Source organism: Ipomoea triloba, chromosome 13, assembly GCF_003576645.1.
Source record: "Ipomoea triloba cultivar NCNSP0323 chromosome 13, ASM357664v1".
NCBI lineage: Eukaryota > Viridiplantae > Streptophyta > Magnoliopsida > Solanales > Convolvulaceae > Ipomoea > Ipomoea triloba.
The window spans coordinates 29736708-29805742 of record NC_044928.1 but is presented as its reverse complement, the minus strand read 5'-3'; the positions used below and the strand labels follow the sequence as shown (position 1 = coordinate 29805742).

Sequence of the window (69035 nt, the reverse complement as noted above, 5' to 3'; positions counted from 1 at the left end):
AAAAAAAAAAAAAAAAAAAAAAAAAAAAAAAAAAAAAAAAAAAAAAAAAAAAAAAAAAAACGCAAATGAGACATGCGTTTTTGACTCTCAAACGCATGTCCCAAGTGAGTTTTTCCTATTTTTGTCATCCCATTTTCAATTCATTCCTATTTTTGTCAATTATGGCCAAGGCGTTCCATTTCTGTCTTTAACCCTAGTCTTGTAACCGACCACGATTTTAAGGGAATTTGTTGGTCCATGTCTAGTATAAATATTGCATTGTCTTAGCATTACAAATCATGTACGGTTAAATATCAAATTCACTTGTAATCTCATTACACTCTTCATTAGTACAAGTCCTGTCTTTCTCAAGACCAATATCGATCTTATCTTTATTACTTATTCTGTATTTCTTTATTATCAAATTATTTGATTCGGCCTACTTAGATTAATTTAATCCATCGGGATAGATAAATTGTTTTTGCTCAATTGCTCTATAGCGGGTCGGTCGAGTTGATGAATACTTAATTAAAGTTTAATGAAAGCTTTAAAAAAGTTGAGTAGTAAAAATGTGACAGACTGACACCAAACAAACAAAAAGAAGCTTGAACACAGTCTAAGCATGACATTAAACTCATTTATTAGTATTTAAAATGTAAACTATAGTCAAATTGTGGGATGTGGAGAACCGGCCAAAAAAAAGCATAGCATATTTTTTTGGATTGCGAGGAAATCTCTCTGTCATTATTTGAAAGTGTATACAGCAAAAGTATTTACATCCAATTTTCTCTTTCAGAGTCGTGCACGACAAGATGTCCTTGACTCTATCTTCCACCGGAGCATTTGGATCCCTATAAACGCCGTCGACATATTCGATCTTCTCTACCATTCTCCACCATCTAATCCTAATTGCCAGAGTTACAGTGAGCTTAGACTTTATGCCGTGAAATATTCCGAACAAAGTTTTAATTTCAATTTCTGACAATTTTACCTTCAAAATGACAGTAGACTTTGCAGTGTGTTCATCGATCTAGTGGTAAAGCGGGAAGACAATGATCGATTCGAATGGGTTGCAAGATCGTAAAAGAAATTTAAAAAAAAAAATTACGGACAACAGAAATGATCGTCGGAAACATGATAGTTGAGATAGACTCGTCAGAGAAGAAAGAAAAGAAAAGAAAAAAGACTAAAATACCCTCATTATTTTATTTATTAATTTTTTTTTAGACGGGGTGGGGGAGGGGGGTATGCTGTCTGCTACGCACGAAGGGAATATCACGTTATTCAAATGAAAGCCTCTCCCTATTTCCACTTCACGGCGTCCGAGACGGCACGGGCCCTGCCGTCATCCCATCCCCCCACTCACTCCCTTTCTCCCATGAAATCTTTTTATTTTAAAAGAAAAATGATTGGTGTTCTCTAGATAAATATTCTTTTAATCTAATGTTATTATATGATCCAAAATCGACCCCCGTATTAGTGCATCGCCATATAGAGTTTTTGAGTAAAATTATCAAATACAATTGGTATCAGTGTGAATATATGAAAGATTTTTCTACAATAATATCAATTGTACTGACTACTGAGTAAAATTATGATTCCGTGAGTATATCAAATACTATTAATATCGGTGTGAATAATACACAATACAATATAACATAATATGCATAATTATATTAAACAATTGTTGCCATATAAAATACAAAGGAGTATTGTATATTTAATACTAAAAAATTTACATTATATATATTCTATTAAAGATAGCAATGTCATTAAATACAGGATTTTTGTTTTCATAAACATAGATGAAAGGCCAAACTAAGACGATGTTCCCTTGGAAGGAACATTTGGATATGCAGAGTTCATACTTTCATAAAACCTATTTTTTCTTTAATTTTGGACTCTAAGAATTTATTACAACAGGGACAGTTTAGTCTAGAATTTTGTTTCTTACAACTTACAAGAGACCCTTACAAACAAAAAAAGAAGGGATGGAAAATAAAAATAAAAAAACAGGAGAAAATTTCAATTAGCTCTATAATTGAGTCTCCCATCTCTATATAGGTTTTTATATTATATTTATATTTTTTGTACTCCACAAAAATAGATTCGAAAATGTTAGGAATTTTTGGGAGATATAAAAATTAAAGGAAAAAAAAGGGGAAAAGACCAAAATTTTTTCTTAGGGTTTCTCCTTGAGAAGGGAAGCCAACCCGGTGACGATGACCCGGTTGCCTCTTTCGCAACTTTTCGGCTTTATCGCCGGGGGTTGCCACATCAGCATCGCCGCCGGTTTTGGCGACGGAGATGGCTTCGCTTCCTCGCCGGGAATTATCGCCGGCGGCGATGGAGACGCCGGTGAAGACGGGTTATTTTCATCCGCAAACGGTGTCGTATTGTCTCCGAATATCAAGTCCAACTCCCCGCACTCGCTCACAGCTTCAGCTCCTGCCTCGGCCTCAGCTTCGGCTTCATCCTCAACAGCTTCGGGTTCCGGTTTCGGTTCGGATTCGGGTTCAGGATTCTCCGGCGGCGGTGGCGGAGGGGAATAGGAGCGGCTGTAGGGGCTGAGCCACTTAGCTTTCATGTACTCGGCTTTGCGCCAGGGAGGGATGTGCATACCTTTCTTCTTCAAGCTCTGCCTCGCCGCCTCCGACATGATCGAAACGATTTGCAGAAGCCGATTGCCGTTTCCGACGAAAATCAGCGGCAGCAACTGTAGAACCGCGTTGTAACTTCCCGTTGACCTCGCAATCTCGAATTCCGATCGAAAATCTACATCGATCAACACTCTTTCTCCTTCCACAATCACATCAATGTATTCGTATTCTCCTAAATAAAGCACAGACATTTTTCAGTATTCAAAACCTAACAAATTGGAACAGTCGCTTAGCTATATACAAGTAATTATAGGTCGTTAAGTACCAGCAGGCATGGATGAAGCTTTCTCCCATTTGGATTTGCAGATGGAGGCGTTGTAGCCTAGAGTCGAGAGGCCGTCGGCGACGATTTTCCGAAGATCGTCTTTACGTTTGCAGATTTTGTTCTTCTCGATGATTTTCGAGGTGTCGGCTAAGAGATTTCTCTCCGCAACACTCTCACAGGGAATCAAGCTCTGAATTACACCAAAATCCAACCGGAAAATAATCAGAAAATTGAAATTGAAATTGAGTTAATGTTTTCGAATTTAACGCTGATTTTACTTGAATCTGAAGAAATTAGTGGAAATTAAGAACCTTGATGGTATCAGATGAGTCGCCGAAGGATGAGGAATTGGCCACAAAATCAGAAAATCCAGAGGAGGTGAAATCGAACTCATCATCGGAACTGTCGCTGCCGTTGCCGTTGAAGCAATTGCAGCGGTTGCGCCCGATTTTCGACGGCGGCTGCTTCTCATTGCTTTCCTCGATGAAATTCTGAACCATCTTATCCAAGCAGACCGAGCTGGGCTCGAACTCAGCCGCCGTTGACGAAACCCCTCCATCTTTGCCGTACGGTACTTCGACACCAGCTCCGACCGTGACGGTGGCCTTCTCCGACGCCGATGAACTCCGCAGAACGCTAGTGAAAGGCCGATCGAAGAACCTCTTAAGCCGCGATTTCGACACCGACCTCGCTGAATCCCCACGGATCGACGATGATAGAGAGTCGATTGGTTGAACCTTCATCACCGGCATTTCTACCAAACTCGTACTTTCTCTCTCACTCACAGTCTAAACCTATACGCTCTCTTTCTCTCTCTCTCTCTGTACAAAATAATTACACACCCACACCGTCTCTCTCTCTCTCTCTATCTCTGTTACCTCTGAGCACAATTCAAAATCACTCTGAATTAACTGTTACACACTTATCATACCTCAATTTACACAGAAATCCATGAAAAAGGCACAAAAGATCAGGGAAAAATAATGCTAATCAGCTCCAACACATGATCAACCTCCAAGGTCACAGAACCCGATCAAAATTAAGTTATAGTTTATGTTTATGTTTATGCTAAAACAAATCTGAAAATTTTCTATTCTTTCATACCTTTCTCGATCTCGCTTCTCGTGAAGCTGTTGAAGTGGGAGATAATGAGAAAGGAAGGAAGGAAAAGGCTTTGGCTACGAATTTTCACGGAAAACGTGACGGCGGTGAACGGGAATACGGGCATTGCGTTCGTGAAGGAGGGAACTTTCGGCCGGAAAGTTCATAGTTTCCGGCGAGAGTAAAGTTTGGTTAAAGAATTTTTAGGGATTTCTAGAAAAAAAAAAAAGATTTTTTTTTTCTTTTTCAGAATTTAGGGGCGTTTTTGTGTGAAGCTGAAGTTAAAATGATGGAGTGGTTAGAGAGTTGGATATATAGAGAGAGTGATGAAGTGAGGAGAGGAAGAAGACGAGGCGATGCTGACGTGGATCTACGCCACGTGGAGTATACGTGTCAGGTATGCTGCTACAAATCACGTGACCGTGTGGTTACTTGAACATTATTGTTTCTCGACACGAGATTGAGCCGCGTGTTCAGGAGCGCTACGTGGACGGCAACGATTGCGTGGTTCGAGGGAGTGAAATTACAGAAATGTCCTTGTGACCCGGGGTTGTGCAGATTAAGGGGAACGATTACAGCGGGGGATTGGGTCGTGACCAAAATGGGAAACGGAAAGAGTGAATTAGGTGAGAATTTTTGGCCTTTGTGCGTTACTGGGTTGGGTTTAGTGTGCTGCGCTTCTGATGTGGTCAGACCTAATCTTTTATATATATATATCGGGATTCTAATTCAGTCAAGTTTCTATTGGTCTTATTCGAAGAAATGTATTTGACATGTTTAAGTCACTCGAACCAGCATATTTTTATATAGATAACCAATTAAGAAGTTTTTACATGAAATCAGATGGTAACTTCTTTTTAAAATGTAAATTACACAAATTCAATCAGTTCACTGATTAATTTGATACTTATTTTTATTATTAATAGCTAAAAATAAAGATTAGATTTAAGTCTAACTATCATTACCTACCTAATTAATTCCCATGGTAATCATATGAGATTACATTATGGAAGCCAATAGTTTTCATCTTATGGAAAAAGAAAAAGTTCAATACCTTCTTTACTTTTCCTTTTTCTTTTTTAATTACCAAAATGACGAATAAATTTAAAACTTACTCTAGACATCAACGCCACTCCAGATAAGAATTAACTTTCATACATTAATTATTAAAAGAAAAAGCATTAAAAGGAGTGGTCAAGTGAGTGGAGCATGATTCTCATACTAGAAATGTTAGAAAATCATAAATTCGATTCTTATAAACATTATATCAATCAAACACATCACGCAGAATCACGCCATGCCCATTCAACATTTATCTTTTCTTTCTTTCTTTCTTCCAAAACCTAGTTTCGTGAGGGTCTGCTGTGGATGATTTCATATAATATATGATTTTGGAAGATCTGTTAACATACTTTAATTAATTAGGCATATTATTACACACTCTTTTAGCAATGTTTTAATTATAATTATACAATGTTACAAGCAAAATCCCCGGGCCTATATTCGCCTACAATTATTATAGGTCCACATGATTGCCCCACCTACATATATAATTTGGTGCACTCTATTTCTTAATCTTCATAATAATTATTATGATGATGAAGTGAATAAAGCGTGATTATTATTATACCAAAATGTTACAAGTTTGATTCTTGCCAACAGCCTGTCAGTTGAACCCGTTATACAAGGTCGTTCTAGTGCAGTTTACCTTTCTTATTTGGTTTAGGGGCTATTACACATGAGCAATGTAGTTTGCGGACTACTTTGTATTACATAGGAGCGGGATTTACCCAGTGTGCACCCGCAAATAGCATATGCATTTACCCCTTGCACACCATCAAATAGTGACTGCAGGTTTTTATCGTTAAAAAAAAAAAGTACATAGCAATACTTATTTTAGTTAAACAAATCATTTGGTGTCATGTCAATTAAGAGTAACCGTAACATAATGATACATGATATTACATCAGTTCTGCAAGAGATTGTATACTGGCACTTAAGTTTGAAAGCTTTTCCATTTATTGGATTAATCTTTTGATGAAGTGGATTCTTCACTTAAATTTGTTTACTTATTATTGGTACTCTGATCTCATTGAAAAGTTGATCCATGGCGGTAAAGGGCAACCTAGAAAATACTACCGAGAACTAAGAAAGGGTCTAAAGTGAAAACTATTCAAAGTGATAGTTATCCCATTGTGTGGTGCCGCTATAACAAAAGAAGCCACATAAAAAGGGATATGGTTCAAATCGAAACAAAAAAGAGTTTAGAGTCTAAATCGTGCCTATAACTTTTGGGGCAAATCTTAATAAAAGGGTTGAAATTAGGGTGCTAACCTTTTATTTGTGGATGATGACCCTTGGAGGACCAAAATCACATATTGATTTGGCAATTAACAATGAGATCGATCAGATAAATAAAATTATGACAAAATTACTAAACAACAGGCAGTGGAGGATAATATTTTTGGGAGCAAATGATCATGTTGTCTCCCATCCACAATCACCCCCCAACAGCAAAGATTAATGCAACATTTGACCCACCAGCCGCAGAGTTATGCACTCAAACAACAACCCCCTTTTTGAAGAAAGTAAATAAATACAAAGTTAATGTTGTGTATGGTACATATATGTTCTTGCAATTGTGGCATGGCAATGGGCAATGACATGCATTAAACATGGGATTCAACCTTGACTAGATTAAAGGAAAGTACCCTAAATTAATGGATGCTGGTTGGGCATTTACACATGATGAGAGTCTTGTCTCCATCCCACACTTCATTCCTCAGCTTGCCTTGCAAGACATCAACCTTGACTTAATCAAACAAAAGTACATGTTCTTTCGTCCGGCAGAACTAGTCTATTGATCTTCTTAATTTGAGTCGATTAGTTATGGATAATTTAGACTAATTTATCTTTTATAATCCTTTGTTGTCTAGCTAAAGTCACTAGGCATGATTTATCATGTGCATATCAACGAAGAGTTTCTATAGTCACTCAAAAATATTTTTACATGCTCTTAATAATAAGGTTAGACAATGTTGTGTTTTTAGTGTTGTACAAAAAGTAATTATTTGTAGTACATCTTCTAGCCAATAAGAATTTTTTTTCGCATTTAATGATGTACAGGTACAATATGCATGTAGCTAGACTGGATTGTAGGGTAGATTCATATTTTTAAATGACTCACGAGTTAGTGAAATTTTTTTAATTAAATTTTATGTAAAATGAGACGTGTAATATAAGTTTTATAAAGCATATTTTTTTTTGAATACTACTAACTCAATTACAATGCAGTATCTGCTGCAGCACAAGAGTCAGCCACCATTGAGGTTCGAACCCACCACCTTCCGTATAAATCTTGGCTTATAAAGCATATTATAGTAATATAAATTATCATTTATTACTAAAGACAATCAAAGCAAATTAATACTGGTTCTCAATTTGGTTAGAGGGAGTGGAAATGTGGAATCCTATTCCGCCTTGTATTGGTGACTTAATTCTTTTGTATTAATTAATACTATTATTTGATTTTGATTAAAAAAGAATACAAATTAAATAACTTTAGAAGATGAAATTAAATTCCTTGGTGGGGCTTCAACCCTGATTTCTAGGTATCGAAACTTGTATTATTTTTGGTTAAAATAAAGACTTTTCTTTTTGTTAAGAATAACATTATTTGTATAATTTAATTTTTACCTACTGTTTTTTTAGTGCGGAGACTGGGAAGTCCCTAGGATTAGTAAACTCTTCTCGTAACAATATTCTTAGTGTCGCACTCCATAATGTCTCTCATGCCATCAGGGGTGAACCTGGACCGTTGTTTCCCAATAGATGCATTGCCTCATGTTAGTTAGGTAGTCGGCACATTGATTACCTTCACGAAGCACATGGACGATCTCACACTTACTCGACATTATTTATGCCCTCAAATTATATCGATATGCTACTCAGTACTTTGACATTCGAGGGAGCGTGTACATGGTCACTTGCAACGCGGCCGCCATCATGATATGCCTCAAACTCCTCACCAGATGACATATGTCCTCTTGTAATAAACTGTATTAGTGTGACATGATTACGTCTCTAATAATTTAATTAATTTTCCTTTTCTCTTATGTTGCTTTGGTCCTCCTTTTATTGAAAAAAATCGTGTGCGCCAAAAAGAGTGATCGAATGAGCAGAGCATGATAAATCTTGTACTAGAAGGTCACGAGTTCGACCTATCACACAGTATTCATAGTGTAAATTTACCTTTCCTGTGTGATTTGTGAACACATGAGCCGGGATTATTCAATACACACTCTCAGGTAGTGTCTGTAGATTTCTCTGGTCGCCGTAACAAATTATTGTGTTATTGACTTATTTTAAACTGTCCTATAGAATGTTTAAACATGTGCATCTGCAACCATATGGATTATAAAAGATGTGGGAAAACAATACTTGCCAGTTCTGGGAAACCATTAAGTGTTTTCTTGACTTCTTGTGCAGATCTATATTGAAAGCAAATGGTGGAATGATATTCAATTTTTTCCCTAGATTATTTCTAGGGTAGATTCATAGATTTATGGATGATATCACTTGACAATAGGGGCAAGGTGGAGTTGAATATAAAAACTTCTTGGATGTCAAGATTGGAATATTTTGGATTTTGGTTTTTGGACAGTAGCATATAATAAGGTACAAAATGCAAATCCCCATGAAAATTAATTAATAATTTATCATATAGATTTTTCATCACTAATTTTAAATTGTTGCTTTTCCCTTACACTTTATCAGAAAATAATACTCATAATACACAGGTTTATATAATTGAGTAAAAATCAAGAAATGATTATTCCCTTACCCAATAATTCATATACAAATTGCCAAGCAAGTTGTATCATTTAGTTGGTGTTACGATTTCTTGAGTTGCAATTTCAAATTCAAGACTCAATTGATAACAATTAGTAATGCTAGATTTGAAGAATCATTAACAAGTGATTATTGTACTTATATATTATATATATAAATAAATTGTCTAACTCATTGTTTGGATAAAATAAATACTAATATAATAATTCAACTAAATTAGGACATTCAAACAACCTAAAAAATGTGACAGCGCTTCAAAAGAGACCATCCAATCTGCATACATATTTAGTTTTCTATTCACAAGTTATATCAAACAAAATAAACCAGTCACGCTATTTCTTACAAACTTTGCTAATACTTTTTTTAGACTATCATTTCATACCGTACCGCATAATAATGTACTAATTTCTTTTTTTTTTTTTTTTTAAAGTATCTTACAGTTAATTTTATTTTAAAATAAAATGTCCAAATAAAAAGAAAAACCCATCATCCATTGTAAATGACTAAAAGAGTAAAACAAAAAGTAAAAGAGATCACAATTATATATGCAACAACATAATTAATACACATTATATAGCCAATGGGTTGTGTGTCTTTATCTTTGTTCTCCTTTATCTTCTTTACATAGATAAGAAATAATGGACAACCCCCCTCTGCAGTTTGTTTAAAAATGACAAATGTCATTGTCGGACCATATGAATTTCTCCTAAAGAAAACCTCCGTCTCGTATGTTCAGGTGGTCTTTCTTCAAAGATTGGTTAGTGTGATGTTATCTTTAAAACAACTTGTGTTTTGTACCATTTTCTAGGAGACATGGAATCCATCAAAGTAGGTTACGGCAGCAAATTGCAATGTAGTTGTTGTGGAAGTGTTCAGTGGATTAAGGTTTTTCCGAGCGCGTTGAATTGGGTGCGGAACTGAAATAGTTAAGATGGTGGGTGGTAGTGAGATTGACATAGCTTATTACGATATTTGTAGTGGCATTTGTTTTTTCGGTTGAAATTTGTACTGTTTGAATGTTGGGACTGGTTGAATTAGTTCGTGTATAATTAACCCAAACATATTTTTGAAGAATCGTTTAGGTATATAATAGTGGATTGCTTCAATTGCTATTCGATTGTATGGGCTCGTCAATCCAATAACTCCGTCACTCCGCAATTCAATTTTAGGCCTTAATTAAAAGTGTTACTAAGAAGTTGTAACAAATTGTGAAAATAGTCCATATATTATATTCACCGAGTTTTAGCTAGAACCCATGACATGAACAAAAAAGGGTATGTAGATCCCCATCGAGAGTATTTTAAATAGGGAAAGAGAAAATATTAAAAAAATAGAAAGAAAAACTATACAATATTATACAAACCGTAACCCTAATTCTCTCATTTAAAAGTTTAATTGTGGGTTAGTATTCGAGTTTTACAAGCTAAGTCTGCTCGATTAGTGTGACATAAACACGCCAACTTCAAATACAACTAGCTCAAACACTTTAGTTGAGTCGAGTCAAGTCTAAACTCCAATTATACGCATACACTACTAATTCAACAAGCTCTATGGCTCTTAAACATGAAATCAAGAGTCAATCTCAATAAAATAAAAAAAAAGTTTAAAATTAAAGTATATTTATAAGACATCTCATCCCTATGTATTTAACAATATGATTACTAGCTAGTTAGTACACTAACAATTAGTTAGTTTTACTAGCTAATTCAACAAGCTCTATGACTCCTAAACATGAAATCAAGAGTCAAGACTTGCATTTTCGGGTCGCCGCATTAATGAACAAAATTCAACCAAATACATTGCAGTTAAATAACTGCTAAATATATATATAAGCAGTTATAAAGTCACTTGTTTATGCACAAAAAATTATTTAAAGAAAAAAACTTAATTTTCCTTTACAGTGGTCCAAACTTCTATGGGCCTATGTATTTATGAGATTCTTTATTTTGCCATTTTGCCTAATAATTAAAACAAAATTAACCGGATAATGTAGTGGGTCCCAACTCTTTTGAAAATTTTTAATAAAAATAAATAAATATGTCTAATCAAGTGCTTTCTGAAGAAGATTCTTGAACGTTCAATAAGTAAAATTTCTATTAAAAAAATAAAAAATTAAAGTCATTATTGAAGGTGCATTTTGGATAAAGTTTGTATGGTAAGTCTAGCTAGTAAATAATTGTAATAAAAAATTAATTTCAATTATCTATAATTAATATGTTCAAATCAAGAATAGATAATTCTCACAAAGAATCGAACTTAATCAGTAAAAAAATAAAAAAAAAATAAAATAAAATGTACCGATACATGTAATTTACTGTTATTGTTGCATAATTAATATGTTCAAATCAAGAATAGATAATTCTCACAAAGAATCGAACTTGATAAGTAGAAAATAAAAAAAAATAAAAGAAAATATACCAATACATGTAATTTACTGTTATTGTTGCACGCACACAGGATTATTAGGTTTCCCCTGTGCCCTGGTGACTCGTGAGGACTACATTATATTATACTATCCTATGGAGTATACATTCAAACTCTAGGTGTGGGCCCGTATGTCACAAGAAAACCAATCACAACACGTAACATTCTTTTTTTCTTTTTTTTTTTCTAATTAATAAATTTAGGGTTTTCAAAAAAAATTAATAATTTTAGATAATCATAGTTCCGTCGGACTAATCATAAATTCATAGGACTCACTACTAGAGCCACTGCGGAGGTAAATAACGAAAGTAAATCAATAAATAGCGAAAGTAAATCATAATCATCTCATCACCGATCAGATCCTAATTTTCATGTGTGCACAAGCAATCGAATCCAGACCTTCCATCCTTGGCCCTTTTTCCTATACATATTTTCAGTGGAATTCAAACTATCACACTTCGGCCTCCAGTCATGACCTTTAAATCAGACGATGAACTAACTTTGCTAAATCTTGGGGAGGCAACATGTACCATTCTTGATTATATCATACGTGTCGTATATCGATCTAAAATTTATCAGTATGAACTTCAAATTAAATTTAAAGGTTTCTCATCGCTCTAGTTTGGATACGGGTGGATCGGATGAGATCAATTACGGGATGCGACTCAACTAACCTATGAGTCTTTAAATGCTTGTATATTAGAGACCACAACAAGGCAAAATCCATATATTTCCTTTTCAGCCCTTGATAGAATTCAAACCTAGCCGTATAAGACAACTAGCAAAGAAAAACTTTTGAACTTATTTTGAGTTGGATAGCTATTTGAATTGTGTCTCGGATGCACATTTCGAACGATTATTAACTTTAATTGAAAAAATACATAATTCCTTTAATTATTAAATGTAAGGGTTAAATAAGTCTTCAAATTAAATATGCATTTGGCAATACTATAATTGGAATAATCTACTATTAGAATCGCTAAAGTTTTAAACTAAAATTCTAAAAATATAAGGGTCTAGTGATAAATTGGTAACAATGGACCGCTTCAATCTATTTGTAATTTTAATGTCACTATTTTATCTACTTTTCAATCTTAGGGTGTGTTTGGTTGGGGGGTTTTGGTATAGGGAATGGGTATGAAAGTGATTGCTAGTGTTTGGTTGATAGGTTTTGAGAATGCTACTATGAGTTTAGAATACTCCATTAATGAGAAAACCCATACCCTTATTAAATAAGGGTTTCATTTCACTTCCTCATTTCTTCCCCAACTATTAATATTCATTCCCATTCCACCCAACTACCAAACATGCTAAATGTTTTCACCAAAACCCATTACCCTTACCAAGTATTTGATACCCATTCCGATTCCGATTCCCACGTGCGAACCAAACATAGTGTTTTTCGAAATGTGATATAATTTTGTTGTGTTTTATTGGACTTTTTTGAAAGAGATCCCCTCCCAACTATGATTTTTGCAGAATGAAAAAAGTAAGTGGATTGCGAATAGGTAATGAAACTTTAAATATTCACTTCTTGTTGGCATTAGAAATTTCGAGAAATTGGGGTAAAGTTATCCCTTCAAAAGAAAAAGATGCCTAAAATGTGTTAATTTGTAGCTTCAATAGTATATTTTAGTTATTTTGAATCGAGAGAACTTTTCTGCTATTATCTAAAGATGTATACTGGGTAAATTTCGTTATTATGTAATAGCTCGTAAATGATGAATTCTATTTTCACTCTAATATCTCTTGTTGTAAAAGAGTAAGAACAATGTAAAACATTATATTTGTTTAGGTTTACTTAAAAAATCTAGCATAGTATAAAAATAACAATATCTATTTTTAAAACTAACTCAAATTCGCTCCTAATCGCGTTAACAGAGTTTGATTTTTACATGGAAATCGAAACTCTTTACAAGGTTCGAACCTCATATGAGTACCCAATCCAAAAATTGTTGATAGTAGCAGGAAGACTAGTTTTGAAATAGTAGCATTAAAATAGAAGTGATTGAATCTCTCTAATTACGTCGTTTTAATCGAACACTTATCTTTTCATGCGACTAAAATTTTTGTGATAGGAATTTCTCTTTCAATATTTTAACTTTAATGGGACAAGAGTATTGATGACAATTTTTGTTTTTGGATTATATCTCTTGAAATTATTGAACCTTGGCTCCTTTATTGCTGCTCATTATATCAACTTTTTCTTTATAGACTTTTGAGAACATGGGTTTGTGATTATTGCTCTTTTAACACTGCTATTGCTTTTTTGGTTTACCTTGTAATTAACTTTTTTGTATTTAGGTAAAGTTTGCAAATTTTAAGAAAAAAGTATTCTCAATTTGGGACCCACCTTGCATAGTTATTTATAGGGAATAATGTCCTTAAACATGAATTTGTCTCTAAACTTTTTTTTACAAGTGTCCATCTACCCAAAAACTAAGTTATTTTTTTATATATTAAAATTTTAATTTCAATAATTTCAAATATTTTAAATGTTCTCAATAAAAAAAAATTTAATTTCAAAATTTTCAGCCGTATTGATGGTTACCGGTGTAACGGTGGTAATAGTACGATACATAATTAAATGTTATATAACTTATTAGATCGAGTACTAAGTACTATTGACATTTGTATTAAAACAATACTATTTTCCCACTTAATTTTACTTTATAATATTCACCTATTGACATGACAATAAAATTCATTGGTTATTGTGAATTGGTCGATCATACTCATTGCTAAAAAAATAAAATATTTATAAATCAAATATAGAAAGGAACTACTGGATAGAGGCCTGAAGATAGCAAATATGAGAAATAAAATAAAATTGTATCTGCACTACTAGCTATAACTTATGGTGTAGTAATAAATACTTGATCATAACTGTTACTTCGTTACTAGCTATAGTTTTTGGCATGATCCTGACAGAAACAAATTGAATATTATCATGTAAGGATGTAAAATTATGAATGAAATATAATATATATAATTGTAGTTGATATTATATTGACACCATAAATAATCTCTAAAATTTTATAAATCATCATACATATTTTTTCCATTAAATTTTTACAAGGTGGAATATATAATATCCCCATTAATCATGGGTAATTTTATTTTTTTTCCATCATGAGAGATTTTACCATTTAAAATAGATTTTTTTTTCAAAAATGAAAGAACGACATATTTAAGTTGAAGTATAATAGAAAAGCATATTTTCTGATCAGGACATTTTTTTATAAATTTCGAGGGAAACCTACCACTACTATCTAAAGATGTGCAATGATTAAATCTTTTTTTTTTTTTTGGTGTAATAACTACTCGTAACAAATTACACTAATTCGTCTTCAAGCTAGGCAAGTATTATCTAAAGTGTCATTATTTGATCGATTAATGATCAAAATAAGAACCCTTAGTTGATCATCAACTACTCAATTTGTGCATATCAATGTTGTTTAAGGAACACAAATGATTCCCTGAGAAATTATAGTATCTGAACACAAATATATGCTGTGGACTGGGAAACCTGCCTAACCAAATATGGAGAAATATAAAATGAGACTAAACAAAGTAAGTTTTTATTTATTCTTTTCCCTGAAAGGATGGTTGTCTGGTCGAGTGAGTGAAGAAATAATTATTGTGTTTTCTCAAAAAAAAAAAAAATTATTGTGCTAAGTCATGAGTTCGATTTTTGTCAATATCTTTTCGGCCGAACTAGTCGCGCATGATCTTTCTGGTGTGATTTATCTCTTTTGTGTAATTTATCAATTATTATACAATAACATGTTTTATTTAGTGTACACGTTCGAATAGTGATTACGGATTTCATTTTTCACCCAAAAGTACAACTTTTTTTATTTTAAAAAATAGAAATCAGTGTCACTTTCCAGTTTTCAAGTGTTACGATTAGTACAGTTGAATGACAACGAGAGGTGATAAAATCATAATTAAGGATTTGTGAAGTGGGACAATTGTGTTTCCTATATTTTATTTTATTTTATGATTTTCTTTTTCATGGTAGACGAGGCATCAAAATCTAATAATAGAATTATGATGATATTATCCATTACTGCAAAATGTAATTATTATAAAATTTGAGGTGGTGTGGGCACTGAATTATTGTGAATCACAATTCATTTGATTCCAACTTAACACAGCTTAGGTTTATTGCAACTTGCTTTGATTTTGAGACAATTACATTGGAGACATATGATTGATGTGGTTGCGTGGTGCCATCATGAACGGTGTGTATTCCTGTAGTAGTTTGTGTGCATTTATAAACGATCTTTTCATAGTTTAAGGTGTGTCGTTTCTCTTCTTTAAAGTGCGTATATTTAAAGCTTAATTAGGTGCATCAGTTTAAACTTAAGGTGCGGTGCGTTGTTTTATACCTTAATGTGCATAGTTTTATATCTTAAGATGTATCAGTTTGAGACAGTTGATCATTTGCATGCATGTTAGCAGAAGTGCATTGTTTTAAAATAATTTTTCTTGATTTGAGCCATTGATCTGGATTAGATCAACGGGACAGAACATATATTTTAATTTGATATGAGAGCTAACCCCATACGCAACGTTTTGAGACAGAACATATATTTTAATTTGATATGAGAACCAACCCATACACAATGTTATGAACCCAAATCTCCGTCAGTACGTCCACGTGTTACTTAGAACTCATAAAAAGCAATTTCAAAATAAAAAATATATGTTAACAAAACCATTAGAATGCTCAGACAAATGATGAAACTTCCTTAACAAATACGAGATTGGATGAACCTTACTCCTCGTGGACCCCTTGTCTCTGGTACGATATATATATCTCATGGTAACTCAAAAGTCCTGTAAAAAGTTATAGTTCACAATTATCTAATCAGACTGATTTAGTATACGGAAATTATGCTTTATATATTTGATGACTTTTACGGAATGGAGTTTGATATATTTAGTACAGTATTATAATTTGATTTAATTTAATTTAATTTTGATTGAAGATAAAATATTGGGCAATTTAATTAAGCGACGACAAAAAGCCAAACATTGGATGGAAACCTATGAGAAGCAACCTATTCATAGCTCATATAGCTATATCCTATGCTTACATTCATTTCAAGTGCCTAGCTAGCTAAAAGGTGAAAACCAAATCTTGACATAGAAAATTAATTAATTTGGTTTAATTATAAATTATAATAAACCCAATCATCATAACCAAACAAATTAGAGGCAACGTCATACCTAGTCCACTGCCCTCTATCCTCTAGAATATTCCATTAGTGGCATCATATATATTACTTTGTTGGCCAACCTACCTCTAATTTTATACCCCCATTGCATGCACCTATACTCCATGCTTATCTTATACTACATATTAATATCTAATGTTACATTTTTAATTATTCAATTATAAGTGTAATGTAAATTTAATTATCGTATTATTTATAGTGTTCTTTAAGTAAATCGTAACAAATTGGTAGATTTCGTTTTTATAATTTTTAACGTAACTATGGCGGTTAAAGATGTATTTGGAAATAAGGAAAATGTTTTTCTGAAAAATGAGTCATTTTCTAGAAAACATTTTCATTTCTAGTGTTTCGTTGCATTTCAGAAAAGAGTCTTTGTTTGTTTGGTTAATTTTCTGGAAAAAAAATACAATTGTATAATTCATCATGAGTTTATTTATATTTTAAAAAATGAATGTTATTTATTTTTAAAAAAATGAGTGAAATTCATAAAATGAGTGTTATTATAATTAAAAAAACACACACACACACATATGCAGATCTCTGGTCTCTGGTTTTCGACTTCGGCTATGGCACTGGTCACCAAAAATTAATTTTCGACTGTGGGCAAGAAGGTGAAGAAGTTGCAATTTCTCTTTGATAGGAAGAAAATGAAGACGTCAAACTATGGAAGATAAAGAAGCAGCACAAAAGAGGAAATTGAAATCCTAAAAAATCTTCTGAGAAAATATTGGTAAATATCTAACTTGGCACTTTTCTATACAAAAATCATATTTTACCCGCTCGTCCATTTGGGATAAGGGCTTCATTTTTATTATATATAGGTGTGATTTTCTTAGTATTGTTGTAATGATCAGTGAAGTTGTGAAAGATAATCCTTTATTTTATTATATATTATTTGTATAGTCATTATCTCATATTATTTGTGATGCATTGTGACGCTTCCAACTTGTAATGTTAAATCAATGTAATTAATTGATTAAATAAATTAAAGCTGTCTATGTCTAACGTACGTAGCTTTAGTACTGCTAATCAATTTTCTTGTATGTTGGTGGTCCATGTTCATGATTATATTCATACATTAATTAACATATCTTAATGACTTAATCTAATCTACTACCCACTTTTAACAGAAAACTATTAATGCAGTTTCTTTTTTACGGTTATGATTTCCGCTTACTTTCTATAGTTTAGTAGAATTCGTTTTCACGGTTGTTTCTATTAATAAAATTTGGACTCAAAACTTTGTTTAAAGAAAATAAAAATATGTAGAAGATTGAAGTTGGTATACTTTAATATAAATATAATAAGTGATTTTGTGTTCTATCAACCACAAAAAATGAATAAATAAAAAATTGCAACTTCTCAAGAATTGAAATGCATTTATTTAAGTAAGAAAATGATTGATGAAGACATGAAAGTATTTGATAAGTTAAGGCATAATTAAATGTATTAAAATAAGTATGAGATAACCACTTCAATTTTCTTATCCTCCCCACCAAAACCTCATCCAATTTAGTTAGGAATAGCCGATATTGGTAGCTCAATTGGTCACAAAAAAGATCAAGAATCGAGTCTCACCAGCAACAATGAGAGGAGCTCCTTGTGCCTATCATGATTTACATCCTCCGAGATACTCTGTCGAGTTGGGACGTGAAGGACTCTTGGTGGGGTTGAGAATTCAACCTTTTGGGAAGGAATTTAATTAGGAAATATTAAATTTTGGCTCCTCATTTAATTTTTTTCTTTAAAAAAAAAATTCCTCTCACCAAAAATTATTTAAGTTAATCAAACTTATATCGAATGCAAGAATGCAACAATTGAGGTAAGTTACCTTGCAAATTATAGTTTCAAATTCAATAGTTGAAATAAGTTCCGAGTTCAATTTGCCAATATAATGCCATATAATTGAATCAAATCAATCCTAATTTCATAATTGGTAGTTTGATCAAATAAGTTTCAAGTTTAATTTGTCAATACCCGCATATAATTGAATTGAACCCGTTATCATTTGAACCAGCTTGGCAGCATTTATCACAAAAGGACTAGTTCAATAAGTGGGAGAAAACCTCAACTCTATGATATACGGAAATTCTCAACAATGAACATATACTTTCTTAGAAACGTTTCCTCCCAAAAAACTTATGAAACGTTTCAAAATAGTTTCCCTACTTACATGCTTGTATGTTTTTTTACTGTTGATATTTCCTTCACATTTCATATTCTTCGTTTTCTTATATTTTGTTTTTCTATTTTTCATTTTTGTAGTACATATACGTTCTCAAGCTTAAAAACTACTTTACAATTTCTTGCAAAAGCAACATGAGATCAAATAATATGAATACAACCTAGTTGGACTAATTTTGAACTTAAAGAGCAACACCATTTGTTCAAAAAATGGGGGTTTTGCCAGAGATTTCATGAGAGATGAGAGAAAAAAATCTCTATATTCTGCTAATGTGAGTTTTTTCCTCGGATTCCTAAATATGTTTAACCCTAAAGCAAGTGCAATGCACACACCCACTAAGATAATTGAGGTGGTTACCAGCCAGCGATCATCCCAATTAAAAATATTTTCTCTCGGTTCCTAAAACTACAAAGGCCCATTTTAAAAAATCAAGAACCAATATGGTAGCTCTAGGATTGGTAATAGGATGCTCAAGATCCAAGAATTGAAGGAATCAAATTTGCAAGTGATACCATTCAAATTAATAGCTACTAGCTAGGTTTTTTGTCATGGGAATTGATTGAATCCCTACAAGAACATCCAAGAATGAAAAGAAGCTAGCTAGTGTAGTAGCACCTGATTGCTGTATCACATACAGGGCTTTCATGTCACCTCCAAAACTTTTATCAGATTTGTTTGTTGGCAAACAAATGGTGCCCAACAATGGACCCACCATCAAATTATCAACTTCTTCATTGTCTTAACCCTCCATATACTTCTGGACTATACTATGCCTTAGAGAGAGACAGGGAAAGAGAGAGAAAAAAAAAAAAAGTGTGGCCATTAATCCTTTGCCCTCTCAGCCTAATCCCATCATCTATCTGCATATCTTTCAGGAATATACCTTCAAGTGGCTGTGGTGTGTGGGGTGCCAAAACATGACTGGAGAAAAATTTTGTATGTGTTTTTGTAGTTCTGTTACTTTTTGCTGATGTTGTAAGTATTGTTTGTATCGTGACTATAGTCAGTAAAGGACCACAAAGAGGAAAATGAGCTCATCTTGTGAGTTGTGGTCCTAACTGGCAAATGATCGCAAAGAGATACATCAACCTAGCTGGTCGCTCATAGCTTGGCTAACAATTGACCACAACGAGGTAAACTAGTCTGGCCTGTAACCCTAATTGGCAGAGGGTCATAAAAAGGTAAACCAACTTAGATTGTCCATTGCTGACCGGCAAAGAACCATAAGGAGGTAAACCAACATGCCTTGTAACCCTAATCGACAAAGCACCACAAAGAGATAAATTATTGAGCCTAGGTTACTCATAACTGGCCAGCTCAAATCATGATTCTCATAGGAAGTTGAACTTCAAATCTTATGGTTACCAAATCAACTGTCCGACCAACTCACCCCAATAAAAAATAAAGAAAAAAAAAATAGCAACAGTTTAAATTTGAGAGAAGAATCTATTTTATTTTGAAGTCACATTACACTCCAAAAACCATTCACTCTCATGGACCCTTTACACAGGTTTTGCAGCTGACGATAGCCATTTTGAAAGCTCCATTAAACCTGCTCCTATACTCTATCTCTTTTTACTAAATTGACTAAATATCTATGAATGTCATCTCCCACCTCACTGGTTTATATATATTCAGAAATTTGATTACTCTATTCCCGAAAGTAAAACTTCCATCACATATTCATATTTTATCAAAAATAAAAAAGAAATGCATAAAAATTGCGATCCACTTCTTTTTGTGAATCAACCAAAGCGTGTGTCACTTTAGGAAACAATAAAAAGTGAAAATACATATAGTATAACTCGTATATTTGTGGACATGGACTGAACAAAGTTCTACTAGTTTAGTTCTCGAACGGTGTCTTAATTAAATCATACTTTATTATTTATCAAATAAGTATATTTTCTTAATCTTACCCTACATAGTGAGCAGGCAATATGAGAAAGTTGTGTCCAATCAGCACTAATATCTTTCAAGAGTGAAGAAAAAAATAGAGAGGTGGCAGATGAAAATCTTTTATAATTTCTCTTTTAGGTACAAGATGACAACCTTTTCAAGCTCATAGTTTTTAGGCAACATTTCAAAGCCCATAGTATTAATCAATCTAATCATGAAGATGGTGAAATAGACAAGATATCTCAGAATTATATTATTTCCACCAACACCAATAAGGTATATATTAATTTCACCATCCGTATGGAGTGCATCAAAACCTTCACATATCTTATGAGAACTAATTTTGACTAAAACCACAATAGTTAGAGCATCCAATCTTATTCCCCAAGGATAATTTAGGGAAGAAAAAAAAAAGGTAGTTGCTCCTACCTATCAACTATATTTTCCACTTGAATACCTTGAGACATAGTTTAATTGGTTGCCTAATTCAAAGATGAGTTAATAGCAGGGAAAATTCCAGTTAAGTTGGTCGGACTGTTAGTTTAATAACCACAACATTCCAAGTTCGACCCCAGTCGGAGCAGCCTATTAACCTTCTTAGTTTGAGCCAACCAGTTATGAGCAATTTAAGTTGATTTACTTCCTTGTGTTCCGTTGCCAACTAAGGTCATAAAATGACTTTCTTGGTTTGAGCTGGTCAACTATTGACAACCTAGTCTGATTTACTTCCTTGTGGTCATCACAAGGCGAGATTTACACAATGTACACCCAAGATGTGTTAACAGTTAGTATCGCACACCCAATATAAATTAGTAGCTCTGTTTTATTGACAGTCACAAGATGCAGAGTTTGATTCCTACCGAGCCATAGACCATTTAGACATATCTTTCAGTTTACTTTTTTTCAGCCAAGATTTCAGGGCTGAGTGGGCTCTTGGGATTAGAATGGAATGTCTTTTATCTTTCTGAGTCATACCATTTTGGGTTTGGCTCACAGGCTGATCATGAAGCCTAGCTAGGCTAAGCTTAGTAGTGGAAGTAAACAATACTCCTATTGGGCTAAATTCTGTAAAGGTAATTTCATATCAATGGTTCAATCAATCAGAAAATTATGTGAATCTTGGACTGACAAGACAGGTCCAGCACATAGCCCATATTAATGAACCAACAAAAATGGACAAGATAAAATAGCATAATAATGGTGCTAATGAACTCATACAAGGGAAGTTTACGGTTCAGATAAAGTAATCTAAAGATAGGCATTCTTACGGAACATCCATGACTTGAATAGATTGCAGCATGTCAGATACAGCAATAACTAGATCACCTGATTTTATCATGCCGCGGGCCTTTAGCAGGGAAAAGGTTTTGTTCAGGTTGCTTTCCATGTCGTCAGCAAAATTTACGCGAAAGGGAATTAGACCCCATTGCAGGTTCAGGCGCCTACGCGTGGACGTTGTGTCTGTAAACGCGAATATGGGGCAGTCGGGACGACAGCGTGATAGGAGAGAAGCCATGTGTCCATCCTTGGTGTACACGAAAATAGCATCAACCTCCAAATGGTTAGCTGCAAAATTTCAGCTTAAGTTAGAACTCAATGAATCACATTATATTTGCCAAGGAATCACGCCAAAAAAGAAAGTAGTTATGAAGCCGGTTGCACTCCCATATGGAAGGGGGTGGGTTCGAGCCTCACTGGAGGCGATATTGACTCTTTGTGCTTCAGTAGGTTGAAAAGTAGTTATGAACAGATACTGCATTGTAACAGAGTCAGCACTACTCAAAAAAGAAAGCTCCATTAAAGAAACAGATTTCTTACCCATCTTTGCAGCAGAATTGCAAATCTCTTCTGATATTCTATCTCCAAATGAAGATGCAATAGACCGGAGTTCTATGGCCTCGCGTTGTTTCTTTTCTCTCCACTGCCTCTCGATTCTCAAACTAACAGTCCTTACGACAGCCAATGCTTTGTCGGGATACTGGCCCATTGCCGACTCGCCCGAGAGCATCAAGGCATCTGACCTTTGCCTAACCGCTTCAGAAACATCAGCCACTTCGGCCCTCGTAGGAATAGGGTATTCTATCATAGAATCGAGTAACTGAGAGGCAACGATAACGGGCTTATTTAACTGTCTGCAAATCTGAACAATCTTTTGCTGTTGCAACGGAACCTGTTCCAATGGGATCTGAGCACCGAGATCTCCTCTTGCCACCATAGCTCCATCTGATGCCCGAACTATTTCCTCCAAGTTTTTCAACGAGTCAACGCTCTCTATCTTTGCAATAACAGAGATATCACTGCAAGCGTCAACATGTTACATGCATATAGAACGTTACAAAATAAAAACATGAAGTAAATTATTCCCGCGTTTCTTATAACAAGAAAAGGAAAATGATGCTCACTGACCTATCACGGGCTCGTGCTTTGATGTAACTTTTAAGATGATTAATGACTTCTGCAGACTTGACAAATGATACCGCAATAAAATCAACACCCTCTGCAACCCCAAAGTCAATGTCTAGCCAATCCTGAGAGCGAAAAATTCTTTTAGCTAGATATCGAGTGCCAAACACACACACACACACACATCGTTTTCAGATGATCAATCAACTCTGCAATTAAGCACAAAGGCCACTAGTATTAGACTTGCAAACAGCCAAACATAAATGCAAAACCAACTTCCCGATCAAAAAGTGTTACCTTGAGATCAAATCACTCTTACAATAAAAGTTCAGTGATACTGAAATTGCCCGTCAGGATGGTCCAACCATGAAAGACATCACAATCTTTAACAGTATTTTACAAGATGATATATACAAGTTAGACTTTAGGAGTTCATTAAAACCCACAGGAGAAAGGCCATATTCGTTTTGGCTTACGAGTTTCTATCAATTCATCATAAATAAACAATTCAAATGTGAATTATAACTGGAGGTAGCTCATGGATAAAAGGGGCACTCTATCCTGGAGAATCTAAAACGAATTCTTTTGAAGCTAAGAAACAAAGCAGACACAAAACCCCGATAGCTCAAAGCTTAGTAACAAAGTATGAATATATCAGCTTAGAAAGCCAACCCAATGAAATCTGGGAACACAATCATCCAATAGGATAACAACATTATTTGAACTTGGTATAGAACATGTGAATTTAGAGTACTGGATTGTGGTAAAAGAACTTCTTCAACAGCATAATAGAAAGGAATATAGATACTAACCTTTGCAGAAATTGTAGGAAGCATGGCATTACGCTCCCTAACTAGTTTGCCACCACGCCAAAATGTTAAATTAGCCCGAGGTAATAGAAGTCCAGGATCCGTGCAAATACACTTGACATCTGGACCAATTTTCTCAATCACCTCAAATCTCACCATTCCGCCATCTACTAGCAATTCATCCCCCACTTTCACATCTGAAACAATATTTAGGCAATACCATTATGATCTTTCTATATATATATTACAATTAACCAAACACTACTAATGCTGAGTTAAACAATATGTATGTTTTCTCCTTCAATCTAAAAACTTCATAAACCTTCAGCAAAACCATCATAGTTCACATTAATGGTGCGCTCGGGCTGATTTGAATCGAATGTCCTAACACTGAATGTCCAAACTTGACCATCCTGCAAAAGAAAGCATATGATGTATTTACTATTGAGGTAGGCATTATTCTTAATGGCAGCTAACAACATATTATCAGAAGTAAGAAACAATTCGGGAGCAACCCCAGCCAAGTTGATCAGACTGTTGACTTAATAACCACAAGGTTTCAAGTTTGACTCCCAACAAGAGTAGCGTAATGGCCATTTTGGTTTGAGATGGTCAACTATCAACAACCTAAGCCATTTTGGTTTGAGATGGTCAACTATCTGCAACCTAAGCTGGTTTAAGGTCCTTTGACAAAACTATCAGAAGTAAGAAACAATTCGGGAGCAACACCAGCTAAGTAGATCAGACTGTTTAATTGATAACCATAATGTTACAAATTCGACTCGCAACAGGAGCAATGTAATGGTCATTTTGGTTTGAGATGGTCAATTATCTACAACCTAAGCTGGCCATTTTGGTTTGAGTTGGTCCGCTATCTGCTATCTACAATCTAAACTGGTTTACCACCTTATGGTCCTTTGACAGCTAACGGGTCAGCTATGGACAAACTAAACTAGTTTACTGGTCTTTTGCCATCTATAATCACTATAAACCATCGGGTAGTGAATGTGATTTCCCTCATCACTCAAAAGTAAAAAACAATTCAAGAGAAATCATTATAACATTGCTAAAGATTCAAACTTTTCTCTCAGAAGAGAGAAATAATCACAGATAAGTTAACAATAGAGGAAGAAAAACCTCAGCTTTAGCAGAGGAAGCGCCGCCAAGATCACCCATGTGAATCTCACTCCCTTCAGTATCCATCATAATAGCGACGGCGAAGCCCTTCTCGTCGTTCAACCGCCGGACCCGCTCAATCACCATCCGGTGCCACTCCCGGGTCCCGTGGCACATGTTGATCCGAGCCACATTCATCCCGCCGACGGCCAGCGCCTCAAGCTGCTCGAACCCGCACGTGGCGGGCCCAATGGTGCACACCAGCTTAGTCCGCCGTGTACTCCGGAACCCATTCTCCTTCAGCTCCGCCTCCGTCACCGCGTCCACATCAATCGCCCCCAGCTCCTGCGTCGCAGCGGATACCGCCCCCGCCCCGCCGGAGCCGTTATCCGACACCAAAACCCGGGAGGACCGCAAATCGAGATCCGAATTCGAAGCTCTGACGATAAATGGCCCCACCGGAGCCTTCACCGGGACCCGGAACCCCCGGGCCGGCGCAAACGACAGAGAAGGCTTGGAAACTGCAAATCCCGGCAGCGCTGCAGAACCGGAGGAGACAAAGAAGCTGAGAGCTCGCGACATTTTGCCCGGAAACCTCAACAATGATGGGAGTTGAAACGACAGAAAAAATGGGGAATTCAAGGCAAGAAAAAAGGGGTGGACGTGAGTGTCAATGTTCGATAATTTTGAGGTTCTTCTTCAGTTCTTCCCCAACCTATCACAAAGGTTGCTTCTTGAATCTTGTCATGTCTGAATTCTGCTTATAATTCAATCCTGCGGAGTACACTATGCTTTCAGCGACATTGATACAGTGTTGGGAATGTGATCTGTCATCAACTCCAAGAGTGATTAACATTTAACAATGGATTATTGGAATCTGTCAAACAAGAAAAGGATACAAATGTCAAAGGAAATTTGCTTAATTCAAGATTAAAAATTAATCATGGCCTAAAATAAAATAAAAAACTTTTATCCTTATCCAATTATTATATTGGGCCTCAAAAGCCCATTTAGCCAATTTTACAAAAATCCCAACAAATAACAAACAAATGACACAATTTTAGATTAAAGATGACAAATGGGCCATGTTGAGCTAAAAATGTAAATGAGTCGAGCTGCTCGCGAGTTGTTCGGTCAAAATTTAATTCAAGTATGGTTCAGTATTGCAAAGAACATGTCTAGGCACTAATTATTTACGTTTAGGCCCTAAGCGTCGGTCAACCACCTAGCGTTAACACTGTTAAAGTGGGTTGGCCCGTCTCATTAGGCACTGTGAATATATATATATATATATATATTAAAAAATGAGGCGGGTTCGCAGGACGACCCGCAGCCCGCGCGGGCCGCGGGTTAAGCCTGTTAGGCCCGCTCTTTTGCAGATCACCTTTCTTGTAGTCATAACCCGCCCCACGGTGGGGCGGGTGCGGACCGGCCCGCGGGCTTTGACCCACTTTGACAATATTACCTAGCCTCACTTTAAATTGTGGTCTAGGCGGATGGTCGGACTAAATTAGCGTATCAACATAAGTCATTTTTCTTTAAAAAAAAAAATATATAAGTCACTTTTCTGTTTTTCAAACACACCCTAAATTAGTGTTATGTTGTAAAATTAAAAAAAAAATCAAAATGTCATTAAAAGTAATAAAGTACCACAAAAGTTAAGGCACTAATGAGTAATGAAGCATTAACTTTATCCCCAAAAAAAAAGGGTTTCCAAGTTCAATCCTCTTCATTTCCGCACCGGATCGAGCCATCACAGTCGTGATCATCCGTACTTACCCGAATCGAAGATCCGAATTAGTCTCGATCTTGAATTAGGACATCAATTGTGTCCTCTGTGAAATTGGCAGTGTTTTGATAATAAACGTCGACGATGGGGGCTTTCTTATCGAGGTTCTGGTTCATGCTATTTCCGGCCAAGGAGTACAAGATCGTGGTGGTCGGACTTGACAACGCCGGAAAAACGACGACGCTTTACAAGTTGCACTTGGGAGAGGTGGTCACTACCCATCCTACTGTTGGCAGTAATGTTGAGGAGCTCGTTTACAAGAACATCCGTTTTGAGGTTCGGATCTAAATTTTCTCGATTATTTTATGTGGACTCTAATTTTTTTCACTTGAAGATTGTAGCTTTGATCATTTGCTTATTTTCTATTCAATTGAAGGTTTTTTTTTTTTTTTTTTTTTGAAGTAATCAATAGCATACAAGATGTTGAAATGGATCTTTTACCTATTAGAAGAAGAATTATTATAGTCATGTTTGACCTTCAGCTGTTGTTTATGAAGTTTCAGATCAAAATCATAGGCTTCTTGAAGTTTGGTTGTATGATCATGGTGGCAAATGTGTTGTGTTTGTGTATGTGTGTGTATCTATACATAATATCAAGAAAGAGATGACATGAGATCATCAAGATTCAAGATGACTGAATATGAAGCTTTTACCTAGTATTAGCAAGACTTATCGATTGTATTTGTAGTTATTTTAGAAGGGTTATTAATGAAAGATATATCATGATAGGAATTCTTGCTGGGATGAGTTGCCAAATTCTTTATGTGTCCTTAGCCATTATGGCTACTAGATATTGCCCATTTACGTGTGGGACACTGCAGCTATCTTTCTCGTGGGCTAACTAATGCGTTGTTATTGTATGCCAATTGCTAATCTTTTATATAAGAAGCATGATTGTATAGACTGCAGGGTGTGGTTGGTTGTGTTTTAAGTCTCAAGATAGTAAATCAAAGCTGGGATAGAGCCTAAGAGGCCAAAGGTGTTCAGTTTATATCTAGAACATAGGAGTCTTTATCAAGGATAAGGCATCATTACATAGGTATTGGTTAACAAAAAGAGATATTGGGGAAATATAAACAATCAAGGATGGCTTATATTTATCACTGCCCTGCAAAATGGGGCTGGTCATTGAACTTCAAGGAATCAAGGATGGTTTTGGACACCAGTTTTCCGTGTGACCTTTCTGGTAGTTTTATAGCTATCACTGCCCTGCAAATCTTATGTGAATTTCAATGGTCTCATTGTTCAAGAGAGGCCAGGAATGGTAAATCAGCATGCACAATTAGCCTTTTTAATGAAATATCTCTTTTTTTTTTAAGATTAGGAGAACCTAACGGTTAATTTTGTTGATGAATATTGACTATAATGTGAAAATAGAGCATTGTGCATCAGAAGTGAATGTTAATAAAGGAAAGATGCAAAATTGGGTGAGTCACTAACCCCCGGGGATGTGATAAGTTATGATGAGCCTTGGACATGAATATCCTTCTCAAGTTTTCAGCTTGATATCTTTCTAACAACATTATTCAAATGAAGATTTATATTGCTGCTATTCCCTAGTGTTCTGAGTTTTGGGAAGAGAAGTCCTAGAAGCAATATCATTGATGGTCTGAGTGATGACAAAATCAATTTTGAACATCTGCCTGTTTCTCCATATTGTTTTATTATTTCATCTAGCTTATAGAGAAATGCTTATTAAAGCTAATTATTATAACCTGGCCATAATATTGCATGTCCTCACATCACTTTCAATCTCTACACCTTTTGGTGGTTTCTAGATTTATTTTCTACTTTTACCAAGATACTGGTGTATGCTGTAAACATAATAAAACTCCACATCTTCTTCGCTTTTCTTAACTGTGTAGGAAATTCAGTTTTTATATAATATACCATTTTATTTTGGAATTTTGTTGATCTTTAAAGATGACAACTTGATAGGGCCTTCTATCAAGATCTTGTCTACTTGAGGTTTTAACTGATCTAATGAAATTGCTAATGCTCTCTCTCAGGTCTGGGATCTTGGTGGACAGGATAGGCTTAGGACTTCATGGGCAACATACTACCGTGGAACTCATGCTGTTATTGTAGTTATAGACAGCACTGACAGAGCCCGGATCTCCACTATGAAGGACGAACTGTTCAAGCTGCTCCCTCATGATGATTTGCAAACTGCTGTTGTGCTCGTATACGCTAACAAACAGGATCTTAAAGATGCCATGACTCCTGCAGAGATCACTGATGCCCTCTCCCTTCACAGCATTAAGAACCATGATTGGCATATCCAGGCCTGCTCTGCCCTCACCGGCGATGGTCTGTATGATGGTTTGGGATGGATTGCACAGCGAGTCACCGGGAAAGCTACGAGCTAGAAGTGTTCACAGTGAAATTGTTTCTGGTGTTTCATGGTTTAAAGGCTTGATGTAAAATGCTGCCATTTGTGTAATGATACAAGCACTGAGATTGATTGTATTCCTACACTCTTTTACTTGCATCTTTTATTTCCCTTGGAGACAAGGTTGTGGCATTTCACCACAATCTGATTGTGTAAAGCTGTGATGACAACAAGGTTACTAATGGAAGCACACTTTACACTTGACTTGGTTTCCTTGTCCTTTCACTCCCATATTGTTTCAATAAAGGTCATTTCATTATCTTGTCAATGCCTTTTAATAGCTTTGAGCAAACTGTTAGTGCAACTGTAACAGCAAAGCTTTGAGCGAATTGTTAATGCAACTGTAACAGCAAAGTATTGAAAGCTTTTGAGTGAACTTTTTGTGCAACTGTAAAAACAAAGGATTGAAAGCTTTGAGCGAATTGTTAGTGTAACTGTAACAACAGAGGATCGCAGACTGACCGAGTTTAGCCCCTGCTCGATACGTGACGCTGTGGCTTACCATGACAACCAGATAGTGGTAAAGAGGTAAGCATAGTGCAGCGTTGTGATCCAACATAGTTGAATCTGAATTAATTTTAAGATGGATTGGTCAATGATGAACATGAAGGATAAGCAACAACCTCAATGTTAATTAGAAATAAGTGCCACAGATTAAGTTGCATATGATAATGAATGTTGTGAAGATCTGAAGAAACAAAAATGTGCCATGTTTAAAGCATTCTGTGGATGGATGAATTATACTTGACCACAATCAAATTTTAAACAATCTCATGGTGTCAGGAAAAACCCAAAAAAAAAAAAAAAAAAGAAAAAGGAATCTGTAGTCTGCAGAATGCTCAATTATGTACTACAAAACTAAGGGGAGAGATGTGAGTTTGGGATTCTGGAATTTCATCTCCCTGATAAACAAAAAAGAGAGGAACAAATACAAAGAAAATCAAATTTTCTGCACACCAAAACAATTCTCAGTTCACACTTTACATCTATCTGTAAGGCAACGTGCTGTAAGGGTACCGATTTGAATAGACTCTCCAATAAATGGCGAAATTCCTAATCAGCCATGAATGATCAAAGTATCCAGCACCGGCAACCAGATGCATCTGCTGGTCCTTCAAACCACCGATCCCAGAGTGGGTTCGTAGGACCTGTAGTTCTGGCGCAAAAGTTGAAAGAACTTCTTTAGCGTGGGATTGATGAGAAGAGACACTAACTAAACACGGGAAGAGTATTCTTACTCGGGAAGCAGTGGATCCGGTCTTGTTTCCACATTACTCAACATTCTAATGTCCAAGTAAAACATGATAAAGTTAGATAAATCATAGTACCCAGCTATTGAACATTCACTGATCATCTAATATTATCCTCTTACTTACTCCTTGCAAACAGCCGAAGCCTTTTCCATTCTGTCAACCTGTTCCAGTTCCTCCTGGACAAGTTAACATCATCAGAAGAAATCGGAACAAACTTATCACCCAATAAGATTTTAAGGAAATGATTATAGTTTGGTTTGGTAGTAGACTAATAACCAGCTGGGTAGGAACTTTGAAATTCGGCCAACGCATGTGGAACCGATTTTTGTCAAGCCCTTCATGTCCTTAAGAGAAAGATTTTACAGAGTAATCTTGTCCAATTGATTGATTAAATGTGAATTGTTCAATCATTTTAAAAACCAACTAAAAAAGAGAAAAAAAAAATCTTATAGAAAATGACCAAGTAGTTGACAGATTTTTAGAGCAGAGGCAAAATATTATTCCAAATAGGCTTAGTGATAAAGTTCAGAACTTTCATAACTTAAATAATGAAAATTGAGTTCAGAAATTTGATTTACGGTAACCATCTATAGTTCATACACACTTAGTTATCTAGAAAAGCCATAGGTTTAATCCATAGGAGCTTCAAACGTTCCTGCAATCCTAGCATTCGTTCTCTTCCCTCTCAGACATTCCTATAGTCAAAACTTACAGACCCTCGGGAAGGATTATTTCCCTTTTTGGTCCCTATGCTTAAACCCGAACTGCAAAACTGCACGTGCATTGTTCCTCTTCTGTTCAAAGCTACCCTCGGTTTATCCTTGCATCACTAATGCCTTCAACATCTAGTAGAAAGCACATTTTAGCACTTGAACAAGCCACCACACATACATGTAGCCAAGATTCAACAAAATACCCGTTTTTGGTCCCTATTCTCTATTTGCTCTCAGATGCATCTTCCATGGCATTGTAGCTTTCTGTTGCTGTACAAACTCTAGAAATTTGATCAAGCAGATAAATACTCCTCTCTCTTCCAGATCAAATTAGTATTGTTTCTTATGCTCCTAAAGGCCAATCAATCTAACTCAAGAAGGGTAATGGACTCACAAGCAAGTATCAAGGGAATATAAACTTAATTCCGGGCAACACCAGCTAAGTTGGTCAGACTGTTAACTTGGTAAATAAGGTTACAAGTTTGCCTCTAAATGGAAGCGGCCTATTAACTTTTTGGTTTTAGTTTTAGCCAGTTCGGGTAACTAGACTGGTTTACCTCATTCTAGTTTCCCTCAGTATATATAAACTTAATTCCCATTTTTGTTAAGCTATTTCAGTCATTTCTTCTCAGTTTTCACAATATATACAGATTCAAATAACCCAGAAGAATGGCATACAACTTGAAGAATTATAGCACAAAAGTTTCTAAAAAAAAAATCAAAACTTTGAAGGTCAAAAGAGAGGCTGACCTCCAAGAAGCGAGCTTCTTGTTCTAGCTGCTTCAATTCAGCTGAAATCCGATGCTTCCCTCTGGTATCAGCCACCGATCGCATCTGCTGATCGGAAGATTCCATCTTTTCTCCCTCTCAACAACTTCAAATCCCTCAAAAACACAAAACCATATATGAATGAAGGAACATGCCAATATTCCAGCAAAGATTTGCGCTGCAGCTGCTGCTATGTCATTGGAGATTGGTTTAGTTTTGTCTCAACTGCCCAGGAAAAATTTGCTGGTGGAGAGAGAAATTAGAGAGAGAAGGGGGTGGCCCCAGTACAGTGGTGGTAGGATTTGTGCGTTGTGATGAGAAATGGCGTAGTAAAGTTTGGTTCTTTGTGGAGACACTTTCAAAGGGGAAAAGAAAAGGGGAAAGGTGGCTCTCTTTTTGTCCCCCTTTTCCTTTTTGTTTTTCCCACTTTGTTTGCCACATTTGCAGTCTTTCATACAGTGCTTCAATTCTTCCAAAACACCACACCACCTCATACTCCCAAAGGTGTGACTCAATGAACAAATTAAAGAATAATTTTTGTACTAAAAAAATTACAATACAAATTAATTTTTAACTAGTTATACATAATTTTCTTAGTATACTTTATCTTTGACAGTTGCATAGCAATGTGCTATTACATAAGAGTGTGCTACTATTATATAGTTTCAATAGTGATTATAGATTTTCTTTATCAGGATGTATCTTATCTTATTACTGGAAATGCCAGCTGGACATGGAAAAGTCCTGCATGGCATCCAAGTGTCCCACACATAAACACGTGTCACCACCTCCTCTATCCACATGTCAAACCAGGCAATTAACCACCCCCCTCTATCCACCATTATATGCCCTCTCAAATCCCCTCTGGTTTTCAACCACCACCATGAAGAAAGCAGTTCCAGTTCTCTATCCATCAAGAAACACAGCAACAAGACTTCCACTTCTGTCACATGCATTCAACAGAACCATGACCGCCGGAGCGTCGTCCGATAAACCACCGCCGGAGTTCCCGGCGGCGCCGCCTCCGGATAAGGACCCAGAGTCGTCTGAGGCGCCTCAAGCCCCTAGCGTCCCTGATTCCGACCGGACTCCGTCGGAGATCCCACCTTCTGATGACACGCAGCCACCGCGGCACGACCCTTACGTAGCCGGCCCCGAATTGCCTAATCCTCGGCAACAACACAGCAGATCAAGAGTGGTTCAGCCCCACGGCGCTAAAGTCCAGACTCCCGTCCCGCCGGAGCCGGAACATGTAACCTCAGCTTAACATCAACTACCATGATCGAGTAAAACATTAGAATTTTTAAAATGTAACCTTGATTTAGTTATCATCATAATTAATAATAATAAAATAAACTGTTTCACTTTTATTGTCATCAATAAAAGAGTTTATTTTTTTTAATATTACTAACTCTATTAGAATGCAGTATCTGTTCATAACTACTTTCTCAATGTATTGAAAGACAAGAATCAATATTGACTCCACTGAAGAACCCACCACCTCCTGTATAAAGGAAAGGGTTTGATGCCACTGGACCACAAGGTCCTTAATTAATAAAAGAATTAGTTTCACATTTGTGACGTTACACTGTCCAATTAGTAGTCTGGACAAATTTTTTGTATGCATTTTTTCTCCACTGAGGCTCAAACCCACTCCCATCATCCATGTGAGAGTGTAAACTGGGACATCGGATGTCACTAGACCACAAGTCTTTGACCTTGAAATGCTTATTAGTACTTAAAAAGTGATAATAATATTGCCTTAAAAAGTGATGATAATATTGAGAACAAAATAATTGACAATTTTTAATTTTTATATGATAAAAGAGTGATTCACAAACAAGATTGATATTCTATATATTTTGCATTATGTGAAAAATTATAAAGTATCGATAACATATAATATTGGTATATATAATAATATCATTTATGATCGATATTGATGTTGATTGACATGGTAAATTTTTAGTTTAATATTTGTTCCTTTTGACATGAATTTTCTGACTCTGCCCCTCAATTGCACTGCATGTTGTTCATTGATCTATCCGAATATTCTCTTCATCAGTCACTGGCAGTTTGATGAGCCCAAGAGGGCCACATATTTTCCCATTTTGGTTGTGGTTACAATACCTACAATCCTTGGAACACGCCTTACAATCATTATTTGTTATGCATGTCCGGTTGCAGTTCTGATTGCAGGAGTCGAGTAGTAATGGCCCGTCGGAGGTGGTGGCGCCGCCGGCAACCTCAACCTCGGCCATGTCTTCATCAGCTTCCATGATTGAACATAGTATTGAAGCTGCATGAATAAGTAAATATATAACCATGAATCACAACTATTGGGTAATCTCAGACCAGTTGGCCAAGCTGTTAATTGAGTAATTACATATTAAAGTTTCAAGTTTAACTTCAAACGAGATCGGCCTATTAGTCTTCTTGGTTTGAGGTGATCAGCTATGAGCAACCTAGACTGTTTTACCTCATTATAATCACAAAAATGAGATTTACCCAACCAGTACACACTCAAATAGTAGTGACTGTAAATTAATTTTCTCGTCATCCAATAAAAAGAATCACAACTACAATAAAAATCAAATATATATACCAACAACAAAAATCCAGTAAATCGATGAGAGGGTAAGAGATGGAGACTCACAAACTGAAGAACACAGCAAGATGGCAACAAATGCTAGTATGAACAATGAAGCATTTTTCTTTTCCATCTCTGATGATCTGTTAACAACTACACAAAAAAAATTGGTTTATTTCTCACTTTCTTGTATATACTTAGTTCCTAGCTGCACACATATTTATAGGTACAAGGTTGGTTCTTGCCAAACAAAGATACAAAGAAAATGATATGTACGTATATATTGGGGAATAATACTGTTGCTGTCCATTGTCAAAAATTGGATTATTTTTCCATATCTTTTTGTCATTTTACGAGGGTGGTGATATATTTTCTGTGTGAAAAGTTTGACACTGCGAGGTCAGTGGTCGTGCCGCGTTGGTTCGTTTTGAAGACTCATGGAGTCGTGGTAATTACATAGTACGGAGTAAATGTTTTTCCATATGTTTTCAAAAAAAAAAAAAATGTTTTTCCATATGAAATCAAGAATAATTCAACAGACACTTGTTACGGTGACCGAGTTAGTGAATCATAATTTTCTTCCCAAATTATATGTGTATATCATGAGTTCAATTTTTATATACTCTGTATCAAACACCTTTTCAGTTTACCTTGTCACATAAAGTATTTCTAATATGATTTATTATATTTTTTTTAGTACCAAATATACCATTATCATGGGACTAATTCAGATTAGATATGATCAGAGTCATACCCGCGTATAATAATATTCTTGTGCTCTAGCTAGCATTCTTATTGAGGACTTTTAGTCCTAATACATAATTACATTTCAAAATTATCTCTTGGTGTCTCTTATCATGACAACTAATAGTGTTGTGAAAACCAGTAGCACATCAAACACACATATAACCCACTTAACAGAATCTATGGTAAAGTTCGCAAATTGCTATCTTAATATCTAATAATTAAAGATAAATTTGATTCAATAATAAAATTAACCTATTAATTTAACCATTATATTATTATTTATTATAATAGTCATCAAAATGTCATTTCAAACTAAAACTCAAAGAAAACAAAAACAAAAACCTTAGCATTGGTTTTAAACGACGCAAGCTACCTCAATGAAGCAACTTAACGCTAGGTCTCAAAGAAAAAAATCTTTAAAAAATATGTATTCAATAAAATAATGACATGTGAAAGTAAGAATAATGGTAATTTAAGGAGGTTTCTAGCATAGTCTTAGATTTATTATACTTAGTAATAATACACAAAGATATTAGAAAAAAGTGTGTCAGAGACTAAACAACATAACATAGAGTTGTCCTTGGATATGATATATCAAATATTATTATTAAATTGGGATTTTGAGAAAGTATGCATACAATATAATTTTTTGTAAGGAAAATAATGAGTGGAGTGGTAGTGCAAATAGTAAAAGTTAGGTCTCTGATATTTAGCTTCTATATTTACACTAAACTTTTCTTAAAATATTAAGTATTCACCGGGTGCACTCATTTGCTTAATAGTTATATATAATTCGGTACTCAATATTATTCTGAGGTTGATATAATCAAAATTTATTTTCATTTTCAACAAATACGACTATAATTTTTGAAAACATGCGGCTAGCTAAGAACTACTTGATTGAGTACTAAGTACAAATTAAAATATTATATTTTAATTAAAAATATATTACATATTTTACGGAAGACGATCTCTTAAAACACCAACTTTCGAATTGAAGCCAATATTTTTAGCATATCTTAAGAATTGGTCTCCTTCCGATCATTTCACTTTTGTTGTTTTTATAAAACGGGTGAATACATTTAATTTGGATATTCGAAGACTAGCCTGCCAATTATGACTACAAGGTCAATTTAGAATATAATTATTTAATTGATGCAAGACTTGTCAAAGATGCCCTTCCAATATACTCTTCGATCTCATTTTACATATCATATTTATTATTCATCAGTAAAAATAATTCTTCTTATTTTTGCTTTTATTTAACATTTTTGTGTGACGATAAATCACAAAGCCAAGTTTAACATCTTATGCTTTTATTTAACATTTTTTGGCACAATGGATTGCATAGCCGAGTCTATCATCTTATGCTTTCATTTAACATTTTTTCTTTGGACGATGAATCACAGTCCGCAGAGTTGAGTCTAACATCTTACCATCGAAAAGTGATGCTAACTACTACGCAAGTACGTATAAGAAAATAAAATTATAAATAACTCGAACCAAGTCTCATTAATCAAATTAGATACATAAATTGGGATGGCGAAATAGCTAGCTACAAAGAATATATACCTAGCTACCAAGATATACCATAACATAATGAGACTATATAATTAAAAACATATTATATTATAAGGCCAACTCCAGCAGAATTAGTTGATCTGGACAGTTGTCTTGATAATCATAAATTTGATATTTCAGGTATAACTTTCTTGATTATGTTGTGAATTTCATTCATTGATATACCCGAATATTCTCTTCATCGTGTGTTGCCCATAGCTTGATACGCCCAATGGGGCCACATTCTTTTTTATTTGAGGCTGGATTGTGGTTACAAGATGGACACTCAATATCTTTACAATCAGCATTTGTTATGCATACCTGATTGCAGGAGTTGATCAGCGGCGGCGCGTCGGAGGAGGTGGTGGCGGCGGCGGCGTTGCCAAGCTCAAGCTCAGCCATGTCTTCAGCTTCGATGTTTGAGCATAGTATTGAAGCTGCATGAAGAAGTAAATATATATCCAAGAATCACAAGAAAATTAATACATACATTAAGACAGAACATGTTATATACTATAGACTTATAAATCTTTCAGAGATCACTAGAAAATTTCGGTCCGTTTTTTATGATCTAATGAGGGCAGTTATAACCATATATTTGTAGCCTTTGTTATTATATTTGCCATATATATAAAAATATAATTGGAGATTCAAGATTAATTGAGAGAATAAGAGAGAGAGACTCACAAGATGAAGAACACAGCAAGATGGCTAGAAATGCTAGCATGAATGGAGCCCTTTTCTTTTCCATCTCTGATCTGATGATCTGTAAACAACTACAAATTGGTTTCTCATAACTCATGGCTCTTGATATTTATAGGTACAACGTTGGGTCCTATGTTGGTCAAATACGTATGCCAAAAGAAAACAATAATAACAAGAGAAAGAGAATGAAACATTTTCAACTTTCGATCAGATCAGAAGAATATGCAGCGACTTCACATTCATATATTATTATATTATTATATGTAATAAAAGTTGGAAAAATATAAGTGCATTACTATAATTTTAGGAGCATATTATTTTCGTCCGAAAAAAGTTACTATGTTTGAGTGAGTGAACATTACTTATCAAATAACATGTGTCTATTCTTAGAAATGTTCTATATTCTATGTTTTACTGTGAACCAAACGTGCTGGTAGAGATTTAATTAACACTTCTTTAATTTAATGCCACAAATCAAATACAACGTATAGTACTTACTACTACACCTTAAAAACAACACCACAAACACTCCAAGAAGTCGGTCAAGGTTTCCAATGTAACCTTATTAGTTCTCTAGCTAGGCGCAACCTATATTACCAAAGCATTCTCTTGACGAGTTACAGGTAATTCAAGGAGTCCAACATCGTTTGGTCGAGGGCCACATCTTTTCTGTTCATTGGGGAAGCCAACTTTGTTGCAGGAGGGACAACTACTCGGACAATTTTTGGTTTGGCACTGAGCATTGGTGTCGCATGTTATGTTGCACTTCTTAGTCCTGCAGGCATCGACCTGTCGAATGTCTGAGACGGTGGTGGTAGTAAGAGTGGTTGCGGTGGTGCCTAGCTCAAGCTCAACCATACTTTCAACTTCTTCTGTGTTTGAACATGATGTTAAAGCTGCATGAAGATGATGTGAATAGATCAGAAAAAATTAAATCAAGACAAAACTAGTGAAACATATATGAGTAGAAACAATAGGAACATAATTATTGTCACTATTTATAAACTTTTACCACACATATCTATTTATACATTCAACTATGCATATATAATCACTATTTACACATGAGTAACCGTTTATCTATCCACATATATACACTATATATGTACCTATTACCATCCTATTAAATACATGTTTTAGAGATTTTCCAAAAAAAAAAAACATGTTTGAGAGAGAGAGAGAGAGAGAGAGAGAGAGACTCACAAGATGATGAACAAAGTAGGATGACTAGAAGAGCTACCATGAAAGAAGCCTTTTGCTTTTCCATCTTTGAAACTAAGCTACTGCTGCTATACCCAAACAACTAATGTACATAGAATTATATTGGTCGCCTGGTCGGAGATATATTTATAGGAAAAAAGTCCTAAAGAGTGGGATATAGTTCTAGTGGTGTCTGAGCTGTCACTTGTGAGTGGATGATGATGTCCTTACCCAATAAAATATCATTCCTAAAATGTAAGTATGTAAATGCAAGTATTTGGATACTTTATTACAATCCAACAATAAACTGGACTAGGATTTGTCAGAGTGAATTTAAAATTAGTGTTTTTTTTTATTACACCGAGAAATACATATCCTATAGATCGAACTCCAAACTTAAAGATTTTTTATACGGAGTAGTTCTTATAGTTTCTCTTGTCTTAAATATTAAAAAAGAGGTAAATTGTTCATGTCATGAAGATTAATGAAAAAGATAAGTCTCAAAATATGTTTCTATCGTAACTGACTTATAAGTCTCCAAATATTTATACTATACATTAATACTACAATCATATCGGATATGATTTAAACCCTACACTTGCGATAGGTAGCAAAATAAAAACATTTCTTTGCAAATTGCAATGCAGTGGGAAGCAGGGCCCTTTAAAGATAACATTACTGTCAGCTATCATAATTGAATCATTTGATAATAATTCTCCATAGTGTAATTTAATTGAATACTTCATTGTACGTACCTATGTTGGCGTTATGTGCGATGGAATAGATTCTTGTTTATTTCATGTGTAAGTGGGTTTAACGTAAGTGGACTAGGGTGTTATCCAATGTGATAACAGGTAGGTTACTCACCTGTTTAATCATTTTTTTTAGGGTTTAGGAAAATGCGCATTTATTATTTGATAGTATACACTAAATAAATTAAGACTGTGTGATAGATTTATTTGAAATGTATTGACAATAATCGAATTTGTCACTTTCATGTAAGAGAATCATAATGTGTTGACAAGAATTGAACTCGTCACTTTCAGATAAAAGAATCATACTCCACCACTCATCACACATTTCGGGCCATATTTAATGAACTTTGAACTTGAGATACAAATGCATTTGAAATTATTCAAACTCATCATGTGTAAGTGGGTTTCCATATTTTATTTTTAAACAGTAAAAGCAATATTGCATGTAACAACTTTTGTATTATGCCATGTCTTCATCATCTTATTAAATTTGATTTCAATCACATGCATGTAATTGCTAAATATAAACCATTGTGACATTTGGCATAACCACATACGATTATATAAAGTTTGGTAATGGGCAATCTAAAGTCAAATTGATCATATAATTAACTTGATAAATATAAAGTTTTTAGTTTGACTCTCCATAAACATGATCTTTTTACATTCTTGATTTGTTGTGGTCCTTCACCGGATAAGGTCACAAGGCGTTTGACCTAATAAAAAATACATAGTAATTTAACAGTCATATTGAATTCCAACATTTTTTCTGGCCACCATGGAAGGCAATTGGAAAAGTTGAAAAAATTATAAATTTTCATTCGCTTTTTGAGTGATCAGAAAAGTAGATAGAAATTGATCTTTTTTAAGCAGCCTACTATCTGGTTAATGGGTAATCAAGCTGTCTGGCTATAGATTTATATTGCTAAGAAAATCAGTCTAAAACCAGGTGATAAGAAGACAGGAACATATATATAGGACAACATTCAGGATCTGTTCTTATTTGCTGACATAAATTTCATATTCCAAATGATCCTCAAACAGTCAACAACAGGTAATATATGCCAGGAAAGAGGTCTGTTTCTCACCTTGAAATTTCAGAAAAATAATGGTTTGATTAGAGGAAGTTTGCTAACTCTGTGAACTTAATTTTGCCATTTTCTTCTGTAAACTTATATGCACAGACAAAACACTAAAATATTTAATGTAGCTGTCTCATAATCTGAACAATTCCAAGAATCATCAAACCACAGAAGCATATATATATTTCAACATATCAGAACAATTCCAAGAATCATCACAGTTCAGAAGCTTATTGTTTCAACCTATAAATACCACAGCAAAATCCTATTCTTTCCCATCCAACATAAACTGCTCTCAACTCACTTGAAACATAGTATTGTTTCCACATCTGTGCATTATTAAGGTTGTCTGTCTGTCAAGAAACTGAAGATAGAGAAAATGTCTGTCACCACATTCACTGAGGAGCACACATCACCAGTTGCCCCATCAAGAATCTTCAAGGCCTCGATTATCGACTCCCACAACTTGATCCCGAAGCTGATGCCACAGGCAATCAAAAGCATTCAAATTCTCCAAGGGGATGGAGGCGCGGGAAGCATCAAGCAAATCAATTTCCACGAAGGTTTGATCAAACAAATATTCAAAGCTATATATAAACATTGGCAACAAATCAAACTTTCTTGTTTCTTGCAGGTAGTAACTTCAAGTCCATCAAGTACCAAGTCGATGAGCTCAACGAAGGGACATTTACCTACAAGTACACGCTGGTTGAAGGCGACGCTTTGATGGACAAGCTCGAGAAGATAACTTACGAGGTCCAGTTCGAGAAAACGCCCCAAGGTGGCTCCATCTCTAAGGTGACTAGCAAGTACTACACAAAAGGGGACTTCAAGCTTAATGAAGAGGAAATCAAGGCTGGTAAAGAGAAGGTCATGGGAATGTACAAAGCTGTGGAAGCTTTTCTCCTTCAAAACCCTGAGGCCTATGCTTAGAATCTCTTTCCACTGTCCTCACAACATCTATGTTCTCCCTGTGTGTCTGGTTTTTCAATAATGTCTGTCTTTCCCCTGAAAAATCTGAGCGAAGAAATTATCAAAAAAAATTGTGTTTGAAGCTTCTGGCAATAAAGAAAAAAACATTGTAACAAGTAAATTTTATATGTATACAATTTCATCAATAAAATCGGTATAACTTTAGTATCAAATGATAGAAAAAGACTTGAGGTGTATGCACCAATAGTTCAGTTACTTGGTTCTTGGGTAGCAGATTGTGGAGAAGGGCGCAACAGGATTAATGCATATTGTGCTAACACCTGATACTGGTCCTCTCACTTAAAGAGCAGTTGGGGGCCATGATTTATCACCTTCATAAATTCTATCGGGCGGAGATGTGGGCCCTTTTGTGGGCAAGAAAAAACTTGATATTGACATGATAAACTAATTTCCTAAAAATATATATATTTATATATACTCTGTGAATAAGCAAAAGCCTTTCATTTTCATGCCTTCCTTGCAAACCAATTTTCACCTCAAAACCGTGAAGACATTTCACTTCACTATGTTAGCGAACAAAAATGATGTCGTTTTGTGTGTTGCGTTTTGTGGCTTCTGTTATCCCAACAATCTCAACATGTGGCGGTGGACAAGGAATGCTATCGCCACTACCACAACACAGTTCTGGAAACGCTCTTCTTCCTGGTTCTTGCAACTATGCCTGTGTGTATATATATTAAACTCCGCTAAAAATTCAATCTTTCTTCATTTTACAAAGTTCCCAATCTTCCATCTGGGGTTATCTTCCCAAATTTGAGGAAATTGGTTGTGGGATCTCCAAAGCCCTAATTTTTCTGTGTGGGTTTGCTCAATTATAGCACATACATGGCTTCTTCAATCCTCAGTGGAGCCGAGAGTTTCAGGCTTAGCAATGGGATTTCAGGCACTGGGTCACATTTTCTTGGCTCAGATTTGATTCTTAAAGCTTTTCCCCAAAAGGGTCATGTGAGTTACCCAAGAAGCTCAACCCAGAGAGGTGTGAGGACCACCAAATGTGCAATATCTTCCTCAAGGCCTGCTTCTCAGCCCAGGTTCATACAGCACAAGAAAGAGGCCTTTTGGTTCTACAGATTCCTGTCAATTGTGTATGACCATGTGATAAACCCAGGGCACTGGACTGAGGACATGAGGGATGAGGCTCTTGAGCCAGCAGAGCTGCACAGTAGAGGGCTGAGTGTGGTGGATGTGGGTGGTGGCACTGGATTCACCACTCTTGGGATTGTTAAGCGTGTGAATCCCAAGAATGTGACCATCATTGATCAGTCCCCTCACCAGCTTGCCAAGGCTAAGCAGAAGGAGGCTCTGAAAGAGTGCAAGATCCTTGAAGGTGATGCTGAGGACCTCCCATTCCCCACTGATTGTTTTGACAGATACATTTCTGCTGGAAGGTAAAAGCTCCCAACTTTCCTTTTGTTTTTGTTGGTACTAGGTCTTGAATCTTGATACAGTCTATTATGTTGTTTTTCATTGATTTACTGTGCTTATGTAGTTTGTCATGTCTCAATATTGGTATAGAGTAAGTATAAATAGATAAACTATCATGTTATGCCCGCATTGACAGCTCAGTTGGTTCGTGGATTGCAGATTATGGGCAAGGGCAAGATAAACTATCATGTTATCACTGTGTCTTCATTGTTTTGATAGTTGTGAATGGCATGCTCTACTTCTCATAGACTAGAGGAATTAAAAATGTTTCGTTTTTCAGGGGATGGGATTGAACAATGCCATTTCTCGGGAAAAAACTGATAAGATGATAAGTGCACATTACATTGCCAATGTAATTTAAACTATGGCTGTGATTGCTTTTGAATCTTAGATGAAAGAAAACGTTGGTTAATTCATGAACCTTAGTGAGCTATCAGCCTATCATTCATACATCGTATTCTATTCATTTGGATAAAAATGTAGATAGAAGGAGAATTGAGAGTCCTCTGTAGCTTGACTCTAATATTTTAATTTTGTTTATCTAGTATCGAGTATTGGCCAGATCCACAGCGGGGTATCAAGGAAGCGTACAGGGTGATCTGCCAAGGGGGAGTAGCGTGCGTTATTGGTCCCGTGTACCCAACCTTTTGGCTGTCTCGATTCTTTGCTGACATGTGGATGCTCTTTCCGAAAGAAGAAGAGTACATCGAGTGGTTTAAAAAGGCTGGTTTTGTCCAAGTTAAACTCAAGAGGATTGGACCAAAATGGTACCGAGGTGTACGCAGGCATGGCTTAATAATGGGCTGCTCGGTAACAGGCGTGAAGGCTTATTCTGGAGACTCGCCCCTGCAGGTAGAAACACTCGTCCCCTGCAGACTTTCCGATTTATTTTCCAAACATATACTTTCTCTATATGTAGTTATCCCGCAAAACAGATGCTCTTGTATTCGAACGTTGATTTTCTGATTTTGTATGCTACTTTCTGAGGTTGCTTTAACCTTATTTGCCATGTTTGCAGATGGGTCCAAAGGCGGAGGACGTGAGCAAGCCCTCGAACCCATTTGTTTTCCTTTCACGACTGATTCTCGGGGCAATTGCAGCGACTTACTACGTGCTCGTTCCAATTTACATGTGGATCAAAGATCAAATTGTTCCCAAAGGCCAGCCTATCTGAAGAACCAAAGAAGAAGAAGATGCATCAGATATTCATGTGATTTATTTCATCACTTCACCCTTCAAATCTGCAGGCACATCTCAAGCTAAGCAACAGTTTCTGAGAGTGCCAAAACCTGCAGAAGTTGTGGAAGACATGATGGAAGGCTTTGGGTTTTTCTCAATAGTATGTGGCATTAAAGACCATTTCTTGTCAGAACCATTAAATCTCTTAGCTTTGCTGTGTAGGTTTGTTTACTGTTTACTTGTAGTTTTGTTGATTGAATGCAGTGATTACTACATATTCCATCTATGCTTTCATTGAATAAGATTTTTACTGAAATTAGTAGGAACCGAGATTCGAACCTCTAACCAAGAATCCTGACTTCAAGATTCTTTTGATTTACGAGGAAGCCAAATTCGGTTTGTGACTCGGCCTATTGAATTAAGATTCTGAGTGAAATTTGTTTTGTGATCCTAGTAACTTCATGATTCTTGTTACTTGGACAAGACCATATTCATCAGATGAACTGAATATTTAGAGGTTTTTTGACATTTTGTCTATAGTTCTTTATTACGGAGTATAATTTTTTCACTTTAGTCATCTACTCTGAATTTCTTTCACACATTCTAGTTTCCAGTGATATTTGGTTGAAATACTGAATTAAAAGTGATAAGAAATTCAAAGTCAAAAGACTAATAGTGAAAAAAAAAAAAACTAAAGTATTTATTCAAAATAAAATGAATATAAATATCAATTGAAATGAAAATAAAGTAGGGTGTAAAATTAAAAAAAAAGGCTTAATTTGGATTTTTTTTTCTTTTTTTGAAGCATAAATAAGGATTAAATGTTGGAGCAAAACTACATTTTTCCGACAAGAATTGGTCAATGTTTCCAGCTGGACGCTTGTGTATTCCAACAGTATAACTTAGATACGAGCTGTAATGGCCGACCATTTGTTCATTTTTTTCCCCACATAATTCATATTTTACAATAATTTCTAATGTTTTTCATATTTTACATATTTATGAGTTCTGTAATAAATCTGTATATCTATTTATCACTTAATTAAGGAATTCTGTGTGAACATATATGTTTGTCTCTACGGAAGGTATGTATCGAGTAAATCCTTATCATACGTAATACTTAGCTTACAAATCACACAGCCACACATGAGAGATAAATCGCATTAGGAAGATCTTGTGCATGAGACTCGACCGAGAGAGTGTTGACAAGAATCAAACTTGTGACGTTCAACGGTTCAAGTATGAGAGTCATGCTCAATTCCAGTACAAAATTTTGGGTGACAAGGGAAGCCGGCCGGAGCCACTACCTGATGTGCACGGAGTAAAATTTACGCTTGTGTAATAGCTTATAAATTATACAAAAAACATAAATTGAACTAAGAAAATTGTGTGCGACAAACTTGATTAAGAGGGTAATGTGAAGATATATTTGTACATGGTGGATGATTGTATAGTAATTGAGGAAACTATTATCCTGTGATTTGTAACTTACATTTCAAGTAGTGTTTGGAATAAAAAAAACTTAAGTGAGACTTTCTCACGTGAAATCAATTTTAAATATGTAATACTATTTAGCAAAAAATAGAATACTTTTTGATAAGTCAATAATATAATATAATATAATATTTTTCAATGAAAATGTAATACTCTATTATAGGGGAATTGAAATCTGTAGTCGCTACTCGAAAGTGCACACTAGGTGAAGCTTGCCTTGTGACCCTACCTGGTAAAGAACTACAAGGAGATAAACTAGCCTAGTATGTCCATAGCTAACTAACTCAAATAAAGAAGGCTGAAAATCAAACCTGAGACCTCACGGTTACTAAAACAACTGTCTCACCAACTTGACTAACGTTGTCTCATGAAAATGTAATACTTATACCTATGCGGTGTAGATGAGATGGCCTATGTGTGCCTTATTCGACATAAACAATATTAGTTTTGTGTAGTCCTAATTGCCCGGCTGACAAAACCTATTGATTCATAGAAATGTATTACTTGTTGATCTTGTTGATTCAGTCACAGAAAAGTACTCATATTACATATTTGAAATCCGTTCTCCCGATCCACAAGACTAACCGCTTTTGTGCCTATGCTATCTAATGTTAGAGTGAAGAAGTTGGATTAGATCCAAAGATTTTTGCACATCGTTTGCTAAGAAAACATGATTTAATCTTACTCACAAAAAATAAAATCTCTCATCACAAAGGCCTTTACATTCCGACTTGACGGTTTACTCTTTTGGTTCACGCATGTTGACAAACCCTAACATATTACTCGGTCTTGCAGGGGAAAACTTGATAATTGAGTATATACCTAAGACCATGACCAAAGATGTGAATCATATTCTTCATGGGACTTTGGTAGAACCTCTAGGCACTTTCCTATTCATTTGAAATAAGCAAACTAAACACTCAACCCAAATAAGAAAATAAAATTACGTCTTTACTACTAATTATAATTTTTAACTTAGCAGTAAGCATTTGATCCCGCCGTAGAATATGACAAATTTTGTGAAAAAATGCCAATACTACATTGAAGTTAATTAACAACTAAAAATTTCAAAACAATATAATTTTGTCTTATTAGTTTGAGTAATGTTACATCCTATATATATGCAAACAAAACAAATCTTTCAATATTAATTTTCCCTCAATTTCCTGTCATTGGATAGGATCAAAACTTATGCCTCGTCGTCCGAGGCAAAGGTAAGCAAAACCGCGTTGACAGCCAAGCAACATTTATGTCGTTTTGATTTGATAAAAACTATGATCCAAATCTTGGGGTTTTATAAGCTTCAAAAAGTTTTGTACAGTGCACAAAGCTACAAAAATAAATAAATAAATGAATAAATACATTTCTTAATTTACAGGATTAGTTGGTGACATAGTATTTGGGTTGGAATGTTTAATATAATAATGCTACTTATGCTATAATATTAATATACACATCACTAATACTATAATGCAGATGGAGTTGAGTTTACTTTAGGGGGTTTGATCTAGTGCAAGATTGTTAGAATCTAGATACATACCACTCTAGTACTCTAGTAGTGCTTATTATTATGAGGACAACATTTTAATTAAATATGATGGCCACCACTAAAAAAATCTTTCATCGTTGTTACTAATCACCTATAAAAAATAAAATTGATAACACTTTTCACTTCAATGGTAAAAAAATTTGGTTAGTTAGATCATAAGTGTGTTCCTCTAATTTCCAACCATCGGTAGTTAATTTTTTTAAAAAAAATATATAAATTAATCCATGTTCCTCTAATTTTCAACGATCGGTAGTTAAAAATCTTTTTTTTTTTAAATTAACTATAATTATTGCCAAGCACCTTGCGCTCAATTGGCACTTTTGTGGCTCTCCTTGAGAAAAGGTCATAGAATATAATCAAACCTCGGGAGTGGAGTATTAATTCTTTGGGCTACAACTGTAGTACAACACTTTTCAACATTATAAAATTATCTTATGTTTTGAACAAAATGCATATTAAAATGACAAAATCTACTTCTCACTTGTTCATTAAGTTAACATTCAACACATCTAAATTGACTATTGTAACATGAAAATGATTTGTCATTCAACAAATTAAAGAAATATGATTTGGACTGATTGAAATGGGAATTGCTTACATTTGCATCTTTATTTAGGTAAAGAATCATTTGTTGAAAACCGAGATGAAATCGGCTATAAAGTTAGCAGCCCTATTACTAGTATGTAGGTCAGATGCTACATCCAATATAATTTAATATGCAACTAGTAGTAATTTACCATAGATTATTATGTGCTATTGTTACGTTTTGACTTTTTTTTTTAGATGATGGTGATGAAGTAGAACTGCAATTCTTGTATAATAACATATACATTATATAAGAGAGATAAATTATCTTTGTATGTACGAGAATTATGTTTTATACACTTAACTACTGCACTCCTTTTGAAACTAGGGTTGATTTTCTTCTTTAAAGAAGTGTATTTCTTTATTGTGTAAGAGTGTGGATGAGATGACGTGAGTGATGTGAATCTTTCCTATCTTAATAAGATGTACATGATTAGTTTTGATATGTGATTCTACTTGATTGGCAAAAGAAATCTATAGTCCAAAAAAATAAAACAATTTAAATAAACAAGCATATTATTTCTTCTAAAATTAGGAGAATATTACATTTAAATTATGAAGTCTTTTTTTTTATATAATAAAAATAAATTTTGAGATTAGTATTACTGACCCTTGTCAGTTGGTGAAATGGCATTGACTCGATCCTAAATCAATTATGTTGGTGTGTCTGACCTATCTTCATTTGGGATACACGACCAACCTACCAATTAGCCTTAAGGTTGAGTTGTTGAGAAGTGTTCATGGACGTGTGTTTATATCATATTAGATATCTTGTTACAAATAAAAAGCATCCTAACCTATAAATATGACATTAATGTACAGAAGAAGACAAAACTTTGCTCAACTAAATACACTATAGTTCTTTGGCTTAAGAACATTATTTTAAACGATCAATTTTACCTCACTACATTTTATTTTAGTTTGTGTGGTAACGATAATGGTCGTTCGCCGGTGACTATCTGGTAGTCGCAAAACCATAGTATATATAAATATTTTTTTTAAAAAAATACATATTATTAGTGGGATATAGGCATGTAATTAAAATAGCTTGCTTTATATTCATTAAATAACGATGACATATTAATGATTTAAAAAAAAAACAGAATAATAATTAAGGAGGAGATACTAGTAGCAATCACATGATTTAGCAGGCAGAAATCAGAAGTGATAAAAATGGCAACCCTTGTGTGAGCAACGCACCGTGCTCTATGGGGACCAAAAAGACAAACCAAAATATAATAAAATATTTTTGATCAAGCTTATCACATATTATTTTTAGTTTGATTTTTTTTGGGTATAGTTTGTGTATTATTATACAAAAATAAAATTTAAACAGTATAAATATTAAAATAATAAGATAATAGTCACGAATTTCTCTCATCACAAAAAAATGGAATATTAAAAAAAAACAAATAAATAACATAGACTCAATTAAATTAGTAATATATTGTGAAATTTAATATTATTATTATTTTTTAAATAATAGTTTTAGTCTCTTAACTATGATTGTAATGTAATCTTTTGATTATTTACGGTATAAATTAATTTTTAAATTTTTAACAAAATGTCAGTTCGATCCTTAGCTTGATTTCATTAAAAATACTAGAGACCAAATTTTTCAATTAATATCTAAAAGTTATAAATTTATACTACGAATAATTAAAGAATTAAATTCATACTACAAGCCTAACTAAAGGACTAAAAAAAATACTATTTTTCATAAAAACTTAACCAAGAACTATAATTTTTAAAAAAAATATTTTTTATTAAAACAAAATATCATGTTTACACTTTATAAATAAAATAACTACTACGTATATATTTATTTAATTTTTAAAAATTGTTTAATTATAAATCATACGAAATTAAATAATGAAAACATTAAAAAGAAAAATATATTGAGCTAAAGGCCGTAGGCAAGTACAGAGTTGACAGTACACACCTCCCCATGCCTTCTCCAGTCTTAAATTTCAATGCATTGTCCCCTGAACTTCAAACCATTCCAGCTGTCTAAATTTATATTCTCAAAATTTAATTTCAACAAAAAAAAAATATTAATATTATTGTTATAACCCCTAAACCCAATCACAGTGTGAAATGGATTCCCACTTTTATAGTCATCAAGAAAAAATCAAGATTTTGCAATAACCCACCAAATTACTCTCATATTAATTGATTTAATAATCATGTAGCTCTAAGTTTGATTGCCAGTTAAAGATTTTTATTGACCTTCTTTGTTTAAAATAGTAAATATTAATAATCTAAACTAATTTATTTTTTTGGTCATTTTTCGACTAAAATCACCTTCTTTGTAGTCTCCCGCCAGATAAAGTTACAAAGTGAATTTTATACAAAATACAACTTCACGTAATAGTTGTAATAATTTAAGATTTGTCACTAATAAAATTATAAACAAATGGTCTAACTTATGGTTCTGCCGTGGGAGAAAACGTGTAAAGCGTCCCTTTTGGTTACAAGTGTGGCAATGGGAATTATTGTAGGACCAAGTCAAAACCTCAGTTTGGACTACAAAATGTTTTCTAAGAAATTTTATTGCAACCAAATCTATATTATCTAAGATCATATTCGTAGAGTTTAATTATAACTCACCAAGCTTCTTAATCAGTTAATTTTTTTATTACAATATTAGCTTTTTTAAGTGTAAAGTCTCAATTTTTCAATCATACAGTAATATTAATATTTAATAATTTACAACTTTATGTAGTCTTGATCACAAGACTAATCCAAATTTAACTTAAACAACATCTTTAAAGCTTGACTCTTACTTACACACATCATAATCAATGATATATATTACTAATCTAATTTTTACTTTTAAAACTCTTTTCTTTTGAAAAAACTCTCTCTTTAGCAATCTTTCCTTGGCTTCCTTTCTATAAAACCCACCAAAGATTGAGCAATATGTACTCAACCTTCAACCCTCATTCCCCTCCTCTCTTTCTCTCTCTCTCTCTCAAGCTGCTCTTGTCTTCCCAAATTTCCAGCAGAAAATCACCATGGCTGAGGTGCTAAATGAAGATCAAATTGTAGAGTTCCAAGAAGCCTTCAATCTCTTCGACAAAGACGGCGATGGTGAGTAACATACCATGCATACCGCTCTAGTCAAATTTAAAACCTTATAGTTATCAGTTAACCATCAGACCAGCTTGGCTCGATTACCTGATTCCCTTTGGGGTTGAATAATAATGTATATATGTATATATATAGGTTGCATCACTGTAGAAGAACTTGCGACAGTGATAAGATCATTGGACCAAAACCCATCGGAGGAAGAACTGCAGGACATGATCAACGAAGTGGATGCAGATGGCAATGGAACCATTGAGTTCACCGAGTTCTTGAACCTCATGGCCAAGAAAATGAAGGTATTTTCCACCCTACAATTAACCTCGTACCGTTTTCGTGGTATCCGATGAGCATTCGAGGAGTTTAATGTTGTCTGTCTGGCATCCATTCCCAGGAAACAGATGCAGAGGAGGAGCTTAAAGAGGCTTTCAAGGTGTTTGATAAGGACCAAAATGGCTACATCTCTGCCAGTGAGGTGAGTTATTAACTTAATATCTATATATGTTAAATCAAAATTAATTACTCGTAATACTATTAAAACATACAAATGTGTTTGGTGAAAATAGGAATTGGTACAATGAGAAAACGTGTTCTTGAAAGTCAATAAAGATTTTTAGGTTTTTTTTTATTTGTTTTTTTCTTTTTGGCTTTTTATTATCAAATAATTGACCCATTAATTATTCTATGGTATTTACATAGAAAAAGAAGAGGTGTACGTCATTGTGTACGGCATGTACTCTTTGGAAGCCTATGAAATATCAAATCAAAGATTTAGTAAATAAGTTGTGAAGACATTAATCAGTGTATGAACAATCTCATTTAAGACAGTTTCTAGTAGTAGAATGGGGATTCGATCTTATCACGAACATTAAGGGTTTGCGTTTGAGGTTGACTCTTTGTGTGCAAAAGTATATTAAATTTTGAAGCTAGATCAATTTGATTTACTTTCTCATGGATTTGGATGAGGTTTATGGGATCTAGGATATAATCCGGTGAAATTGAAAACCCTAAGTTACCAAAAAAAAGGTGCATTGGTGAGTGGAACATAATTTTCATACTTAAAGATTACAAGATAGTCTCTTGGTATGGAGTATTGGGTTCACCTTTAGTTTGACGGTTATATTTTTGTTTGACTTAACATTCAAGAAATTACTGCAATATTGTGAAGTAAAATGTTTGGATTCCATATATATATATATGCAGTTGAGGCACGTGATGATAAATTTGGGGGAGAAGCTTACAGACGAAGAGGTTGAACAGATGATAAGAGAGGCAGATTTGGATGGAGATGGACAAGTCAACTATGAAGAATTTGTGAAGATGATGATGAACATTGGGTAGAGTTTTAACCTTGATGATGAACATTGTGAAGAAGAAGATGATGAACACAGTTAAAATTAGTGTTTCTTTGGTACTAGTTACTGTCATTAATTATTTGTTAAAATTCATCATGTTAATTTTGTCACTGTAATGAAGAAAGATTAATAGGATAATTTCATTATCATTACATTGTATTTTTCTGATGTGATGTAATAATGCTCATCAATGTAATTCTTTTATTCTAGTAGAAATGAAATCTAATGTGTTGAAAGTGCCTGGAGAATTTGTGTATTTAGTTTAAAATGTTGGGAATGTATTTAAGCAAATTTCATCATTTAGTTTGTAAGAAGATTTTAGATTCAGTGGGTCAGGTGACATAATAAGTACACAATTTTCCCTCCTAATACCGGTCAGTCTTAATTGCCCAGTTTACATACCCTTATCGAAACTTGAACCCGTGACCTAGATTGTAGGAATCAAGCGCTTACCACTATGTTTGTAGGAATCAAGCGCTTACCACTATGTCATAAGCTATAATTCATCGCAAAGGCCACTTATGACTTGACTTGTTAGGATGAAGCGCTTACCACTACGCCAAAAGTTATAGCTTGTAAGAAAGATTCAACTTTATATTTGTTTACCGCCACATTTTCGAGAGGAAAGGTGCTGGACTTACATCTACGTAACCCACCCTCCAAACCTTACTAGCTAGTCTACATCTAATTTTCTATGTTGAGCTAATTTTTTTTACTCGGCCCCTAATTATCCTATTAAGGTTGAATTTAATCAATTTATAAAAGTTAAAAGACAAAACATTCGAAACAAAAGAATACTAGGGAAGCTATTAGTCCAAACAACTTAATGAGATGAGTTAATACCAACAAACGACAAATAATTTTTCTAGTCCAACCTTAATAAGTTAGTTAAACAATTATCTACTAATCTTTTCTATTTAAACTAGTCGGTTCTCATTGTAATATAAATCTTTTTTATTTGTACTAATCAAAGGTCCAAGTCAACAACACGATCTCTATGCAGTTCCTACGCGATTACTACGACTAAGTGGACCTTTGAAATTACCACGCAATTGTTTCTGCGTGTCCGTGCAGTGTACAAGACTTTGACACTGAAACTGGAATTGTCCTCTTCATATTACTTTACAAATTGGTGTTTTGAGGTTCACATATAGTGGGTGTCTAATATTGAAACATTGCAATCGTTGTATCGTGTAGCATGGTCCACCATGAATATTGTGAATACTAAACTACAAATTATCGGTTAACATATTATGCATATTAGTTAATTAAAAGTACATAAAGAATTTAAATTGGGACTTACAAGGTTCATGGTGAATCCTAGTTCACAATATAATTTGCATAAATGTGATTTGAAGTTGATGGATGATAACTAATTTCATTTCGCTAAGGTAAAGTTTCGATTGATCAGCTTGATACGTTAAAATTATATCATTAGTGTAATAAAATTTCGAATAAAACTTGACGTGAAAGAGTTCAGAATTCGTCAAATTTGGCTAGTAAATTTATTGAAGTTCACACATCAAGTTGGAATTCTATACCTCGAGTTCTTACCTTAAATCAAATTAATAAATTGATTTGATTCAATCTTTTACCGTGGTTAAATTTATTTGCAACTAATTATATTGGTCATGAGTCATGACGTTGAACTTGGCAAATTATGCTATGGACCCAGGTCCACCTTGCAAGGTGGACCTGGGTCCAAAATTACGTTGTTTTTGTCTTCTTCTTTTCTTTTCTTTTTTTTTTTAATTAGTAAATATATTGCTGAATATAAAGTTGTCCAAAAATGTGTGAATGTAGAGGTTTCAAAGTGTGAATGTAGAGTATAGAAATCGTGAATATAGATTTATGATTGTGTGAATGTAGAGTTGTCCAAAAATGTGTGAATGTGGAGGTTTCAAATTGTGAATATGGAGTATAGAAATCGTGAATGTAGAGTTATGCATGTGTGAATCTGTAATAGAGTTAAGAATTTCTAGTAACTTGTAGCTCTGTAATGTGTGAATGTGGAGTTCTCAAGTTGTGAATGTGGAGTATAAGACTTGTGAATATAGAGTTTTGAATGTGTGAATGCATAACAGTGGTAATATAGTTACTAAACATATAATCCTGTAATGTGTGAATGTAGAGTATAGTGTATGTGAATGTAGAGTATAGTGTATGTGAATGTAGACCCAGGTCCACCTTGCAAGGTGGACCTGGGTCCACGGCATAACAACCCGTTGAACTTGTTCCCTTCGACAAATTATTGTGTGGACCATGGTCCANTGTGTGGACCATGGTCCATGCAATAATGATTGGTTCGCTTCCTTTCCCACTTTAGTTGATCCCAATTGGACTTGGCCCTACAAGGAATATGGGCTTGTTTGTGGACTTTAATTTGGGCTTTGACAGATCTTTTTATTGGGCAATGATTTGCTATATTGGGCTTGATTGTGTGTTGTTTGATTGGATTTCTCTTGTTGGTCTAAGCAGTATTTTCCCTTTATTTATTGTAATGTGTATTTATTTCTTTGGTGGTAATATATAAAAAGTTTTCCTTGATAATAATAATAATGATCACCACCACTACCTCTGAGGATAGAATAACTGATCTAGAGATTTAAGACTGTTCTATATCCAAAGTAAGAATTGATACCTTGACGTTTGGTTAAAAATTGATGAATTTATTCCACTCAACCACACCCCGAATGCCAGGTGGTTATCAAGTATATTAACGATCTAGGGGCACAACTCAACTAGTCCAATTAAAAATAGTGTTATAAGCTTTGCTTTGCTAGCATTCTAAGAGTATAGGGTCCGAATCTTATCAGGGATTAAAAAAATAAATTATAGATTTGATCTTGTTATAAGCACAAACATGTGAAAACATATAAGACAGTTCATATACATCCAACAAGTAATGAAGGGAAAGGGAGAGGGTTCAAACTTATATTAATATGATTATATGGGAAAATCATTGTTAAAGAGTGATACTTGAAGCCCTGATCAGATTGTTTGTACTGCAAAAAAGAGTTAATACCACAAATGGTCATCTGACTATTGAGGTAGTACTCTTTATAGTCCTTGACTTTCAATTCGACTACAAATGGTCCTCTGACTTTCATTTTTTACCACAAATAGTCATCCATTCAAATTTCTGTTAAATAGGTGTTAAATCTAGGGGTATTATCGTCAAATTGATATATATAATGGTCATAAAATAAAAATGTTTAGAATTTTTCACCAACAAGCATAATTGAAACAATTAACAAATATAAATACTCCTAAATAAAAAATAATGCACCTTATATCTCGTAATTATGCGTACAAAATGAAGATTTAATATTAGAGCTATATGATTTAATTTAACCAATAGATTAAACTGGAATTTTTTTTTTCAAAAACCTTGCTTCCATTATTTTTATGGTTGTTCATACATGGCCGATTAATATTTTTTACTCTTCATTAATCGATCAAACATTTTGTTTGAGACATAACTGAAGGCCGCCACCGTTGAATTAATATAATTAATCAATTACAAATTGCGGACATTAATCATGAATTTTTATTTAGTTTGTTCATTTATGTAATTTGTCACGTCCATTTTGTTTTTATATTTATTAACTTAATGTTTATTAATGTTTGAAATTAATTATGTTGTCATATAATTATCAAAAAGAAGTAATCATAATAATATTAATCAATTTGACGATATTACCCCTATATTTAACACCTATTTAACAGAAATTTTAACAGAGGACTATTTGTGGTCAAAAATAAAAGTCAGAGGACCATTTGTGGTCGAATTGAAAGTCGGGGACTAAAAGGAGTACTACCCCAATAGTCAGAGGACCATTTGTGGTATTAACTCTGCAAAAAAAAAAAAAGAAAAAAAAAGTCAAGGGCATGAAATCTGAACACTAGTGGAACTTCAAACGAGCCGCACTTATTTCATAAAATTCTCTTATATTTGATTAATGTTGTTTCTCATCATTTCAACACCAAACGCTTATTGTATCTATCTTAGCTTTTGACTTTGCACCGCCCCGCCGCGTCACCAGCAATGCAATGCCACGCCATGCTTCAATGTTGGCCATGTCTGATACATTTATCCTTTCCAAACTTCAACTCCGTAACTAATTGAGTTGTCCATGCGAATATGTGTGATACATTTATTGATCCCATCTAGTGTTGAGTTGTAGACGATTTAATTTAATGTAGATGTGACATATACTATTATTCATTTACTTTTCTTTACCTTGTCCTCAAAGATAAAAATTTTTGCCCCAAAAACTATCATACCCTAATTAGACATAATGGTGATGTGAAAATCATGGTAACTTAAACGACATTTTAATTAGACTTGGGAGGACCACTGGACCAATACCAAGTGTCATAAAGAGCCCACTATATTAGGAGTAATTTCTACGTCTTTACGTACAATCTACCATGTGAATATCTACTTAGTTGTTTGTACAGACATTTACAAGGTATTTGTGTATAATTGAAATTCTTTTACAATGAAATTCAACACTCATCAAAACTACATTTTTTTGGTTTAAAGGAATTGCAATTCCTTTTGTGGAATTACAATTCATATGTCCCTTAATGAATTGCATTTCAGCACCATGTAGAAAGGAAAAATGAATGAAAATGAAAAAAAATACCTTTTATTATTATTATTATTATAAGGACATTTTTATCTTTATACCACTTTTTTCATTCACATTCTTAACAATTTTATTCATCCATACCAAACAATATAATTTGAGTTCCTATTTTATTTCTATATTATTTTTTTCCTATCAAATTATAATTCTTTTTTTAATTCTCTCATTCCAACAAAACGAGCTGTTACCTAATAAATCATATACGTGTATCATTTTCCTTCATCTCCAAGAGATTGGGGAACAAACGTATATGAGAAGAAACACCGCCGACTTTGACCAATACCCGCAGTATATATGCCTACGTGTGGGATAATGCCGTACAGTTTCTTTTGACGCATTTACGCGGCGTAATGAGTCATCTATGATTCTTGAATCTTGATATGATGTATAATCCGGACAAATTATTCTGTAGATCAAAAATACACAATTTATATTAGAAGATTGCAACTCATATATTGTGGAAATTTGTTGTATAACTTCCTAAACATGATCAGAAAAATTTTGGAAGATTTGATCATTTCTTCCAATTATTTTCAATGAAGATCGAAGAAGAAAACAAACATGTATATATAGTGTGTTTGACCCGTAAAATATAGAATGCTAATAATGAAAGTGCTTTGTGAGTAGGAAGAAATGTTGTCCAAATTGTATACAAATTTTTGGATTAAATTACTTGTAATTTGTAAAGAGGTTGAAGAAAATATTTGAGAATAGTCAAACACTCAATGACTCACACATCACTAATAGGAAAAAAGTATACAAAGTTTTTTTTTTTTTTTTTAATAATTCATTAAATGTCGATTTTTGGCTTAAGGCCTATTTGGTTCACTAACAATATTTGAGGAGAATGGAATTAAATTTATTCTATCCACACCTTTTAATAGTAATTGCTATTTTTCTTCTTAATATTCATACAGAGATCAATGTTTAAAATTCAAACATAACATGCGAGTTTCCTCGTAATCCTATGAAAGTTATATTGGCGGTTATATTAATATACGGAGTAAACACGACGAAGGTAACGCAAAATAGAGCTCCAAGCCTCCACCAGAATTTCATTCATACTTGCCGCCAAAGATCCAACCAATCGCGTACCTTTCTCAGACGCGGTGAACCGATTTATAAATACATACCAAGGAAATCATCATGTTACCAATCGAAACCCATTCATCAATTCTCAACACTTCGATTACTGGACAGCTTGTCGTTCAAGATTCATATATAGCAATTACAACCATACCTTTGATCATTTCCTTCCTTTACTGCTTCACCATTGTCGTGCGATATAGTCTCATATAGAGATAGAAACTCACTGCAGAAGACCACTTTGCTGCTTCAATTCAATTCTTTCTTTAAAGATTTTAGTTTCTGAGTGACCAGAAAAACCCACAGTCACTATTCAGCGTGACCAGAAAAAACTCGCAACCACTACTCAGGATGGACATTGTTGTCATCAATCTGCCACTGAAAACGGAGCTGAGGTTATCAATAAGCAAGAAAAGATGGCATCTTGCAGTTTCTATGATCAAGTGTTTGAATGCATTCCGCCATTATTCGAAGCAAAATCCCAGTGCCAAGCTCTTCGAAGCTCCATCTTACAAATATCTGAAGAATCCCAGGAAAGTGTCTCCAGAACAATCTGACAGATTATCCATTAACGTGGATGATGAAGAAGAAGAAGAAATCCCTCGTTGTTTCCAGAATCTTGATCAATCAATCCTTGCAAAGATTGTCAAAGAGAAAAGCCTAGAACATCTTACTAATCTTGGTGGAATTGGAGGCCTTTCTTCTTCTCTTGACACGAATTTACACGACGGAATCTACGGCGACGAGAAGGATATTTCGCGTAGAAACGAAGCATTTGGAAGCAACACTTACACTAAACCGCCGGCCAAAAATCTCTTCCATTTTGTCTGGGAAGCGTTCAGAGATCCCACCATTATTATCCTCTTAGCTTGTGCGGTTTTATCTCTCGCGTTTGGGATCAAAGAGGATGGGATCAAGGAAGGATGGTACGATGGAGGGAGCATATTTCTCGCCGTGTTTCTCGTAATCGCCGTTTCCGCTCTCAGCAATTTCCGGCAGAGCAGACAGTTCGATAAGCTGTCGAAGATTAGCAAGAATATTCCGGTTGAGGTTGTCAGGGCGGGGAGACGGCGGCAGGTTTCTATCTTTGAGATTGTTGTGGGAGATATTGTGTGCTTGAAGATCGGAGATCAAGTCCCGGCGGATGGGTTGGTGGTGGAAGGGCACTCGTTGATGGTGGATGAATCGAGCATGACCGGCGAGAGTGATCACGTAGAGATTAATTATGATCGGAATCCGTTTCTCATCTCCGGGACGAAAGTGGCTGATGGATATGGGAGATTCTTGGTGACTTCTGTGGGCATGAACACCGCCTGGGGCGCCATGATGAGCGAAATCACCAGCGATTCCGGCAGGTAATTAAGATTTTATATATATATTAAGCCCTTAATTAATTAGTGCAAGTTATAACTAGGTTTATAGATACTCAATGTGGTGGATTTTTTGTGTGCACTGACACGAGTCCTTTTTACCTAAAGGATGATTGAGTCACAATAATTTAACATTTTCACAAATCTTGTCGAGCATCTAATGCTGTGGGCTTTTTGTGGGCCCGATAGAAATCGTTTCACGTAATACATTGCTGAGTGATTATGATTTATCACCTCCATAAATCCTGCCCGGCACCCAATGTAGTGGGCTTTTTATGGGGAGGCATCCTGCACTTGCCCTCTCACCTAATGAACAACTAAATCACAGTGATTTACTACATCTTGCACTACATTATAACAGAGTCTAGTAGTTCTAAAAAAAAAAAAAGTCACCATAATTTACTACCTTGTGAGAATCCTAGGCCTCCCATTTAATGGATCCCGAGTCTGCATGATTTACCACATCCACAAATCTTATTGGGTCAGGATGTGGGTCCGGGAGGAGGGATTTTACTTTTTGCGTACAAATTAAGTAGATTTGTTAAATAATTCAGTTGAAATGAATGATTGTTTGTTCACCAAACATGATATAAAGTTTAGTAATGAAATATAGTATGTACAATATATAACATATTAACATATAAGTTTCTTGTTACTTACATCTCAGATTAATGCAACGCAATTATGATTGGTGGTATTTCAATTTCTAACTAAGTTTTTATTCAATTGGTGTAACAGCGAAGAGACGCCATTGCAGACAAGGTTAAACAAGCTCACTTCATCCATAGGAAAGGTTGGTTTAGCAGTGGCATTCCTCGTACTAGTAGTCTTGTTGGTACGATATTTCACAGGACACACTAAGGATGAAAACGGGAACAAAGAGTTCAACGGGAGCAAGACAAAGGCAGATGATGTGATCAATTCCGTGGTTGGAATCATAGCCGCTGCAGTCACCATTGTCGTCGTCGCGATTCCCGAAGGATTACCTCTCGCTGTAACTCTCACTCTCGCGTATTCGATGAAGAGAATGATGAGTGATCAAGCAATGGTGAGAAAGCTCTCTGCTTGTGAGACAATGGGGTCTGCTACTACAATCTGCACTGATAAAACAGGGACTTTGACTCAGAATAAGATGAAAGTGACAAAGTTTTGGCTGGGAAAAGAGTGTATGGAGGGGAAGAATAGAGGTGAAATTGAAAGGGGAGTTCTTGAATTGTTTCACCAAGGGGTTGGGCTCAACACAACAGGGAGTGTTTTCAGGTCTGATGATTCGGGTTTGGGGTTCGAGTTCTCGGGGAGTCCAACTGAGAAAGCCATTTTATCCTGGGCTGTTGAGGAGCTTGGAATGGATATGGAGGAAGTTAAGAGATATTTCACTGTTCTTGATGTGGAAGCATTTAATTCAGAGAAAAAGAGGAGTGGGGTTTTGATGAAAAAGGCTGCAGATGATAACACAGTTTATGTTCACTGGAAAGGAGCTGCAGAAATGATCCTTGGAATGTGCTCCAATTACTATGATCTGGAAGGGAACAAGAAATCTTTGGATGGGAACGAGAGAGCGAAATTCGAGGAAATGATCCAAGGAATGGCTGCCAGCAGCCTCAGATGCATAGCCTTTGCACACAAACAGGTCTCAGAAACACATGTTTCAATTGCAGATAATAGCCATGGCCTGACTCTTCTAGGGCTAGTAGGCCTAAAAGATCCCTGCAGAGACGGTGTGAAGAAAGCCGTCGAATCCTGCCAATTCGCGGGCGTGAACGTCAAGATGATAACCGGGGACAATGTCTTCACAGCAAAGGCAATAGCCACAGAATGTGGCATTCTGCAGCCTAACCAGGCATCAGAAGAAGGATTATCAGTCATAGAAGGGTTCGAGTTCAGAAACCTAACAGAAGAACAACGGATGGCACGAGTGGAAAACATCCGTGTAATGGCAAGATCCTCGCCTTTCGACAAGCTGCTAATGGTGCAGTGCCTGAAGAAAAAAGGCCACGTAGTTGCAGTCACGGGAGATGGCACGAACGACGCCCCAGCTTTAAAAGAAGCAGACATAGGACTATCCATGGGGATCCAGGGCACAGAAGTGGCTAAAGAGAGCTCAGACATTGTCATCCTCGACGACAACTTCGCTTCTGTAGCCACAGTCTTGATGTGGGGACGATGCGTCTACAACAACATCCAGAAATTCATCCAATTCCAGCTCACAGTAAACGTGGCAGCCCTCATGATCAACTTCGTGGCTGCAGTTTCTGCAGGAGAAGTCCCTCTCTCAGCAGTGCAGCTTCTGTGGGTCAATCTCATCATGGACACCTTAGGAGCATTAGCCCTCGCCACCGAAAAACCAACAAAAGAGCTCATGGACAGGCCGCCCGTGGGCAGAACCGAGCCACTGATCACAAACATAATGTGGAGGAACCTGCTAGCTCAGGCCCTATACCAAATATCCATTCTGCTTATCCTGCAATTCAGAGGCGAATCAATCTTCGGGGTGAGCTTGGGGGTGAATGACACGCTGATCTTCAACACGTTCGTCCTCTGCCAAGTGTTCAACGAGTTCAACGCGAGGAAGCTCGAGAAGAGGAACGTCTTCCAAGGGATACACAAGAATAAGCTGTTTGTGGGGATCATCTGCATAACTGTTGTGCTTCAGGTGGTTATGGTGGAGTTTCTGAAGAAATTTGCTGATACAGAGAGATTAAACTGGGGACAGTGGGGATTGTGTTTGGGATTAGCAGCTGCATCTTGGCCTATTGGTTGGGTTGTGAAATGCTTGCCAGTTCCTGAGAGACCAATCTTCAGTTACCTCAAATTGAAGAAATTCATGTAAATATGGTTGTTATTTTATAGTCTGTATTCTTTCCCAGTGGGGGATTTGATCTCCCTCTTCTGCCCAGCATACTAGTATTTTTTCTGTTATTGTATTGTATATTGCCATATTGGTATGTTATTGATATGAAGGTATTAATTCTTTTATTTGTTTAAGTATGATGATTCTTCTTTAATTGGTGCAAATATGTGTTCTGTTTAAGAATTTGCCTTCCGCATTTATATTTAACAGTTTGGGGTTCAAATGGAAAAAGGTTCAAATTGACCAACTATATATACAAGAAAATGTAATTACGATATTTAATTAATTTTTTTTTTTAAAAAAGTGTAGTTGACCCCTCAACATGTTAAAAATGTGTAATTAGACCAAATAACAAGTTTTTCAAGTTACCAATGGATCATCTTGTTATTATAATTTACTAGTATTGTCCCGTGCGATGCACGGTTAAGTATTGAAAATTTGTTTGTAGTATTTCAATTAATCAAAATAAATTTATTTATTAGACACCCATTACGTTAAAGGTCTTTTGATGAAAAAAAAAATGAATAACAATTTAATGTTTAACAAAAACAAATTGTCATTCTATATTATTATGTAAATAACAAAATATAGAATGAAGCACTATTCTTCAAAATGCATTGCGAGGTGTATTTTTTTAGCAATAAAAATTTAGTTATTTATATTGAACATGACAGCTTACAATCAACAGATAATATAAAAGCCTATTTTATTAGGTATACATGATATTTTAAAATTTTAAATTTAAATTAAATAAAATGTACGTATAAAATGAGAACAGCACTTAAACTACATTATTATATGAATTGACTATAATTTAAACATACATTATTACAAAATAATTATTTTTACATATATAAATTAAATGTAAAATAATAATTTTTATCATATTTAAAACAACAAATTTTACAATTTAATTATTTCTTTATATGTTAAGGCCTAACTTATAAATTTTGATAAAGAAGTAACCAGGCCTAATATTTAAACCCAGCCCAATATAAACTCTGTCCCTAAACCCGTCCAGCCCGCCCAACTAACCCAAACCCAACAACCCATCATGTAAACAGTACAACCCACCCATTTGAAACCCTAAAACCCGTGTTATTCATTTGTTCAGCAATTCCGCAGCATCGCATCTCCCTTCTGTCTTCTCCACATTGTTCTCTCCCTTCCGTCTCCTCCTTCATCTTCTCTACCTTGTCCTCTCCCTTCCGTCTCCTCTTAACATCCTTTCTGTTACCGCCGCCGGGCAGCAGAAAACGTCACCCATTTGTCGCAGCTCGTGTTCGTACACTGACACTCTGCCAACAGTAAAGGGCCACCAAACACCGTTCTTCTGTAAATGTCTGCGAGCCTTCCCCGCTGGAGCCAACCCCGCATCTAAAGAAATAGGTAAGTCCGATTTTTTTTCAAAAATATATCTTTTAAATTTTATTGTTTATTTGCATAATATTTCCATCTTATCATATTTTCCAGGTTTTTACGGACATGCACACATGCTTCGGTCCAAAAGAACAAAATTAAAAAAAAAAAAAAAAATCCGGATCTAAAGACGGAGGTATGTCCGAAAATAAAATTTATCTTTATTCAATTTATCTACATTTACTTTCATCTTATACTATTTTGGTGTGATTTGTTTAATCGAAATGCTAGATTATATTTTTTTTAACAACGAATCTGTTTTATGTTGCAATTGTAATGATTATTGTGCGTATCTAGCTAGCTATGCTTTAAAATGTTTCTTATAACCAAGGGTTGTGGAAACTAAATATGTTATAACATCTTTTTAAATTAGTATATAGTTTATTTTTATTATTTGTCTGATCTTTATTTTTATTTTTTTGCTTTATATGGTCATATAAACTCAATGTGGGTCTCAAAAAAATACATGCAATGTTTGTAAGTTATCATTCTTTGATGCATATTTTGATACTGACAAGGGAAATCTGCATGATGTTTCCTGGATTATTAGTTTCATTGGCAAGTCATTAGTCCAACCGCTGAATTTGTTTGTGAGCTGCGTTATATTATTCTGAATCAAATGATGGGTGGTACACATTTGGTGGATATAATAAATGATTCATAATATATATATTTTTTTTGAGAAGAATATATATTTTTTCTTTAAAATTCGTGTTTCAAACTTAAAACAGTTTGCCACTTGCTTTGTTTATAACTATGGAAAATTCAATATTTCATACTCCTTTGATCCGGTCTCATAGTTGAACATTTCTGATCATGATGATCAGCCAAAGAACATACTTGCATTACAATCAAAGGAATGACTTTATTTCTGTTCATTAGATGATTATAAATATTACTAATTTTTTAAAAAAGTATAATTTATTATCTATTTGTTCTGCATGTCAAGTGTTAGGCAAATGATGAAACTAATTTCTGATGCCATCTAAAAAAAGAATGTCTCTCAAAAAAATCATATAAATTGCCAATTGTGCAATTAGATTTACATGCTTTTACTTTATGAAATAAAAAATAGTTACAATAAAAAATGCTACTGAAACTTTTTGTACCTAGATAATAAAAATGTGGTCAAATTGATATTATTACATATCCATTATAAAGTAAATACTATTTTGATGCAGTATTTCTAAATCTTATTTCATATGTGAACGTTTTATATATTTGATAGCTCTATATTCATAAAAATGTTTTTTTATATATGCCATATTAATATATAGATCTTGTTAGGTGCGAATGTAAATATTGATTATTATACATGCGATGCTTGGGTCAATGGCAATGATGACCCTGGGTATGTTGTTGAAAGCCTTAAAAAGGGGCTTCTATCAGTTTTTCTGTGCATATGTTCATACTAAGCTTGGTCTCCCCCATCCCCCTTGTTGCCAAAACAAATGACAAACACACATAATGTTCTAAATATCACTGGATAAATGTTAAAAATAGCGGAACTGCATACTGTAAAGTAATAAAATATCGTTGTAAAGTGATAGAAAAGTAATGTAATTACCTCTTCTTTCTTCTTTCTCTTGTGCTTCAATGATCATACAATATTCTTGTGATTTCAGGTGTGCGTTAAGAACCCTTTCAGCCATATTTGATTTGTACATATGAAATAATCACACTTTGCTATTTGATTTTCAGGTTTCAATGGTGATGAGAACAAAAGGGTACATATTGTTGAAACCTTGAAAAAGGGGTTTCAAGCACCAAATCAAATAAAATTACAAATAAATATTTGACAAAATAACTTCAGAAATATTAAAAATGGAGAACAAATGTTTTCAATTAACTTTTCAATGTAGAATAGAGCTTTAAAATAAAAAATGGAAATATTGATAAATTTACCTATTTTTTGTTTCTTGATCATTCCAATATGCTTCAATGTGAAAGTTTTAAAGTGAAATTTCCTTTCAGTTTTCCAATATGCTATATGCCATATTGTAAAAGTGAAAATGAGGTTTCTTTTCAGGGCGTAAGTATTTATAGGAAGTTTCCCTCCAAAATGTTGATTCAAAAATATATAAAATAAAATTATTACTTTTTAGCTACATAACGTGTGGAAGTGGATATTACGTTGGTAATTGAGATTTTTGGAAAATGAGCAAAGAAAGACACGTAATGTCAAATCAAGTCAGAGCATTAAAAATTAAAAAAATGTCATTAATCATGTTGCTAAGTCAGAAAAAACTTTAAACGAAATTGAAAAAACAAAACGCAGTCGTTTTTTTTCGGCGGGAAAATCGAAGCATTTAATTGGTTGAATTTCAACTGGCCATAATTAATGTAAAAAATGTTCCTGTCAATCCCGCCAAAAACGCAGCGTTTTGCGTGGGCGGGAACTTATTTCCCAATTTTATTTACAAAAAATGTCTGGCTTTATTTTTATTATTATTATTATTATTATTATTATTATCATTATTATTATTGATATCTATAGTTACTAAAATTATTACACATCTTAAGTATTTCTTAAACAAAAAATCTTTATCCCTAATGGATAAGATAGAACACCAAATCAGCCAGAGGTGGTCTAGTCATTATACACCGTGGTCCACAATGTATTATGGATCATGATTCATGGTTGATACTGCAATTGTGTTGAAAGGGAACAGCAGTTGCGCGGAACAGAGGCCGTGATATCCGTCTGGAACTGCAGTCAGTTCTGTTGAACGGATATTGTAGTTGTGTTGAACGGATGAACGGTCTCTGTTCCGCGCAACTGCAGTTTCCTTTCAATACAACTTTCAATACAACTACTGTATCTTTTCAACACAACTGCATTATCCGTTCAACACAACTAGAGTATCAGCCATGATCATGGTCCACAATGCATTGTGGACCATGGTCCACAATATAATTTGCGGAGGTGGTCGGTACACTATTAAAATCAACCAAACACATATACATAATACATTACGTGCCACTTAATACTTTAGGGGGTGTATTCAATCAAGACTTTTATAAACTTTCAAATACTTTTAAAGTGGTGGATTTTAATTGACTTTTGTAGAGTTTTAGTAGATTTTTCTAGAATCTTTTGAATTTTCACCAACTCTTTAAGAGTTTATAAATATCCGTAGGATAAACATTTATAGACTTTTAAAAACTTTTTCATATTAAAAAGTTAACAAAAGGCATTAAAACTCTAAATTGAATACACCCTTACAAATTTTTCATAACTTTTATTAATATATTATTTATAATTTTCTTACAAAAATATATTTTATAAATCATAAATAAATTTAAGCATGGTAAAAAAAAATAAAAAATAAATATTAAATCTCTAAAAAAAATTCAACTTTTATATATATATATATATATATATATATATATATAATTAATTAATAAACATAAAAAATTATATTAATTAAATAAAAAAAATTTAAAAAGTTTAATTTATTACTTTTGCTGCAACCAGCAGCAACTTGCTGCAAGTTGCAGCAGAAGACCTCTGCTGCGAACAACAGTTCGCGGCAAATTTTTGGTGTAACGCAAGAATTTTGTTTTTGCTGAAATTTTATTCTAAACATGAGCATATAATTTTTTATAGTAATATACCGTAAAATTGATGAAAATTTTGTGATAAAAAATTTGTAGAGAATCTTTAAAAGTTTAGGGTTGAAGGGTTGAAATTCATCTATTTATATTAATGAAGAAAAAGTCTATAGAAATCTTATTCTGGCATAGTTTATGAAAGTTAATAACTTTTTGAGTACCAGTAGACTTTTAACAACTCTATAAAAGTTTGAATCGAATACCAGTATACTTTTAAAGAGTTTTGAAAAGTTTGAATCCAATACCAGTTAACTTTTAAAGAGTTTTTAAAAGTTTAAATTGAATACCACCAAATTTTTAAAGTTGATAAAAGTATTTAAAAGTCTGAATACACCCCACTAATTCATAATTATAGAAATAAGAGAACGGTATACTTTTTGTCTTTGTCTTTATTTTACTTATAATAGTTTTTAGTAAGAAAAATGGTTAAGTTAGCCCCTTTTTTTTAAAAGGAAAATTCCTTTATATTAATAAAGATTCACGATTTCACCAAAAAAAAAAATTATAATAAAGACTCACGGTACAAGAAGGAATTGAAAATAACTAAACCATAAAAAATTCACTGGTATTACTTATTTTCTCTCAATTCCCTACATGTCAAACATTATAATTAAAATTTTCAATAATTTTATTTCTATCAACCAAACACTAAAATAAAAATTCTCACTTTATTCCATATTATTCTTCTCTCATAGAATTGTAATTCTTTTCCCACCTAATTATTCCCTCCAACCAAACAACCGGTTAAAATTTATAAAGACCTTGTTTAGTAAATGGCTGTTAGCTTATTGGGTTGGTTGTTTGGGTTAGAAGGTATGATTTGTTGATAATATTAGCTAATTGTAAAAAGTTGTTTGATAGATTAGTTGTTAGCTGATAATTGTTTGGCATAATTTTTTTTCTCAGAAAGCTAATTGAAAATGCTGCTTTAAGTAGCCTTTTGAATTTTAGCATTTTGAAGTTACAAAAAGCTTATTAACCAAACAACTAATAATGATCAAATAAGCTAAAATTCGCTGATATGCTGATTATTTACCAAACAGGGCCAAAATTTTTTAAAAATTCATTGAAAGTCATGATTGATTACGCCCCGTTATTCGATACTATCGATTTCAATCCCCGTTGGTGCCTGGGTGGAAGAGTGGAACCCAATTTTCTTTGTATTCAGAAACTGCCCACCTGTGTGCCATATTACGCTTCTAGAAGTGTGGAACCCAATTTTCTTTGGCAAAAACTTGTGTGCGACCGTCTCACCATGAGTCGGGTCGGGTCGGGTCGGGTCAATATACAAATGTAACACTTATATGCACAAATGTCATACTTATATGCTCAAATGTAATACTAATCAGGAATAAATTTTTTGTTACTTATAAGGGTAATGTAATACTTTTAAGGGAAAATACAATACTTTTACATTTCGATTTAAAAGTATTATATTTTTCCACAAAAATATTATATTTGCCCTTATAAGTGAGGGGCACTTGTCAACATTACTTATTATGAAAAATGTATTACATTTTCTCTAATAAGTAACAAAAATTGTATTATTGATTAGTGTTATATTTGAGTATATAAGTATGACATTTGTACATATAAGTGTGACATTTGCATGTGCATTAACCTGACCCGACCCGTCTCACGAATAAGGATCCGTGAGACGGTCTCACACAAGTGTGACCCAATTTCTTTTGGTTGCCTTGCAAAATGAAATGATTATTGACTTTTTTTAGTTTTGGTTGCTTGTAGTCTGTACATTATAAATTGCAATACAAAAATATGGTTTACTAACCAATGCGAAAAAATATTATTGACTGTTTTGTGTGATTTTATATTATTGACTTAGGAGTAAGCAATAAGATTATAAAAAAAAAAAAAAAAAA

At 34.4% G+C, this 69035-nt stretch overlaps 10 protein-coding genes and 1 long non-coding RNA gene across 12 annotated transcripts; 6 read left to right on the top strand and 5 right to left on the bottom strand.

The window, feature by feature from the left end:
- Positions 1–1703: 1703 nt before the first annotated feature.
- On the bottom strand, positions 1704–4285 carry LOC116002455. The gene is made up of 3 exons (XM_031242599.1): positions 3216–4285; positions 2905–3094; positions 1704–2811 (listed from the first exon to the last, which is right to left on the bottom strand). The coding sequence occupies exons 1-3, from the start codon at positions 3654–3656 to the stop codon at positions 2162–2164; spliced, it is 1281 nt and encodes a 426-aa protein (XP_031098459.1). The 5' UTR covers positions 3657–4285; the 3' UTR covers positions 1704–2161.
- Positions 4286–21673: 17388 nt separating this feature from the next.
- Positions 21674–25802, bottom strand: LOC116002871 (pyruvate kinase isozyme A, chloroplastic-like). Its single transcript, XM_031243055.1, has 6 exons — positions 24960–25802; positions 24145–24235; positions 23826–24019; positions 23017–23138; positions 22429–22907; positions 21674–22176 (listed from the first exon to the last, which is right to left on the bottom strand). Exons 1-6 carry the CDS (start codon positions 25518–25520, stop codon positions 21875–21877), a joined length of 1749 nt encoding a protein of 582 aa, XP_031098915.1. The 5' UTR covers positions 25521–25802; the 3' UTR covers positions 21674–21874.
- Positions 25803–26615: 813 nt separating this feature from the next.
- LOC116000912 (ADP-ribosylation factor-like protein 5) lies at positions 26616–29378 on the top strand. Its single transcript, XM_031240783.1, has 2 exons — positions 26616–27003; positions 28737–29378. Exons 1-2 carry the CDS (start codon positions 26812–26814, stop codon positions 29094–29096), a joined length of 552 nt encoding a protein of 183 aa, XP_031096643.1. The 5' UTR covers positions 26616–26811; the 3' UTR covers positions 29097–29378.
- A 467-nt stretch (positions 29379–29845) lies between these two features.
- LOC116001516 (guanine nucleotide-binding protein subunit gamma 2-like) lies at positions 29846–32237 on the bottom strand. 2 transcript variants are annotated; one of them, XM_031241391.1, is made up of 4 exons: positions 31836–32237; positions 30496–30548; positions 30358–30402; positions 29846–30267 (listed from the first exon to the last, which is right to left on the bottom strand). In XM_031241391.1, exons 1-4 carry the CDS (start codon positions 31938–31940, stop codon positions 30234–30236), a joined length of 237 nt encoding a protein of 78 aa, XP_031097251.1. In that variant the 5' UTR covers positions 31941–32237; the 3' UTR covers positions 29846–30233. The 2 variants fall into 2 exon arrangements, with proteins under 2 accessions (XP_031097251.1, XP_031097250.1); XM_031241390.1 differs by having other exon boundaries at positions 29846–30275; positions 31836–32231.
- A 1600-nt stretch (positions 32238–33837) lies between these two features.
- Positions 33838–34626, bottom strand: LOC116003117 (vanadium-binding protein 2-like). Its single transcript, XM_031243286.1, has 2 exons — positions 34510–34626; positions 33838–34152 (listed from the first exon to the last, which is right to left on the bottom strand). Exons 1-2 carry the CDS (start codon positions 34574–34576, stop codon positions 33887–33889), a joined length of 333 nt encoding a protein of 110 aa, XP_031099146.1. The 5' UTR covers positions 34577–34626; the 3' UTR covers positions 33838–33886.
- Positions 34627–36676: 2050 nt separating this feature from the next.
- On the bottom strand, positions 36677–38767 carry LOC116002587. The gene is made up of 3 exons (XM_031242751.1): positions 38659–38767; positions 37438–38351; positions 36677–37187 (listed from the first exon to the last, which is right to left on the bottom strand). The coding sequence occupies exons 2-3, from the start codon at positions 37550–37552 to the stop codon at positions 36925–36927; spliced, it is 378 nt and encodes a 125-aa protein (XP_031098611.1). The 5' UTR covers positions 37553–38351; positions 38659–38767; the 3' UTR covers positions 36677–36924.
- Positions 38768–40703: 1936 nt separating this feature from the next.
- LOC116003196 (major allergen Pru ar 1-like) lies at positions 40704–41637 on the top strand. The gene is made up of 2 exons (XM_031243357.1): positions 40704–41055; positions 41127–41637. The coding sequence occupies exons 1-2, from the start codon at positions 40872–40874 to the stop codon at positions 41423–41425; spliced, it is 483 nt and encodes a 160-aa protein (XP_031099217.1). The 5' UTR covers positions 40704–40871; the 3' UTR covers positions 41426–41637.
- Positions 41638–42113: 476 nt separating this feature from the next.
- LOC116002492 (2-methyl-6-phytyl-1,4-hydroquinone methyltransferase 1, chloroplastic-like) lies at positions 42114–44415 on the top strand. The gene is made up of 3 exons (XM_031242638.1): positions 42114–42873; positions 43456–43762; positions 43929–44415. The coding sequence occupies exons 1-3, from the start codon at positions 42311–42313 to the stop codon at positions 44082–44084; spliced, it is 1026 nt and encodes a 341-aa protein (XP_031098498.1). The 5' UTR covers positions 42114–42310; the 3' UTR covers positions 44085–44415.
- A 6220-nt stretch (positions 44416–50635) lies between these two features.
- LOC116001550 (calmodulin-like protein 8) lies at positions 50636–52404 on the top strand. The gene is made up of 4 exons (XM_031241431.1): positions 50636–50810; positions 50946–51103; positions 51199–51279; positions 52008–52404. Exons 1-4 carry the CDS (start codon positions 50735–50737, stop codon positions 52143–52145), a joined length of 453 nt encoding a protein of 150 aa, XP_031097291.1. The 5' UTR covers positions 50636–50734; the 3' UTR covers positions 52146–52404.
- Positions 52405–57957: 5553 nt separating this feature from the next.
- Positions 57958–62255, top strand: LOC116002445 (putative calcium-transporting ATPase 13, plasma membrane-type). Its single transcript, XM_031242585.1, has 2 exons — positions 57958–59255; positions 60009–62255. The coding sequence occupies exons 1-2, from the start codon at positions 58252–58254 to the stop codon at positions 62098–62100; spliced, it is 3096 nt and encodes a 1031-aa protein (XP_031098445.1). The 5' UTR covers positions 57958–58251; the 3' UTR covers positions 62101–62255.
- A 967-nt stretch (positions 62256–63222) lies between these two features.
- On the top strand, positions 63223–65648 carry LOC116001847. The gene is made up of 3 exons (XR_004094310.1): positions 63223–63510; positions 63595–63676; positions 65242–65648. It is a non-coding gene; the product is annotated as an uncharacterized LOC116001847 (long non-coding RNA).
- Positions 65649–69035: the final 3387 nt, after the last annotated feature.

Coding starts and splice junctions, on each gene's coding strand:
- LOC116002455 (XM_031242599.1), bottom strand. CDS start 3,656: ATGCCGGTGATGAAGGTTCAACCAATCGACTCTCTATCATCGTCGATC. Junction 3,095..3,215: donor ACTCATCTGATACCATCAAG/GTTCTTAATTTC, acceptor GGTGTAATTCAG/AGCTTGATTCCCTGTGAGAG. Junction 2,812..2,904: donor AGCTTCATCCATGCCTGCTG/GTACTTAACGAC, acceptor TGCTTTATTTAG/GAGAATACGAATACATTGAT.
- LOC116002871 (XM_031243055.1), bottom strand. CDS start 25,520: ATGTCGCGAGCTCTCAGCTTCTTTGTCTCCTCCGGTTCTGCAGCGCTG. Junction 24,236..24,959: donor CTTCCTCTGCTAAAGCTGAG/GTTTTTCTTCCT, acceptor TTTCTTTTGCAG/GATGGTCAAGTTTGGACATT. Junction 23,139..23,825: donor TTCCTACAATTTCTGCAAAG/GTTAGTATCTAT, acceptor TTTCGCTCTCAG/GATTGGCTAGACATTGACTT.
- LOC116000912 (XM_031240783.1), top strand. CDS start 26,812: ATGGGGGCTTTCTTATCGAGGTTCTGGTTCATGCTATTTCCGGCCAAG. Junction 27,004..28,736: donor ACAAGAACATCCGTTTTGAG/GTTCGGATCTAA, acceptor GCTCTCTCTCAG/GTCTGGGATCTTGGTGGACA.
- LOC116001516 (XM_031241390.1), bottom strand. CDS start 31,940: ATGGAATCTTCCGATCAGCAGATGCGATCGGTGGCTGATACCAGAGGG. Junction 30,549..31,835: donor AAGAAGCTCGCTTCTTGGAG/GTCAGCCTCTCT, acceptor TAACTTGTCCAG/GAGGAACTGGAACAGGTTGA. Junction 30,403..30,495: donor GCTTCGGCTGTTTGCAAGGA/GTAAGTAAGAGG, acceptor CTTGGACATTAG/AATGTTGAGTAATGTGGAAA.
- LOC116003117 (XM_031243286.1), bottom strand. CDS start 34,576: ATGGAAAAGAAAAATGCTTCATTGTTCATACTAGCATTTGTTGCCATC. Junction 34,153..34,509: donor CTTGCTGTGTTCTTCAGTTT/GTGAGTCTCCAT, acceptor TTATTCATGCAG/CTTCAATACTATGTTCAATC.
- LOC116002587 (XM_031242751.1), bottom strand. CDS start 37,552: ATGAGTTATGAGAAACCAATTTGTAGTTGTTTACAGATCATCAGATCA. Junction 37,188..37,437: donor CTTGCTGTGTTCTTCATCTT/GTGAGTCTCTCT, acceptor TTCTTCATGCAG/CTTCAATACTATGCTCAAAC.
- LOC116003196 (XM_031243357.1), top strand. CDS start 40,872: ATGTCTGTCACCACATTCACTGAGGAGCACACATCACCAGTTGCCCCA. Junction 41,056..41,126: donor GCAAATCAATTTCCACGAAG/GTTTGATCAAAC, acceptor TGTTTCTTGCAG/GTAGTAACTTCAAGTCCATC.
- LOC116002492 (XM_031242638.1), top strand. CDS start 42,311: ATGGCTTCTTCAATCCTCAGTGGAGCCGAGAGTTTCAGGCTTAGCAAT. Junction 42,874..43,455: donor AGATACATTTCTGCTGGAAG/GTAAAAGCTCCC, acceptor TTGTTTATCTAG/TATCGAGTATTGGCCAGATC. Junction 43,763..43,928: donor CTGGAGACTCGCCCCTGCAG/GTAGAAACACTC, acceptor CCATGTTTGCAG/ATGGGTCCAAAGGCGGAGGA.
- LOC116001550 (XM_031241431.1), top strand. CDS start 50,735: ATGGCTGAGGTGCTAAATGAAGATCAAATTGTAGAGTTCCAAGAAGCC. Junction 51,104..51,198: donor TCATGGCCAAGAAAATGAAG/GTATTTTCCACC, acceptor ATCCATTCCCAG/GAAACAGATGCAGAGGAGGA. Junction 51,280..52,007: donor GCTACATCTCTGCCAGTGAG/GTGAGTTATTAA, acceptor ATATATATGCAG/TTGAGGCACGTGATGATAAA.
- LOC116002445 (XM_031242585.1), top strand. CDS start 58,252: ATGGACATTGTTGTCATCAATCTGCCACTGAAAACGGAGCTGAGGTTA. Junction 59,256..60,008: donor ATCACCAGCGATTCCGGCAG/GTAATTAAGATT, acceptor TTGGTGTAACAG/CGAAGAGACGCCATTGCAGA.